General features: G+C 37.3%; 5 protein-coding genes across 6 annotated transcripts; 2 read left to right on the top strand and 3 right to left on the bottom strand.

Annotated features, from left to right (window-relative positions):
- Positions 1–484: 484 nt before the first annotated feature.
- On the top strand, positions 485–2415 carry LOC149048232 (contactin-associated protein 1-like). Its single transcript, XM_089199013.1, has one exon. The coding sequence runs from the start codon at positions 512–514 to the stop codon at positions 1607–1609; it is 1098 nt and encodes a 365-aa protein (XP_089055139.1). The 5' UTR covers positions 485–511; the 3' UTR covers positions 1610–2415.
- LOC113667061 (glucose-6-phosphate isomerase) lies at positions 2305–16554 on the bottom strand. Of its 2 annotated transcripts, XM_089198982.1 has the most exons (25): positions 16434–16554; positions 15257–15485; positions 13238–14989; positions 12898–13060; positions 12163–12253; positions 11964–12032; positions 11489–11557; positions 11146–11196; positions 10889–10913; positions 10194–10252; positions 9434–9580; positions 8606–8677; positions 8294–8338; positions 7378–7431; positions 6957–7017; positions 6423–6466; positions 5802–5837; positions 5402–5485; positions 5244–5276; positions 4726–4855; positions 4359–4435; positions 4144–4272; positions 3469–3544; positions 3096–3162; positions 2305–2874 (listed from the first exon to the last, which is right to left on the bottom strand). In XM_089198982.1, the coding sequence occupies exons 4-25, from the start codon at positions 13050–13052 to the stop codon at positions 2748–2750; spliced, it is 1701 nt and encodes a 566-aa protein (XP_089055108.1). In that variant the 5' UTR covers positions 13053–13060; positions 13238–14989; positions 15257–15485; positions 16434–16554; the 3' UTR covers positions 2305–2747. The 2 variants fall into 2 exon arrangements, with proteins under 2 accessions (XP_089055108.1, XP_027038657.2); XM_027182856.2 differs by lacking the exons at positions 13238–14989; positions 15257–15485; positions 16434–16554 and having other exon boundaries at positions 12898–13161.
- A 62-nt stretch (positions 16555–16616) lies between these two features.
- Positions 16617–23851, top strand: LOC113667062 (junctophilin-3). The gene is made up of 2 exons (XM_027182859.2): positions 16617–17138; positions 20540–23851. Exons 1-2 carry the CDS (start codon positions 16763–16765, stop codon positions 21343–21345), a joined length of 1182 nt encoding a protein of 393 aa, XP_027038660.2. The 5' UTR covers positions 16617–16762; the 3' UTR covers positions 21346–23851.
- A 1516-nt stretch (positions 23852–25367) lies between these two features.
- On the bottom strand, positions 25368–28481 carry LOC113667106 (uncharacterized). The gene has a single exon (XM_027182908.2). It carries the CDS (start codon positions 28198–28200, stop codon positions 26134–26136), a length of 2067 nt encoding a protein of 688 aa, XP_027038709.2. The 5' UTR covers positions 28201–28481; the 3' UTR covers positions 25368–26133.
- Positions 28482–34966: 6485 nt separating this feature from the next.
- On the bottom strand, positions 34967–45134 carry LOC113667081 (lysophosphatidylcholine acyltransferase 2). The gene is made up of 15 exons (XM_027182884.2): positions 44859–45134; positions 43756–43898; positions 42845–43062; positions 41940–42071; positions 41376–41417; positions 40693–40751; positions 40104–40138; positions 39380–39434; positions 39157–39186; positions 38858–38910; positions 38368–38493; positions 37923–38073; positions 37376–37474; positions 36784–36928; positions 34967–36442 (listed from the first exon to the last, which is right to left on the bottom strand). The coding sequence occupies exons 1-15, from the start codon at positions 44970–44972 to the stop codon at positions 36306–36308; spliced, it is 1539 nt and encodes a 512-aa protein (XP_027038685.2). The 5' UTR covers positions 44973–45134; the 3' UTR covers positions 34967–36305.
- Positions 45135–51202: the final 6068 nt, after the last annotated feature.

The following is a 51202-nucleotide window of genomic DNA, read 5'->3' as shown; positions in this document are numbered from 1 at the left end:
TGACGTCACAGGTTCAGGGCCCTCCAACTCCGGCTGAATTGCTTTAGCAAGCTGTTTGCCTAATTCAACTCTGTAAGAAAAAAAATTCAGAAAAAGAAAACTGAACTATTTATTCTCCTAACTGTTCACTAAACAAAATGTCATAAGGAGAACTTTCCTATTTGCCATTCCTCACACAGCAGTTTTTCTGGATATCGATGAACGATAAACCACAGACACCAATTTCTGCTTATTTCCTCGTGTATAATTGTCGCGTTTGTAGTAATTCACTCGCTCGCCCAGTACAAAGACAAGAAAGCTACCTACCCCCACTGGTCCTTAATCCTTAAAATCCTTAAAAAGAAATTGACTTTTTTTCTCATTTGACTGTAATTAAGGTTTGAAATTGGGTGTTATGTAGCTAAACTATGACACTACAGTTTCCAGTGTTAACGATTCTTGATAAAGGAATTATATCTGCGTTTTCTTTTCCACAGTCGTCCCTAAACTTAGGTTATCATCAAGCCGATTAATGGCTGAAGAGAAACAAAACGTCACTATTGCCTGCAATGCTGATGGTCAGCCGCGGCCAAGCATCACGTGGTCTAAGTCAGTGGGTAGTCTGCCGAAAGATAGGACTGAAGTGAGGAATGGAACGTTAAAAATCCATAGTTTAGCGAGAGAGGACAGTGGAATATTTATCTGTAAGGCAGAGAATACTTTGGGATCAGCGACATACACTGCTCATCTCGTGGTATTTACTCCTCTGAAGTTCAAAGTGCGTCCTCCTCAGGAGGTGACTCTGTATCCTCCTCTTTATGTGCCATGTACGGCCGAGAGTGACCTGAGAACTACAATCACTTGGACAAAGGATGGCATGTCTTCTCTTCCTGTGGAGTCTAATGTTCTACAAAATGGAACTCTGGTTATCAGGAAATCACACCAAGGAAATTACACCTGCAGAGCGACTAATGCTTTGACAACAATAGAAGCCAAAGTTAAAATCAACCTTCCTATTACTTCGTCTTGTTCTGTGATAAGAAAATACTTCAGTAGCGCAAACGCAAATTACGTCATTGATCCAGATGGCGAAGGGAGATTGGCACCTTTCACGGTATATTGTGACATGACTGACAAGAATGGAGTTGGCGTGACTGTTATTAGTCACGACAGTGAAAGTAGAACACATGTGAAAGGATGTGAGTCTCAAGGCTGTTATTCACGAGACATTCATTACACCGGAGCGAGTTTGTCTCAGCTGGCGAGTCTCACTAGTGTCTCCTCACAGTGTGAACAGTTTATCAAGTATGAATGTTATGGGTCAACGCTGATAGGAAGGAGAGGAGTTGAACAAGCATGGTGGGTGTCACGAAACTCCACTAAAATGACGACCTGGGGTGGAGCATCACCTGGAAGTGGTAAGTGCGCATGCGGGATGACTAACTCCTGTGCAAACCCCAGTTATCCATGTAATTGTGATAAGAATGACTTTGGATGGCGTGAAGACAGCGGTCTGCTCACTGAAAAGACACATCTACCAATCAAACAGCTCAGGTTTGGTGACACAGGTGATGAATCAGAAGAAGGATATCACACTCTGGGAAAACTTAAATGCTATGGAATAGCATGAGCAGTTAACATGAAAGCAGTAAAAGAAAAAAAAGAAAAAACAGTTAGTCAAACTAACTTTAAATTTTGTTGAAAGTTTAGCTTTTAAGTTAGACTGTGCGTGAAACAGTATTAGAGAGAGTATTGATTTCAGATATATTCCTTTCTGACATGAGTAAATTCACTCGATACTTAAGTACATGGTTCTATTGTGTGAAGTAACCACTCTGTTTTTTTTTTATTTTATTTTTTCTATTTTTTTTTTCATTTTAAGTGTATTCCAATTTACCTAAATAGTTTATGGAGTTGTGAGAGAAACTCATCTCACCTTCCGCCTCAATTTCCTATATTAACGACAGTTTCTGGGAGTGCTTTGTTACGGACCGTGGAGTTGACCAGTCAGCTCTACTAAGCGGCGTCCTCCTAAGATTGTGGCACACCTCGCAAAAGTTAAATGCTATGAAAGGGCATTTACGTTTCAATTCATATATAGATTAGAGTGTTTCCCGAAGCTAAGTTCGTCAAAAACTAAAAAACGTCTTCAGAACATTTTAAGAATACATGTTCCTTTAGTCAGTATAGGCAGGGTAAAACGTTGTTAGCAAGAACTTCAAAAAGTTCTTGATAACAACGTTTTACTTAAAAGGCTTTAACGTGAATGACTGTAGTTTTATTTGCGGTCTAACAGAAATAACAACTTTAACTACTTTACGAAACTTTAGAGTCTCATTTTTTTCAATTTCACAACTTATACGTTGCAACTTTCCACAGCTTGTAGGCTTCAACGGCTTCGCCAAAATTATATAACTTGCCTAGTTTGCACGTCAACTATAGTGTCCACTTGTAATCTATCAATGAATATGTTGAAACTTGCTAAGAAGTTCCTGTGTCTTGTCCCTTGTGATCTACCAGAAGCCTCGAGGCACCACTCAACACTCGCGCTAAAATTGAATTGAACATGCAAACAAAGTGGACGAAGTGAGACGCGTGGTCTAGCGACTACACCATTGAGATAGCTACTGCAGTGCTTTGAGCAATTCTAAGATTCACGTTATTTACTTTGCAGGTTCATAAAAATTTCATGCATGACATTCTCCATCGCTAACTGCAACTTAAATACAAACAATTGAGCCCTGGCTGACATTCCTTCCAAGCCAGCATTACTTGGTGGAGTGTTTTTTTATGTAGTTAATAAGACCATTGGTCGAAGAATCGTGTGACGTCACAGGTTCAGGGCCCTCCAACTCCGGCTGAATTGCTTTAGCAAGCTGTTTGCCTAATTCAACTCTGTAAGAAAAAAAATTCAATTATTTATTCTCCTTACTGTTCACTAAACAAAATGTCATAAGGAGAACTTTCCCACTTGCTTTTCCTTACACGGGAGTTTTTCTGGATACCGATGAAGCATAAACTACAGACACCAATTTCTGCTTATTTCCTCGCGTATAATTGTCGCGTTTGTAGTAATTCGCTCGCTCGCCCGGTACAAAGACAAGTAAGCTACCTACCCCCACTGGTCAAAGGAGTTTATATCCCAAACTACTCCCTGACAAAATATCTTGTGTTCATACATGGCTGTAGAAAAAGAGAAGTAAGAAATCGAGTCAGTATTCGCTTACTTCATTTTAAAAGCACGTTACTGTCTTTCATTAATTCACTTAACAAATTTTCGCAGGACGTAAAGTAAGTAATTTAGGCTGGCCCGTGAGAGCCACAAGTTTCGTGTGTCTGATCACTGCCGCGTGTCTTACTCGCACTCGGTCACTTTGAAAGTATAGACGGAAAATAGCTCTCACAATCACATGATATTTAAACCATGCATCTCAGGGAAAAGATAACTTAAACTATAGGAGCAAATCACTACTGGAACATATAACTCACCAAGCAAGGCACCAAGAATGGATGGAGTCAGTTTTTGGAACAGAATGGAATTAGTGGGTTTGTTACCCATAAACACCTGTAATGCAAACAGAGACGTGAATAGTTTATTTCGGGTGGAAACAATCATTAAGAATCGAGATCTGTTAAAATTGTTCAATCAAAACATTCGGCAATTTAGAAATTACACTGAATAGAGTAAAAAAAAAAAAAAAAAAAAAAAAAAAAAAAAGAAGGAGAGAGTTCTATCTAATCCCCTGATCATGAAGGCGTCCTAGTAGTTCTTTTTTAAACCCTCTGACCCCTAAAAGTGACTAGCTTCTAATTTCCCCTAACAATATCACACCTGAATCACACATTAAAGTCATGAGAATAAAGGAAACGATCATTAACTGAATCAGCTCTTGATTGTTAAACAAATTCTCCTTGTCAGCACCTTGGGAAATGTATAGAGAATAGTATGGAGAATATGCACGCTGATATGATGGTGTAAAAGTTTAACGCTAGAAGACCGCGGTTGGCTGCACATTTCAGACTCACTCATTTGGTAATTTTTGCAATCCCAGGGGAAAGCGGAAAACTGGCTGATGTAGAGATAGAAAAAGGGACACAATTTGCAGAACCCACCCTTTTCGTTACACAACGTGTGCTTGAGAGGCATAATACTATGTGATGTACCTTGTGGGGTAAAATCTTCTCCAATGTATCTCCAGACTTTCCACTCTTCTCCAGCTCAGCACGAGCCTCGTCGCTTGTCTTCCCTTTCATTAGAGCTTCTGGTTGAGCCAGAAAATTAGCCACAAGAATCTATAACAGAACAGACAGCGGTTTACAAGACAGCGGAGATATTGCGCGTCTTTTGCTTAAGATAACCGCCATATGAACAATCGTACCTTGTGATGCAATCCACCACTTATAGGATTCTGAGTCTCAACAGGAGCCAAGAAATCTGCTGGAATAATCTTTGTTCCTACAGAGGAAAGCGAACAAAATTTGAGAGCGAAAAAATCATGCGTATCATAAGTACATTTGACGTGTGAGAAACCACAAAATATTATTCAACGAAATCAAAAAAAATAAAACAAACGAATCAAAAACTACAACAAACTCGTGGCAGCATGGAAGTAAAGTGTCTCACCCACATTCATGAACACAACCCAGACCTGACCTCGCCAACCAAACAGTACCATCGTAAGCATAAAATACATCACTACGTCTCTTGAATAACATTATCAAAATACGTAACATGGTGTAATTTACCTTGATGGATAAGCTGATAGAATGCGTGTTGCCCGTTAGTCCCAGGCTCTCCCCACACAATGGGTCCGGTGGAGTAGTTGACATGCGCACCACTACGTGTGACATACTTTCCATTGGATTCCATGTCACCCTGATAAAAAAAAGTCAAAATAGATGCCTGTCTTCTTCAAAGTGTTATGGAAAGAAACCGGCTCAAAAAAAAGAAAGCTTGGGCTATTTTTTCCCAAGTACCCTTAAACCAAATTTAAAGTAAACTTACCAGACAATCAGATCAAAGGTATATATTTGTATGAAGCCTATGAGAATAACTTAAAATAAAGACACAAGGATGGTCATAGGCGAGGGAAAACATAAGTGAAGAACAGGTCACAACTGACTTTGTCTGGAATTTTTTCAATTGAAAGGGTGGTGCGCGTTTTTTAAAAAAATTACTAAGTTAAGCGAAACTAGAGTAAAACAATTTCGGATTGCTCCAGATACTTAAAGAGAAAACACACTGGTTTATCATCCACTCTTACCTGCTGAAAATAGGCTGCAAAACGGTGCATGTACTGAAAACCCAAACAAAGCAGCGTTGAGGATAATTAACGTGAATCTGTTATTTAAGACTATTTAAGGGTATACAGGTAAAGAAGTTTAAACGAAAACGGGAAGTTTAGTGGTAGTAGGTGCTCACCTGATCATATGGAAAAAGGCCATGTGTCTGAGCACCAAAGAAGTTGTTGTACCAAACTCCTAGCATTCCCAGGATTACTGGAATCTGTTTCCAAAATGGTAAAAAATAAATAAATAAAAAATGGAAATTTTTTACACGTTGATAAACAACTTTTAACTAGAAAAGAACACCCACAAATTGTTTATCCAAAATGTAATAGCTCAGATGAGGGCAAATAACATGAATAGTAATATCATGAGAATTTTTCAATAATATGTAATACTACCTGATAAGTTCACATATTCTTCCATCCCCTCTAGTATCATAAATGCCATCCCCTCCTTGAGCCACAATCACTGCACCAGATAAATGTAAATTTGAAACTCCAAAAATAATTCTGTGCTTTAAATTGGATACTTACATTTTTCTCCAAAGGAGTGGAACAAAAGTGATTATCCTACAAAAAAAAACATTGTAGTGTAGTAGATTAAATATTGTGAGGCATTTTGTCATAAAGTAGTGGTCAGTAACAGTGGTGTAAAAAGTTGATTTTTGTTTTGATTTCTATCGACCCACCCCTTCCCTCTCCTCCCTTTAACTAATTGCTCACCCCCTTGGCACAAATTTCTTTCATTTTCTCCTCTGCCTTATGCTTCTGCAGTAAAAATTAAAGATGGTAGGTATGATTTCCACCTAGAAAATATTGAGCACTTGCTCACCAAAATCACACCTGCTCTGCAGGCTATTTTTTAAATCTCTTCTCTCACTCTTGTCTTTTATGTTTGATTAGTTCTTTAGCTCCTTGCTTAAGCCTTTAACTCCCAGGAGTGATTAACATGTAATTTCTCCTTACAACATCCATATATTATCCAACAAACAGGTAACGATAATGCTCAAACTCATCAGGTAGAGGTTGTTATTTTGATTTAATACCACATTCTACTAACAAATTTACAAGCAAATGCGTAGCTACAGGAGGGGAAAACTAAAAATCAGATCTTAGGAACAAAAGAGTTCATTCTGACCACCTAATTGTACTAACCATAGCATGAGCCCCAGCAAGAAGGGCTTCAAAGTTATCCATTCCTACCACAAACAAATAAAAAAGCTATCACTACTCATGCTGAAAGGCATCCACTTTTGTTGTTTAAAATAATAAGGCTTGAATAGGTATACAGTAATATAAATAAAGCAATAATTTATTGCAGAGAAAGTATGAAACTAAACTGACTGACTAATGGCATATAATTGATTGACTGACTGACAGATCGTGACCAGCCCACTGACCAACCAACTAACTGAACAACCAACTAACTGAACAAATCATTAAGTTATTGATTATTTGATCATTTCTTGGTTGATATAGTGGATTGCTTGATATTAACTGATTAAATGCTTGATTGAGCAGCTAACTGGCAAATTGACTGACCACCTAATATGACTGACTGACTGACTGTCACTGACCAACAGACTGATTGACCACCTGAATTAACAATGATGGATCAAGTTACTAATGAATTGATCAATTCACTTATGGATCAAAAATAATAATGATTCACTGAAGTCAGATTTATACCAATGTAAACAGCAATTGACATTCCAATGGCAGACCAAAGAGAATATCGTCCTCCAACCCACTGAAAAGGAAACAAATGAAAGTGAAATATAGATCACTTAATTATTAGGAAATAGTCATGTCTCCTGTTTTCTAAAACCTTCAACCACCCAACCTCTTTCCAAGGAAGATAATCAAAGTTTTTAACTCTTTAACTCCCACAAGTGATTAACATGTAACTTTTCCCTACAGTATCCATGCATTATCTAGCAAACAGGAAATGAGAATACTCAAACCTATCAGGTTCAAGATATAACCTAGATTGAACACCAAATTCTCATAATCAATTTACAAGAAAATGTGTAGCAGTTAGCAGGGAGAATTAACAATCAGATCTTGGGAGTTCAAGGGTTAAATACATACATATAAAAGTTGTACTTACATCCCAAAATGCAAACATGTTTTTCTTGTCTATTCCAAATTTAGTGACTTCCACCTGTGGAAAAAAAAAGGGCTAATAATCTAGGCCCTAATCTCAAGTTTGAACAAGACAGGCAAAATTCTAGGGAGAGTTATTGCTGCATCACTTTCCGAGCTCATTCAATCCCAGGAGTGACCAACAAGGAATTTTTCCTTACATTATTGAAAGGAGAGGTTATGAAAAAAAATAAAAATTTCAGGGCTAAATAATAAGAAATCTATCCCAAACATTGCGCAGATAATTGATATTTGGATCTTGGGAAGGGAATGGTTCGAAATGTGCTTTTGCTATGATGTTAGGCCCATCTTCAGCAACTCAAAAATGTGACCTATCTCCTCAACCCAGTTCCCCATCAGGGTAAGCAAGCTAGAGAGACTGGGATGAGGAAACAGCTTACATTCTTAAACTTAATATTCAATTTCCTAAGGAGGAGGGAGTTGGATAATCTACACTGGATTGCTCTGAATGAGAATTCCACTCAAGGAGGTAAGGATCATTACTCTCCTTTTCTCACTAAAATTAAAACCACTATTAGAGGCGAATGTGCTCTCAAAAGATTATATTTTTATAGACACTGAGGTGTAGAAATTGCATGCAAAACTAAGGGCATTATCATTATCTTTACAATTAATTAGAGAAGAATTGCTGGGCAACTAGTTCATGTTAACGAATTAGTCTTTTTCCAACAGTTTTACCAAATAATTGATACAAATTAAGAATTGAACAGTAAGTATACTCTGCCAGCTACGATTAAAGGTAAATACCCCATGAGGGTAATAATTACTTGAATATGAAAACATGTCTTTTGCTACCTATGCTAAATCTCAAAATGTAATGAGAATTAACTAAATAGACACCAAAATTTATTCATCCATACCTCATTTGTAGAAAGAGCAATGAAATGCTTCGCTACCGCTGAATTCTATCAACAGATGGAAAGTACAAAGTCATTAACACCCACATGACCTGATCAAACATTAAGTATAGGCTGTTCTTAAAAATGTTAATAAGAAAAACCTGCTTTTTGATTACACTTTGATGTCATCGACAAAAATTATATAGAACCAAATATTGACTTCCAGATGCCAGTATAGAGGCTAAACAACATCTGTGCTGCTCTCAAGTATTAATCATAGGTGGATATAAATAGAAATCTAAATAATTTTATAAAAGGGCAAGGCAAACATACATCCTTCAACTCTTTCAGCAACCAGTCCCTTGCTGATTTTGCATTTGTAATGGTCTCTATGGTGGTGAATGTCTGTAGAAAAAAAATTACCATTCTCAACTTCTGACTTACAGTAGCTGTATGTGAATAACTCTAAAAGAAACTCTATGATATCCACAATAAGGTGGCTGCAGGAGTTATTAAACCCTTTACACCCTGACATCAGTATTGAAATTCTCCACCCTGTTCTCTATACTTTTCCTGAGGTACTGACAAGGAGAATTTGTTTAACAGTCAAGAGCTTCTTTAATTGGCAATAGTTCCCTCTGTTACTGGATAATGTAAGGAGAAATTTAATGCTAGTCACTCTTACCAGCCAAAGGGTTAATCAAATAGACTGAGGCTACAACTGGAAATCAATTTCTTTGGAAGATGTTAAGAGTTATCAACCAACTTTTCAGTATCTCAACCCCTTGTTCAACTCCCAGTAAAACAAAGTAATTATAATAAATTAGAGTGCTTATATTTCAAAGTTTGTCTGAGACAAACCTTACCATTCTGTTAATGAAATTTTGCTGGTAGTGAAGGAGAGACAGTCAAAGCTTAATTAAGACCTATCAAATGAAGGTACAGGAAATAGACAAAACCCTAGAGCAAAGTAAATTTGAACAAAATAAAGTGTACCCAGTGTATGCCAACCTTGATGGTTTGACACAGATCTTAAAAGACTAGCTAGTATGTGACAAAGAAAATTAAGCTTTTCATTTTCCAGCTGATAACAAATTATGACTAAATATAAAAGGTCATAAAATTTGGAAAAATAAAATATTGAGTTTCAGTTGCATATACCTTTGATGCTACAATGAACAACGTAGTTTCTGGATTGAGAGTTGCCACAGTCTTGGCCAGGTGGGTTCCATCAATATTGGAGACAAAATGGACACTGAGCCCTTTTTTGCCATAAGGTTTCAAGGCTTCAGTCACCATCAGTGGTCCCTACAGATAAATTAAAATAACCGCTAGTATCTATAGAGAATATGTATCTGTATGTTCTATCCACATAGAGCTCAACACCATAAAAATTTGCAACTCTAATAACAAAAAGGTATATATCAATAACTTCAATATAATCAACCCTATGTAATCGTAAATGAACAACATTGAAACTTAACTTAATACGTTATTTATCAAAAATTCATATTATCAACCAAAGGTGAACCCCTTTTAACACATTCCTGAATAATTATTCCATATTTAAATTAATCTGGCTACTTTCCCATGTGAAACTAGTTAGAGAAAACCTGCTACACCTTTTTTTATTAATTGATAAAAGATACCTATTTGTCTATACCTGTATTTTTTAAGTTTTATAATACTTACATGTTTATTGTTGATTTAATTATCAACTACACAGTAAACTATTTGACTGTTTGTTTTTGTCTAGCTTACAGCAAATATTACTTTATTACTTGAAACACAGTAAACTGCTATAATTATTTTTTGCAGAACACCTTTACTCTATTTTTGTGAAAACTTTTCTATATCACAATTGTGAATACTATATATTATGTATAGCATTGCCTTTCATGAACAAAAATTGCATGTTTACCAGGTCTGATCCTCCAATTCCAATATTCACGACATCTGTTATCGTTTTTCCAGTATGACCTTAAAAGAAAGGAAATGAAGACTTTCTTAAAAATAAATATTAAGAAAATGGAGGCAACACTAAATTGAAACTGTCTATCATAAAACATATTAAATATCTCAAATCTTAGAGGAGAAGAGCTGTACTTAGATATGCTTAAATAATCAAGAAATCTCACTAGAGAAAAGAAGAAACAAAAAAGTATTAATCCTTTAATCCCCAACATCAGTATGCTTTATCTCAGTCCATACTGTTCTCTACAAATTTTTTAAGGTGCTGTCATAAGGAGAATTTGTTTAACAATCAAGAGGTTCTTCAATTTGGTGATCATTTCCCTTATTCTCATGACCTTAATGTTTGATTCAGGGGTGATATTGTAGGGAGAATTTAGATGCTAGTCACTCTTTAGGTTAAAAGGTGAAATTAATCACAGCATCTCAAATGCATGTAAGTAAATTTACAGTTTTTTTTCCATCTTTTATATTTCAAATCAGTTTTATTTGCATCAGCCCCTTTTCTTTGGAGATCAAAATATATTGTCTTGTAGATCCTCATCAAAATAACTTTCATTCTGTCATTACAAAAATACTAATTTATTGGTTAATATCTTTAAATATTTTATTATAATGATTGACTGAAAAAATGTTTTCATTTACCTTTCCAAGTGCCATTCCTTACAGCCTGCAAAACCAAAATTCTACTTTAAGAAGTTATAACAGATTGTGCAAAAAAATAGTTACTAATTAGTGATTTTGATTAATAACAAGTTCTTTACTAACATGATAAAAGTGCATATTTACAATAAATTAAAACTATAAATCAAACATAAAAATGAATTTTAATTAACAGAAAATCATGAACTTTAAGTATAGAAGTCTAATTTAGCACCAGACTGTTGTTAACTCAAGCCTACCTCAGTGAAGCTCCTCATCTGGTTAAGAACTGCATTCACATCATCCATTACCTATTAAAAAAAAATAATAATAAGAGTAAAATGAAATTTATGGAGTCAAGGAAGAGCTTAGGTGACCAGATTAAATTCCTACTACCCCCCTTAATTGAGCTACATACATCCTTTATATATTTGGACAATTGCATAAAAAAACACTATAACAGTTGCAAAATTAAATATAATGTGTATAATTCAAAACTTCTCCAAGTTACACCAGTTTAATTCATAACCAGTCTCTCAATTTGAAGAAATTAGCTGTAGTATTTTAGATTTTACACTGTTTGTCTGCTACAAGCAAACTTACATTCTTTCCATCCACAGTAATTGGTTTATTGGAACGGTTTCGAAGAGCTATATGGAGAACTGCTCGGTTCTGAAAAAAAAAAAACACATCAAATTTAGTCAATGCTCAGTTTAGTGACACACATAGGAGGGGCAGTGGCTTACAACTTAGCTAATTGGGTTCTGAATGAAGAGGATTAGAACCAAGCTGTGGCCAGTTTAGTATGAGAGACTTTTCCACCCAGGACCCAGTTCAAACAGTGCATGACGCTATGCAACAGATAAATCACTACACAGCAGATAACTGTTAACAAAATGTATCCCTTTATTCATTGGATAGAGATTTATCATGAGGATAACTATATCTCCCCTTTCAACATCCATGGCCCGAGGTACAAATGGATACAAAAGAATACTCTTGGAAAGATTGTTCAATTATCTTTGTGCCACCTTGAAATATATCTCTTTTATAAAGCAAAATACCATTGAAAACATACCTCAGTAAAATTAATTTTTTCTCCAGAAAACATCTTCTCACGTGCACTTTCTATTCCTCTAGCTTTTGCCTGTGGCAAGAAAAATTACACCCTTGTAACTTTTTCAATTTAAAAAAACTGCTGATGATTTCTTCAAAGCCCATTCTTTCACAGAAAAGAATAAAAACCTGATATCTTTATAGCCATATCATTGACATACCAGATTCATAAGAAGTTTCATGGTCTCCTCAGTGATAATATTTTTGGAATAGTCGACCAACAGGGTACCATCTTGAGTGTCAAGTTGCACGCTGAAATAGCCCATAGGAAAAGTGACAAAATTGAACAAACTTCAGAGAACAGGTTTGGTTTTGTATGCAAACATCACAGACTCAAGCTCTATCAGTCTCTCTCCTGTGAGAGGGGGCAGGGGGCATGGGTGGGGCTTCTGTTTTGCCCCTTCACATGCACACAGGCTCATCAAATGCTCCTGCTCCTCCTCAGCTGAATTTCTTTTGCTTCATTAATTTATACATCTGCATACATTATACACTGGGACACAGAGGAATGAAGCAGCACGCAAGTTAAACTAGTTTTAATATCTTTATTCTAAATTGTCCTATCAACATCATTATGTCAAATCAGCGATGACAGTCATTGTTTCAGAATCTTTGGTAAAGAATTTGTACTTAATTAAAAGCAAATGAAAGCTAAAATGTCGATCTATTATACATGCAAACTCAGTGATCTATTAGTGGAGTCACGCATATTTTAAAAGATATTTTATTTTGTCAAAATAATCAAATTGTTACAAACAGCTGATTCGAACTTTGAATCACGCAAGTAACAATAAACATTCCAGGAACGCATACCTCTGCACAGCTACGGTTAATGTATATCAAGGCCAATCTAAACAAATGTAACAAGCAACAGCTCGATATTGAAGGAATGTTACCTGAATTTATCAAATCTCTCGGGATCCTTCTCAAAGAGGCTTCGCATATGGAGATTGGAGACAGCTTCATAGTGTGATTGCAACGCACTGAACTCGGGACACTCTTTCAGAGAGGTAGCCATGTCTATCTTGGCAACTTTGGAAGCTCTGCTCATCAATATCACTTCAGAATTTCAAAAGAAATGCGTAATCACGAGATTGTTCTTGAAAAGGGCCAATATAAGCACTAATTTATCAGGCGCAGTGGCCGAAACTTCACTCATGTAACAGTAGTGTAATGTCCCTTGTAACAAACGCATCACGTACCAACCTTTGGAAACTTTGAACCACCACTTCTTACCTCACGTTCAGAGCGGGTGACCACTGCTTTAGTATGAGCATTAAACCAACCGCTCTCTATGAAAAATAAAATTGGTAAGGTGGTTTTGTTTTTTCAAACTAGTTTTTCCACGGGAGGGGAGGGTGAGAGCTGTTTAGAGGGGAAGACCGTCTATTACCTGTTCTTTAACAAAGAGGGATACAATTTCTACTTTGCCGTGAACTTCGTAAATCAAGAGAAAACTACCAGACACTCCTAGTATAAGACCCTTAGAAAATAAATCCCGAGAAACTGGGGAAAAATGTTAACGTGCCAAAAACTTTCTGTATAGAGTATGAACATAAAATATCTTCGTGCAGAGAATCCTATTACAATAATTGTTAGAGCAATCCGAGTAAAGGCCTCAGCAACAGGTTTAAACAAGGTTGGAGAAATTCAGAATATACCGCGAAACTTGTTGATAACTTTATGATCGCATACGTAATGGCCATCTGTTGTTGTTGTTGTTGGCTTATTTATTTTTTTCTATTGGTTTGATTTTAGAGCCCTGAAAAAATTATCAGAAATAGAACAGAAAATGAAATAAAGAGATATCGAATCGAGGGAATCTAAACAACAGAAATCCACTTCCCTGCTAGTAGGCTACACAGCAAACGTGCGATAAAAGAGTAACAGAAAAGTCTAGCTTAGTTTGGGAGGGTCAACAAGTGAGGCGCCCTTTTTTTTTTTAGAAACAAGAGTCATTTATTCGCCTTTTTTTTAATCCCTTCCCTTGCAAGCTCGAAAATCAATTGGAACAGCCATCGTACTCGGGAACAGATATGCTGAAGCTACACATGCAGCAGTCTGAAGCCGAGTTCAACTTTTACGATTGGTTCCATCGTGATAGTGATGTACTGGAACTGGATCTGCGACGAATAGAAACTACAGATATCAAAGTTTGCTGTTATCTCCTATACAAAACGTTTTTTCGTCGTAATGTTTGTACTTTTCTTTGGTCCAGTCGTCAAAACTTATAAAATCCTTAGACGTTTACGTAATTAATGGTGAAACGCCTACGCTACCAACCAATAATTAAGATAAAAGGCAGGATTGAAGTTGTTTCTTCTGGGCCATTTTTTAAGAGCAAAGTCCGAGCCAGTTCCATTATGATTTCCGAGATTAAATGTCATATTGAACCCATTTAAACCTCAGACGTTGAGTGAGGAAATTTCATCAAAGCGATAATCATTCAAAGCGGAGGATTTAAAAAAAAAAGCATTCTGAGCTGAACAGACTAGAAAAACTTGAGGGTGATAATTTGAAAGTCACTCTTTCGGGAAACCGTTTGGCAAAAACATGCAAACAAAATAGACAAAGAGAACTTTAAAATTTTCAACAGTTTACAATTGGTATCTTCACTTTTCCTTTTCTCGCTTGCCCTGTTTTTTCACTCGTCCCCGCAAACACAGTGCGTGGAACAGTGTAGAGTTTCTTAGGGTCTGCAACCCATACCTAATATCATAGAGTGACAAACCGGAAGTAGACAATTTCGCTAGCTGATGTAGGTTTTCCTCATCGTTTTACTGGTAAAATTAAAGTTTTTTGTATGTTGTTTCACTTAGATGGTTGGCACTCAAGTGTAACATCACCGTATAATTACACTTTTGAATAGCAAGGTTTTTGCAAAGATGCTTATATTAATTCAGCCATTTTTTCCCAAAACACCCATGCAAAGTTGTCTAAAAAAGATACTTCCACACTTGTACGTCGCCGGTGAGCCAGTTTGCTGCACTGAATTCACAAAAAGAAAAATTAAAAGTTATTAAACTTCTCTAATGTCCGGATATGATCAGTGTATTTTGTAAACATTGTCACCTTTGATTACAAACAGATCAGTAATGTAACATTTCACAGATTTTAGTCCAGGAATGTTGTTTATTAAACAAAAAATCTTTGTTTTGAAAAGGACCCAACTGCTAATTCTATTTCTGTTTTGTTTACTTTTTCTTACAGACCGAACAGTTATCAACATCACCATCTGATACTGGTCAAAGTTACCTGTTTTTTTTTTCGTTAAATTTCTTTACTGTCACCAAGTTGAAGAAGATGATTACTAGCTGCAAAGTCGTCTCTCAAGAAAGACTTGAAGGTGAATTTTGACGCCGATTCACGCAAAAGAGATTAATCTTCATTTGACATTTTTGTTCGCGTGACTTCTAAGTCGGAGCAAGTGTTGTCGGTGTGTTTGTGTTTATTGCTCATTCCAGATACATCCATTTCGCAGGACCTGCAGATGAAAGCAATTAAGCCAATGATTTTTATGGCCCGATGTGAAACTTTAGGTTAGTCAAAAACACTAAATCGTCTCATTTGGCTATTTTCATCTTGATCTCGCAGTAGGAGATCGCTTCGTATTTGGACAAAAGCGGGAAGAACTCAAACGTAACCAACTATCACTCAAGGAAAAATAAACACGTCTGTTCTAGACTTTTCCAATGACAATGCGTCTAATATCTGTCCCCGACCACAGGAACTAAGAAAGGAAAATCATAAGTAGTTTCTTGCGGAAAGAGACAGATACATTTGCGCTTGAAAAAGTTATGTCCAACGGCGGTAAAAGGAAAGTTTTGAAAGACAGAAACAAACTGACAATGTTTACACTCCATATGTCTGAATGGAACCTACTCTTGCGAGGAAAATGAATCTGTAGCAGACTTAAATAACTATTATCAAGTTTCACGCTGTATATGGCTTTATGATATGTAAGCCGTCCATATGAACTTTTTAGTATCATGTAAATATGATAATTGTACATGTGGTCCCTCCGATAATGCTTCATGAATCTTCGATGACCATTTTGCAAAGAGCTCATTAAGCTTAAGTGGGTCACAGTTTTTACGTCATAGAAATATTTTGGCTAAAAATTTTCAGGTAAGGCTCTTTTGAGTGAATGCAATCTAGTCTTGGCGCGGTCAATCTTTTGCTCATCTCATCGTTTCACTCTATATCTCAGTAAGCAATTTTTTCACGGCGCGAAATAAGAAGAAAAAAGAGCAGCTCGGTATATTCTGTGAGGTGTTAGTTGATCTTGTTTTCTTGTTTACCACACACATGGCTGAAACTTTAATTTTTCTATATTTGCTTAATTAATTGGTCTCTTAGTAAACATATAATCATAAAATCTCGAAAAAAAATAAAAATTATTTATGTGGGATGGAATATTTTGCTATCTTACCATCTCGTCCAGATCTCTAAATATCAGAGCATTAAAATTTCACAGGAAAATAGCATCTTCCAAAATTTAAAATGCTCTGGCAACATCCTTAGCAAACAAACGGTAAAAATAAACAAATATCAAAACAAAACGCAACTGCTAGCGGCTTTTCGGTGCAGAGCATGCGCGTGGTCTGAAGAAAGCAGATTTGCGTGAAGTGTCATTCAAGTGAAACAAACGCACATCGCGTGTAGATAGATGAGTAAAGACGTGTAGAGGATGGTGATAAACTGACTCGCTTTTCCGATTTAAACTAACTCGCTAGCGAGCTATGCTTGCCGCGGTTTATTATGAGCGGAGGTCGCTTTGACTTTGAAGATGGTGGAACTTACTGCGGAGAATGGAAAACCAGCAAGGCACATGGATATGGCATCTGTACCGGACCAAAAGGACAAGCTCGTTACGAAGGCTCTTGGAACAACGGCTTCGAACTCAGCGGAGTTTATGTTTGGCCTAACGGCCATCGCTTTGAGGGTGAATGGCTCGATGGACGCAGACACGGACTTGGCGTTGAATATCGAGGAAAATGGACTTACCAAGGCGAGTGGGAGGAAGGTTTTAAAGCGCGTTACGGTGTGCAGAAGTCGCAAAGCGGGGCGCGCTATGAGGGAAGTTGGACGTCTGGACTACAAGAAGGTTATGGAATCGAGATTTACGCTGATGAAGGTAGGTTTCGTTATAACTGTTCGAAAGGGAAGTGCAACAAAGGTATAATTTGTAGCATATTTGTCGGCAGATGGATTCCAATTTGCAGCGGTTGTTAAAGAATGATGACCCATGTTCGGAAGAAAATTGAACTCAATTGGTCATTTGTGTCACTAGACAAGATACATTTGCAAAATTTGTCATTAGCCATATATGTATTTTGGAGACTGCCTGAAGCACTGTACTTTGCTAAAGCCGCTTAATTTCTCCAATTTGCGTTCTTGTTATGTTACACTAAACGGATTTTCACTTTTTTTTTAACCAAAATTTCCTTTATCCGGATTTTGTACTAGCAGAAAATCATTTGACATTACTGCTTTTCTCTTCTCATTTGACAGTTTTTGAGTACGTTTTCCGCATGTAAGATGCCTGCTGATTAAGCTTATTTTATGACTGTCGAACGCTCCCGAGGTCTTGTTTATGCAGCAATGATATCAATACTTAATGGTGGTCCAGAACATTTGATTAGAGGGACTCTATTCTTAGATCGAAGTTTTGATTGTGTGATATATGGTTTAAATGGATGAAGGCAGGGACCAATATTCCTTTCTATGAGAATTAATAGTTCCTAGATCCGTCCTAAAGACTTGGTGCCTATCTGAAAATACCAAAGGAGATTATTTTCTTCGTTCGAAATGTAACTTTGTAAACTAGACTGAAGCACAAGCTTAAGAAGTAAATGCAAATTATACATCCACCTCGACACGATCGCTTTCGACACAGTAACTCTTTAGTTAGCGCTAGACATATGTCGGAGTTCTTCATGATAAAGAATAAAAGTAGAGCTTTATCAGTTCTAGCTTGTTATGCTTGACTTGTTCACCAGAATTCGAAATATCCGCGATCGCGGCTGTTTAATTTTTTTCGCTCATGCGAACAAGTTTGGGTTGTCTGTTTCTCAAAAGTTTACATTTCTGTGAGATCCATGGGTACTCTTTATGCAGGTTTATTCATCGAACTGTAGTTTGTGAAAAGCTCAGATGGACATCGTAGATGAAAGGGTTGCGAGATTGTGGCATTGAGAAAAAGATAGGGGCCAAGATACGTAAACAGAGAACAAGCTTGTGAATAGATCGCCTCTGACACCGCTGTCTGTTCGCCCATTCGCAGTTTGTCAACACACTAAACGATGTTGACCATTTCGGTGAGTGTTTTCGTCGACGTCTGAATGTTTTGGCGGCGAATGATCTCGATTACCCGTTCTAGAACAAACCATAACTTTTCAGAATCGGGAGTGTTTAGGAGTTGCTCGGTTGGAGATATTACCTCTGATTGTGTTTTTAGCGTCTATCATTCCATGTTCCCATTCATGGATTGTAAAGCTCATTTTTACTTTAGAATATAGAAGTTTTCAAATGGATGGTACTTTACTTTATTCGTTTCAATCACGGATTGGTTCCTGAGAACAGCCCCAATTTGAAAACGCAGTAGGCACCGACAAGGTTGTGCAGGTGATCTTTTTCATGTGGTGTCAAGTTGGACTTGAGTATTTCTGACTATTTCGCCATGGTTATTTCCTTTTTTCTATCAAAAAAACTAATAAATGACTTGGAAAAGATATTGGACTGAGACCGGTAGATGATATTTCATTTGTTTATTTATTTGTTTATTTATTTTTAGCAAAACTGCGATCATTTGCATTCTGAGTTATTTCCATATCACCACAAATCATCTGATCTTGGCATTCCACTTTCCTAATTGATTCTTGAAATTTATAGCTGTTCAACATCTCCAGTGTATCAAGCATTTCCTGAACAGTTTTGGAAAGTTCTCTTTCGGAAATAACTTATTTTGATACTTGATTCTTGTTAGTTTGTTGACACATTCAGTGATGAATGGCAGACTCTGAGCATTTTACTAATTTCTGCTCCTAAAATAACCATTTTCTTCAGCTTTTCAGTACTATGTACAGTTATGATGAGAACAGTTGCACCCAATGAAATCTTATAAGGTAAACATATCATGCAGTGTACTAACCCATGACTTTACTGGAGTCTCCCTGCTTTGAACAGATCTGTGGGAATTTGCTGGAAATATTTCATCTGAATTTAAACTGCAGTGATCTCACTATACCACCATACAAAACCAATTTTTTTCTTACACTCTCAAGCAATCCATGACAATTTATTTCTGACGTAGATTTCCAGTGTTGTTTTTCTGACGTAAAACCTTTGATGAGGTCCTTTGGATCTGAAATTTTATTGTGTGACATGGTTGATATAGCAACTGCTTAGTTAAAATTCATCGGCTGGTTAGCCTTCTAATTTTGTGCACGGCAGGTTAAGAATCTCCAGCAGAGGAATGAAAATGAACCAAGCCACAATCAATAATATGTTTCAGAGCTGAAGGCGTCCTTTTGTATTTTTAATAATTCAAATTAACTCCCAGTGATGCATTTAATAGATCTGCTGTATTCTAGCCAACACTGAAAAAATGCAACAATGGTATGTGCAACAAGAATATTTTGTATCAAGTTGAATGTAAATGAAAAATTTTGTCTAGTTTTTCTGGCAACATGAACATTAATTCTTTGATATTATCTTTGCTTGATTCATGCCTTTGAGAAGGATGTAATTTTTTTTTCTTATCGCAATCATTTGGTGTTTCCGGAAATTTACTAGAGTGTGGGCTGTCGTGTTAACATGTGGTCTGCAAAACCACATTTTTTATTACACTCCAGAGGTGGAGCTAGCCTTAAACCTTTTACACCTTAACATCAGTATGCATATTCTCCATAATGTAGTTTATAGATTTCCTACAATATTGATGAGGAGAATTTGTTTATCAATCCAGAGCTTCTTAAAATGATAGTCATTTCCCCTATTCTCATAAGGTAATGTTTGATGTAATAGTGATGCTGTATAGAAAATAAGATGCAAGTCACTCCTAGAGGTGAAGGGGTTAATAAGTAGATATTATTGATCACTTTAGTAAAAGAATAGGTGGACATTAACAGCTCTGATGATACTTAAAGCAGGAGAACCATCAAAGATAATCAATGAATAACTTTGGCTGGGCCCCTTTTGAGTGAATACTTGTTAGGTTCTAGTCTTTATTGCTACTCCGCCAGTTGTATTCCACATTTTTCAAATAAATCTGAGTGGTGGAAAGCCATTATCAATAAGATTTCGAAAATGTAAACAATGTCATAGCTTACCACAGAAATGCACTTCCTGTGACATCAGACTTGTTTCCTGTATCTGATAAGCATTGTTATGAAAAGTTTTGATGTTTGCGTGTATAGATGAACATATGTGTGAAAAATTAGGATTAAAATTTTCTTCTAGATTCTCAAGATACACATCTGCTGTTTGTTTGCCAATGTTGTGTGCTTTAATCAACATGATTTACTATTGTTTTAGGATATTACTATGGGCAGTGGAAAACAGGAATGCGTTCTGGATATGGTATCCGACATGGAGAGGTTAAGCGAGAAAGCAGCAGTACAAAGCATTATAGACGTTGTATCTCTAGACAGTCGACTGTGGATAATTTTAAATCTAATGGTGTTCTACCTAACAGTAGTCAGAACAGTAGAACATTTGCACGTCACCGCAAGACACCCTCACAAACTTCTGAAACCCAGTCACATTCTCCCAGATCAGCAAGTGATCCAGAGAATGCTAGTCAAAATGGATCATTGAATAGTACGATGGGAAGTGGCTCAGCTCAGTCCTACACAATGGAAACTGTGGATTCAAATGGACAAATTGAAAGGGCAAACAGTCGCTTGATAGAGACATATAGAGGTGAGTGGAAGAATGACAAGAGGCATGGATTGGGTATCGTGTACGATACTGACGGGTTCAGCTACATGGGCGAATGGAGTGAAAACATGCGCCATGGTTTGGGTGTGGCCACCTTTCCAAATGGAACGAAACTGGAAGGAGAGTGGAAAAACGACGAGTTAGTTACAGACAATAAAAAGAAGGGTCCATTAGTTTCTCTTGTGACAAGATTTAAACAAAGACTGAGAGTAATTTGTGAGGGAGCACAAGATGCTGCAGAAACAGCTGATCAGAAATCACAGATTGCACTGTCAAGAGCTGCGGCATCACGAGATAAAGCTGGAGATGCAGTTGGTGCTGCAGAGAATGCTGTTTCAGCAGCAGCAATAGCTCAGAAGCGGGTCCGTGCTATCATGTCTAAGATGAATGACAAAACTTAGAATGTAAGATGGCATTTAGATGTGTTGGAATATTTTCAGGCAGTTTTACTATAGAGATGTCTTAAGCACCTCACTCATGGTTCACAGCTGCTTCATCATTGTGCTTAACCACAGCATTAGCAATATGCCGACACACAAAGTTGGCTTACATGACAATCCCCATTCAAGTGCTTAAACTCACTGAAGTCTGCTCACCTAGCATGGTTGAAGGCTGGAAACAGTCAGTCAGCAGTGTCCGGATACATGTAACACCATGTTGTTATGCGACTCAAGAGCCAGCAAAGCTTTTATGCAAATATATACAGCTTAGCTACATGTAGTAAGTCATAATATTATCTAATATTGTAACAGTTGCAAAATCACGTAGGCTTGTAGATGTACAGTATATACGGACTTCATTAAGAAGTTCAGAATTTGTGGAATTGTCTGGTGGATTTGAGGTAAAATGATACTCAGGATTATTGGTAGAATTGACATTGATTGATGTTGCAATTTTGCACCATGGCAGGAAAATTGTTCTCTGTAGCTGTCAATGTATTAAAGATGGGGACTATAACGATGCAGCAATTAAGACATTTGAGCTTTTTCCACTTGGATCTTCTTCAAAGCTTTTGGTTTTAAAAATTTTGCCTTTTCAATGGTTGCCTAGTAAATTAAAGAATATTTGATTCAGAATTAATTGAAATTTTTTAAATTCAGGTATGAAGATCTGAAAGTAAAATATATTAGACCTAAAACTTCACATTTGGTATACAATTCGTATTTACTTTGGTATACAATATACCTTTTGTTCAGTTTAGGAACAGTATTTTGTAAGTGAAATAATTTTTTAAATCATTGCAGTTGATTATGGCATTTAAAGAATGTCTGAAATGAGAGGTAAATTCACAGTCCAAGTATATGTTGGGCATATTGCAGAAGATTTGTCATGTACCATCTTGAAAAATTGTAATATGCTGTTCTGTTAAGCATCCCCATCAATTTAGTAGTGTTCCTTTCTTTGTTGTTGTTGTTTTTAATATTTTGCACTTTTTTTCAATTTCTGATGGCTTCGTAATATGCAATTGAAAAAATTGAAATGTTTTGACTGACTTAGCTACTTACAGGGTAAATGGTTCCTCAGCAGAATATTTTGTTTGTTTTTCTTTATACCAGAAATGTGTTAACAATATGAAAGTGTGGGCAATATGAAAGTGTGGGCACAATGAGAACAGTAGTAGTGTGGTGGTATTGAGTGAATTCATCATATAATTTGTAAATTTTCCTTTTTAGAATACCTTTAGCAATGCCCCCTTAGTGATCAAGTGGCATTTGAATGTTCTCAGGTGCTTCTTTTAGGCCAAAAGAAATATGCCTAAGCTAGCATAATTTATTTCTGTATGTGTTACATTGATTTGCTTTTTTACCAAAAAAATTTAGGGGTAAAACTTATTCCTTTATTTCTGTATTGTTGATTAGAATGCTTTTTTTTTTTTACCATGGTGAGTTTTCATTTGTCAAAGACTAATGCAGCTATTGAACATTGGTTAAAGTTGTTGTAGCAAACTTTTGTGAAGGCGTCTGGGTCAGGAAGACATACAAAAAGTGTGGTTAACTGATTTTACACTAAATGAGATGTCAAATTGTTCTTGTCAACCTGTGATTGACCTGTTTTACAATTAACAAAGTTACTGATTTTCAGTCTAATTGCTCTCTTAGGTACCTGTTGATCAGTAATTTTTTTTTAAATCATTGCCTTTTGTATGGAATATCTAATAGTTTATCTAGTTTTAAAAACCTCATATGACCTAAACCCAGCAGCTATGTATTAGATTAAGTAAACATTTTCTTTGTTCAGAACATTTCTTGGAACTTAACCCTTGTACTCCTAAGATCTTACTAATAACTCTTCTTACTGTCTATCATACAATCCTTGTGATGTTAGTTTGTAGAATTTGGTGTTGGATCAACTAATAATCTCCTGGTTGATATTTGTGTTTATTCTCATCACTTGTATGCATGATATTTTATTGATATTGTGAGGAGAAATTATTTCTTGGTCACTCACAGGAGTCAAAGGGTTAACAGTGCTAAAGGGCTTACAATTTAATGCAACTTTCTTGTGTAATAAGGAATGCGTGGCAAACCCAAAGCAATTTCATAGAATGCGTGTAATGCTTATTTTAGAATTCTTAAAATTAATTTTCGGAGCTTTTTAAAAGCTGAGGCTGGGTGCGATTTTGACAAACGCCCTAGTAAGGCTGATTGTTAGCAGAGAGGATATCTGGGGAAAATTAATTTTGCAGAATGGCAGAATGTTTTGCTATGTTAGAGAACTGTTGCCAGTGATTTGGTTTAACCAGTTGTAAATGCATACACTATGTAGTGTCCTTGAGGTTAAAACTAGTTATTTTAGTATAGATTAGTGAAGAAGACACCAACTAATGGAAGTAAAATTGATTTATTTTTGTATCCATTAGCTGTAAATTAGAAAATGAAGGGAATAAAGTATTTTTATAGAGACAAATGAAGTGTGTTTGCCAACAATCATATGTATGCAATGAAATGCACAAGGAATCCATCTGATTACAGGATACAAGGATGAGAGAAATTCTGGACAAGTGGGTAGTGCTTTGAACAGAGCATTACAAGGTGTTGATTTGAACCCTGCCTGGGACATGCCATTTTGCTATTCGGCAAGTCAAATCACTCTCTCAGTGTCTTACTCATATCTCTCTAGGAGTATTTGTGGGAGGTGCAGTGGAGGTTAACCCTTTAACTCTCAAGATCTTATTGTTAATTCTCCCCTCCAGCTGCTACACATTTCCTTATAAATTGATTACAAGAATTTGGTGTTTGATCAAGATAACATCTTGCACCTGATAAGTTTGAGTATTCTCCCTACCTGTTTGCTAGATAATGTATGAATACTCTAAGGAGAAGTTTTTTTTGTTTGTTTTTTTTTTTAATTTTTGTTTTTTTTATATATATATATTATACTTACATATGTACTTACACTTTACTTCTTACACAATGCTTACACTACATTAACTTGCACTACTTACAATACACATATTACAATACAATTACGTTATTATTTACATTATTGTTTGCATGTTAATTGTTCGAGTCACTAATAAGAATTTTGTTTGTTAATTACACTACATAGGGTATTAATTTTCTAGAATTTAATGAATTGTTAAATAAATGGGTAGCAAAAAGAAACAAATCAAAATACAGAAGTTGAGAAGAAAAAGGACACAATACAATTTTATAAAGACAAAAATTTCCATTTGTTCCTGAATTCCTTCTCCTCTAGGGAGAGGTTACATGTTTATCACATCTGGGAGTTAAAGGGTCAAGTTTGCTCTTGTCAGCCATGTGGCCCATCAAGCTGGAACCCATCCAGGTTTCTGTAGCCCGAAGCAACTTGGAGTATTATAACCCCCCCTCCCACCCCACGTTTCATCTGACCTCCCCCTACAGTTAGCCAATACCAATTTATACTCCTGGGTGAAGAGAGGTACTGTCAAGTAAAGTGTTTTGCCTCAAAAAAACACAAGAACACAGCCAGCTCTTGAACCTGGATTAGACTTGAGTCTAGCATGCTAACCATTAAACCACATGGGGATTATATGTGGTTACCTTCAAATTGTCAGGGAAACCTGAAAAAAAATTCAAGAAGGTAACACAGCTTTGGACTGGCATCTTGACTATGGGGTAGAAGCCACACTCTTAGAAGCTTCATGATGAGACAAGTTTTGGAAAGTTAGGTATGTAGCAGACATTACTGATTTTAAGTTGCTGCAAATCATCTTATCTGCACAATCATAGCACAAATTCAAGCCAATTTGAATTTTCCAAAACTTCTGGTCATACAATCCTGACAAAAGGAGAATGATTTCCAACACATTCTTCACATGATACAACATGAATTGTCTTTCATACTTACTCCTGCCATTTGTTGTTGTGACTAAGCAACCTGTGTGTCCTACATGTTAAACACTGTTCTAATAAAATCACTCATTCAAAATGGCGATGGATTCCTTTGAATCAATTTTATTACATTTCATCATAAGCCAAAATGCTAGTTTCTCCACCACACTCCTGACCAAAACTAATGTTCAGAATTACTACTCTGCAGCAGTTCATAGTATTACCCTACTTAGGTATCTACAGTGTATAGCATTCTAGATGGGTGTGTCAAATGCTCCCCCTCCCTGCTATATTCAGTCATTTGGCACAAGCTATACATGTTGTCAACAGGATCAAACTCATTCTACATCCTGTTCTTAAAGAGAGATACTTAGTCATCAGTTCTGTCCATAGTTGATTCAGCAAGGTTGAACAACGATTTGAGAGAATCATAGACCCTTTCTGGACAATAATATTCTACCAAGCACTTTTGAAAAAAGCTGTAAAGCACCTCTAACTAGATGCAATAATGTATTTTAAGCTGAGTTTTAGCTCATAATCAACTGTACCTTGAAGACCTCTGAAACCATTTGGGACAGTTCTTTTGTTTGTAATGCAAAGATTTTTTTCTTAAAGGTTAGCTGTGGCTTTAACTAACTTTTCACACCTTGGAGCAAGCAGTGAGAGAATGATTGTCACACCACGCAATAACCAACAAAACAATTTGGTGGAAGATCACATCTCATAGGTTTTTAGGATTCACTAGCCATCAAATCTGAAATCTGCCTGACTTTTTATTGAGTCACAAGACAACTCCAGCCACTGTCTTTAAGAAAAACAATTTTAGGGAGAATAAGGTTAGGAATCTAAAATTGTTCGTAAGTAGTGTTCTTTTCAGTCCTTGTGATCCTCATCAACTTCACTTTCTTCACTTTCATCATCAGAAGTCATTTCAATGTCAAACTTGCCAGTTTCCATAAATGCCTGGGTTAGATTTGAAAGGATGTGATGTGAAAAGTCTCCCATGATGCCTGTACCCTCGGAATCACTGTCCTCCTCTGATGACTCTTGGTCTTCATTGTTTTCGTGATTCATCAGATCTTTCATTCCTTCTTCATTGACAAACTTAACAAATAACTTGAAACTAAACTTGAACATATCCAGCCATGCACAAAGTTTGATGATCAGATCCAAAGGAATTGGTTTCTTTAGAGCAATCAATCGAGGGGGAATCCTTCCACCAATGTATCTCCTCATAGCAGCACAGGAATCCCAGTATTGTTGAAAGACAGCCTTCTCAAAAATGGCAAAAAAGACTGCAATCAAATGGTGCCAAAACCCCTGAGGTTGAAGGCATTTCTCTAAGGCTTCCTTCACACGGAGAGCCAGCATTTTTTCAAAATCTTCAGCTTGTTCTTCATCTTCATTCAGTGTGAAAGTGAAGCAAAAGCTATAAACATTTTCAATGGCCTCTCGGAAGGCCTGGTCTTCGAGTTTGGTCAGGTGCATCCTGGAGTGTTCTGGTGGCAACATGGTCAAAAGTCCAGGATTGTCATACCAAACTTGCTGCCTTGACAAAATGGCTATAGAGACTCTTTGAAGGGTGGACATCAGCACATCTCCTTCAATGTCTTGAAAAAGATTATTTTCTGGAATAAAATATTGTGGACACAACATGTTAACAAGAAAGTAGTACAGTTTCTGTAATATTTGCAGTACTCCAATACCAAGTTTTCCTCTTCTCCACTCATTTGTAGGCACTTCTTCACACACCCAAAACAATGTTGTTTTGAGATGATAAGACTGCAATCCTCTTTTACTTGGATGTTTAAGATAATGCCTCCAGATTCCTTTTACAATCAAATAGCAGGCCTTCTGGCAATCATTCAATGATTGTGCAAGCTTCTTTTCTGCCAAGCTAAAGGATGTGCGCCATTCCAAGCCAGTCTGACTTCTCAATGGACTAACAGGGACCAGTGAGCATCCTTCATTTACTATTTCAGATACCAATTCCTGGCTTGGCCAACCACTTAGTCTGTGCCTTGATATCCACTCTCTGGCCACTGTTGGCCAAGAAGGAAGTGATAGGCATAATGCCATATCTAGCATAGTACCTCCACCTTCTCTTGAAAAGACAGTAACATTTACAGCTGGTCCTCCTTCATCAACTAAAAACAAAATCTGGTTCCTTCCAGATTTGTAAGCAGACTTGCTGAATTTATGTGAGGAAAGTTCTAACTTAAATTTTGTTTGGTCACAATTAGAACTTTCTTCACCTCCCTCTCTGTCAAAGTTGCCATCAGATTTGAAACAGTTTGCATTTTTGTCATTACTTTCTCCAATGCTGTTCACGATCAAGTTACTAAGTACACTCCTCAGATGTAAAGACATGTAAAATTCATCAGTGACAGCAGATGGATGTAGGTAGACTTCGACTTTGCTTCCATCACAGTTAACGGCAGTGTTGGAAAGATCTATCCAGCGGGTTATTGCTTCATTAGCCACCAACTTGACCATGGCATAACCTGGGAAATAAGAGCTGAATTCGACCACACCGTCCAGTTGAGTTTTTGAGTTGCAACTTGGATAATCCTCTCCAAGTTTAAGCCAACTCCAGACAAGGTTAAAATCTGCCTCATCACGAACAGCAACTCTGGAGGAACTGTCTTCTTCCCAGTGAATATATTCAGGAAAACCAAATCCTTCGCTGACACTTCCGACCAAATTCGCTTTGAGCTTTCCAGAAAATATAGCATATGGATCTTGTAGATAAAAAATAGACAGAAGCTCCGTTTCAAACAAATCCTTCATGATCATACTAAACTTCCGCTCCAAACCAGGGATGGCCTCCCTCCCTGACTGCATCTCGCGATAAACAACATCTTCCATGTCTTCTGAAAGACTTACGTTTAAACCTCCTGCAAAAGAAAGAGGTATTCCACATTGCGTGCGTGATACCATCGTTTGGTGTGCAGAGAAATCTATGAAAACTCATCCAAGTATAATGCGACGTTTGAAAAAGTACTCTTGGAGCATGACACCTTTACACTAGAGTATTTTTCCCCTGCTTGAGCAGCCTTTTTCGCTTGATCAACGATTCAAAATGCTCGCAAAATTGACAAGATCTTCTAGCACAATGTTACGGATTTAAATTGAATGTTTCTTTCTCGATGACTAATGCCGGAAGCACTTTCATCGCGCATCTGAGGCCATGAAGGAAATTTAGAGGCAGGCGTACTTGTTAACATTTTGACGACGAGAGGTCCTGGGCCTCAAATAAGCTTACGCAGTATACCGGAAGTGAGTGCATTTTAAGATGGCATGGACTACTTTTCCCGCTAGCTTAAAAGCAGTTCATCTCGTTCAATTTTTTATCAGGATTATCTTTACTGATATGGCCATGGCCATTTTTAAACGTTCTCATCGCCGAATGAAAACAACCTCTCTTACTTCAATTCAATGTTAACTCTACTTTGAATTCTTTGCCAACGATACGTTAAGTGTTATGTTTTTGAAATATATATATATTTTTTATTATGACAGACAGATCGTTGATAAGTGTGGTGGTTCAATTCTTTTTTCATGGTTTCTCATAGTTTTCTTGTGATTGAAGATCGAAGTTATGCCAAGTTTTGCCCTTACATAGAGTTTTCGATTTTCTTTGTTCTATCTAAGAACAGAGAAGTCACAGGACAACTTCCGAAACTGTTCACAGCCGGGGCGTTCACACGTTAATGTGGGCGCTATTTCCTTCAAAAATCAAAGTGCACGGTGAAAACACTCTAGGAGTTCTTTTGCTTGAAAGGAGAATGGATCTAGCGTTTGTCTATCATGCAACAAGAAAACACTGACTCTGACCCCTCTCTCGCGAAAATTAGATAGTTAATAATAAGTCAACTGTTATTATAACATAGCTAGTAAATTTGTCTAATCAAATTCAATTGCGCGAGCGTGCTTCATATTCCTATTGTGCACGCTCATGACGTCAACAAACAAATCCCTTCAAAAAAAGAATTTCCATCGGGTTGAAAATGTTATAAAACAATTGGTTCATACGTCAGCTGTGCGTTCATCGAGATATGAAGCACGCGGGAAGTTTGGAGAGCACGAAAGATGCGTTAAGAGTTGCTCGAGGCGTAGCTGAGAACATCTCTAGCTTCCTGAGTGCTCTCCAAACTTCCCGCGTGCTTCATATCTCGATGAACGCACGCTGACGTATGAACCAATTGTTAATTATTTTTTCTTCAAGTGAATTTGTAAAACATGCCGATTAAATATATAGAAGGAGTCCCGGCCGGTTTTACTCATGATTTCTAAGCTAAAGGAGTGACATACGAAATTTTGATGAGGCAACTTATGGTTCTGTTTATTTTTTTTAATTGATAAATGTTTATATATATATTTTTTCAGTCTTCTTTCTCATCTTTGACCAGTTTCTCACGAAAGAGGCACTACGCGATTTGACTGCAGAAGTGATATGATACGTAGGTGGCATTTCTTAAACATAACAAACAAAACTTCTCTAAACTCTTGGTTTAGGAATCCATAAAGCGCCCAGTTACACGCGCAGTTGATATAGCAAAGCCATTTGACAATCTGGCTCGCATATCGGCGACAGGGAAGCTTTTCATTGTAACGGGAAACGTTTACGACGTGAAAAACAAAAAACGGTAATGAACATATCGTAAATATTCCTACAAGAAGACTTAGCGTTTTGGCGCATTTTCGTTCCTTAACAATTTGTATCTTGTGGTCGTCTAACGGAGTCCAGCCACATAAAAGAGCAATTCTACACGAATGTTGCCGAGAGATTCGATAAATTAGGGCGTATGAAATAAGGCACACAATAAACGGCATCAAAATGTCGAGCAACAACAGCGGAATAGCGTGGGTCAGTGAAATGGTAAATCCAGGATTTAGAGCGTTTGGCGTTTTCCAAGCAAAAAAGCTGAGAATGCTGCTTATTAGAGCGTAAATCCAAATAAGTAAAACTGCTGCAAATGTTTCCTTCGTGATAATAGTTGCATGGTGTGTCAAGGGCCGTGAAATTGTTACGTACCGCTCCACGCTAATAGCTGCTAAATTGCAGACTGACGCCGTGCCAAAACAAACGAACATGGAGTTCCATAACTTTGTCATCGCGTCACTGATGGGCCATTGAGGTTCACTCACAATACGAACCAATTCTAAAGGCATAACCAACAGCGCTTGAAAGATATCCGCTGTTATTAACGAAATGAAAAACAAGTTCGCCCTTGTGCGAAGACTCGCGTTGCTGTTGAATGCGGCGTAAATCAAACAGTCGCCGAGAAGTGTTACCGTCATGGTGAGGGTGACTACAAGCACTCCAAAGGCTGTGAAGAAAACATTCGATTCTCCTTTAAGTGAGTCTGCTGTCGGACTTAAAACAGAGCTGTTCATCGTTGAAAAGTCATTAACATAGCGTCAATGAAAGTTCAAAAGATTCGACTCTGTGGTCCCTTTTGACCATTAGCAGCAATGCAATTTCCCACGTGGCTGTTTGTGTTTTTTTCTCTACCTTGATAATATTATCTAGAATGAAAAATTTATTCATATCTCCCAATGGTACACTTACTTAATACTTACAAAATTAAAGAAGTTCGCCTCATAATGGTCAGAAACAAATTATATTTGAACAGTTGTCTCACTTCACTCACTTTTGTTATTTCAGCTATTGTTGTTAAGGATAGACTTTCAACCAGCCCCCAACCCTACCCCTCAAAAACAGAAATTAAACCAAAAAGAAAACACTGTTGTCGATCGAGATGTAAGTCTTTTTTGCGGAGTAGCAAGAATGAGCCTTTTCCAACCAGTTTAATTCCGATTCATTTTTAAGTTCTGCTTGACCCCAATGTGGACCCGGCCCAACGTGGACCCGGTCCAATGTGGACCCCTATGCGGGACAAATTCAACGTTGACCCCCTAACTAACATGTGTTGCCTAAAACGTTAATAACAGCATTAGAGAAAGATGTATGTTCTCTCATCAAAGTAAAGTGCATGTACATACTGATTCATGATAGCTGAGCGACAAACAACCTTCGTATTTTAGATCATGGGTACTTAAAGCATCTGTCGGCCGAGTAGTGACCGATACTATCGGTTGACAAGTCGACCGACATTCGGTTGATTCTCGGTTGACAAGTCGATCGATAGTCGGCCGACTGCCGGTCGCCATGCTATTCATGTCGGTTGACCGTCGGTCGCCACAATCGGTCGATACCTGTTCGGTATGTTGGTCGACACATGGCCGACACCTCGACCGTTACATTGCGATCAATAGTCGGCAGTGTATTGAGTGTCGGTGGTGTATCGGTAGACTGTCGGTGGTATGTGTTGTTTTGGAATGGTAGCCGTATACGTGTCGGTCAAGAGGCAACCGATTTCGTTTGACATGTCGACCGATACTTGGTCGATAAGCTGGTCGAGTATCAGCCGACTGGTCGATGGACACTCGGTCGACACGTCGACCGATAATATCGATCGATACGCGACCGACAGATACCTAAGTATACGTGATCCCGTGTTTTTCCGAGGATTTTCAGTAAGCCCCATATCCAATAATACTCTCCTCCCCTTCAGTGGACCTCCCCATGGAGAACTCATTCGATTGGTTCACCGGTATGAAACGTTGCTCGATTCAGTTTTACGATCGGTGACATGTGGTTGTCATTACGATAAAGGGTAAAAGAAGTTTTTTTTAGATTTTTCCATGTTCTCCTCAAAAAAGAGAGAACAAACAATCGGTGTCAGTGACACACCGACGGACATCCCGAAAAACTTACGACGAACATACAGATACATCTTAGCGATTCCTTAATTCACGCGTCTGTGCGTGAATGGTAGTCGCGCACCCTAACTGCCTTGATTCTAAAAAAAGATAGTCCAAAACTAGCACTCGTTCTTTCTGTTTTCGACTGGCCTCAGAGGCTTTGACACTGTTTGATCTAGAAGTGTACATGAGGAACCCAAATAAGTGCCTTGACGTAATTGGTTGACAAAAAAAGGTTGGACTCATATTTAAAAGGATTAACTTTTACTAATTAGCGCTCTCCCACTGATAATTGCAGTAAATTAAATTTAAAGCTCGCTTTTCCATTATCTTTGGCCACCAAAGAGTGAAATACTGAGTCTTGCGGAAAGTTTGACTGTAAATTTGTGAAATTACCCATTGACACAGAATCGGGATATCTTTATTACTACCGTAAAGAATGGGGACAAATTTATCTAAAATCAGCAGGAAAGTAAAAGAAAAAAATAAGAAAGGTGATGGGCCAAGAAGAAGCGTTCAATTTGCGGCTACGAAAGCAGAACCCCCTCTAAAAAGGAGCAAGAAGCAAATGGCGTCTTTACGTCGCAAAGGCGTAGTTGATGAATGCAATGTCCAAAGTTATCACGAAGGAGCGATGACAAAAAATAGTCGGCTTCAACAACTACATGCAAACCCGCCTCCTGGATTCAGAAAGTTCGAGTCCGAAGTGCCATGGCGAACCATTGATGAAGAATTGGCGCTTCAGTTGTGGGAGGGCGTCTTCCAACCAATGTATACTACCATGTTGCCGCTAAAAAGGTCCCGGATACAGAATGAACAGAAAAGTTAAGGCCGGGAGTGTAACAGTGTGTGTGTGTGTGTAACAAAGTGTAACAGAGTGTAAAAGAAGTTTCTTTTTCTGTCAATTTTATTTGTGGTCTTAACTTTTTCAGCCTGTCAATTTTTCTTCCGTTTATTGCTTTTTGAGAGAAGCACGGAGCGAAAGAGCAGTTGGGTAGTTTGAATAATCGTGATTGCGCTCTTGAACTTTGACTGATAATTACATTATTGATTTTTGTGGTGAGTTTGGCGACTGAAATGAAGATAAGTTGATTTTATCAATTAAATTGATAATTCAAATTGGCCGCCTTAATAAGAGTTCTTACAGCTGAAGTTTCGAGTGTTAGCCCTTCGTTATTTGCTCTGACAGCTAGCGTATGTTTGAAAACCTGAATTACGCCGATATTTCTCAGATTTGCTAACTCACTTCGCTTTCATATTTTTTTCAACTAACTGTCTGAAAATCTGAAAAAAGAGTCTAGTAGACAAAGGGGTTAGTTTCTAAAGAAACTGTGGTGATGCGTCGGTATGAGAGTGTAACAAGGTAATTTGGTATTATCAATTCGGTTAATGAAACTAAATTACCCTGAGAGAAAAAACAAATGTGTTACTACTGGTATTTGATGTTAACTAATGACGATTCACGGAGAACTGAATAGATACATTTCTCTTGACGCCTATTGACGTCGACATTCCGAAGAAAATATGTCACTGTTAACTTGTTAAGTGAACCACATTTGGCCTGACCAAAATCTCCGAAACTTCTAAAAATTCCTAACAAAGGGGTAGCAAATATGCACTAACGAAAGCTCAAGAACAACTATCAAAACTCCGTTAAAAACAATGTACGGGAGAAAAGTCCTCCTCCGTTTTCCAATGTCAAGGTTAGAATTCTTTGACGTGTGTGGCTAAAAAGGTACATGAAAAACATCCTCGTCTGTTTTCCAATGTCAAGGTTAGAATTCTTTGACATGATTGGCTAATTTGTGAAATCACGCGCGCCGCGCATGGATAAAAAAGAATGCGAAGGGAGAGTGCTAATTAGATGAAGAGAAGGAAAAAGTTCGAACAAAAAAATGAAATCAAGAGAAAAAAAAGGAAAAAAATCATCGCGGCATGATTATAGCATGCAATTACGAATTACTAGTCTGCTTTAGGCTCTCGATAAACTACCATTGTGTAATACCCAGAAGTTGTTAACTGAATCCAATTCCACCAGTGTCGTTAATTGTAAGCGTCCCGAATTAATTAGCATGTCCTGTCCTAGTCGCTAAGTAATGGTAATATAGCTTACGAGTAGCCATACCCTCCCCCCTGAAGGTGAAATGGAAGCGATGGCACGTAGACGTTCCCTCGGTTCTATTTCACCTTGCGCGGGAGGGTACGGCTACACCTAGGCTATGTTAATAGGACTGAGAGGAGTCCAATTCGGTCGGTAATCATACCATTAACAAAATCGGACGACAGCGTTTATTTCGAGTATGATTACAGACCGAATTGGACGGCACGAAGTCTTATTACCCATTAATAATAAAAATTACAATTGCCGAGAAAAGTAGAATAGCCAAGTTATAAAAGAAAGGGAAAATTTACATTAAAAAACTGACAAAGGAGGCGTAAATTCTTTAATTGGTTGATTCAAACTACAGCTTTGGATGTGATTGGCTCATCGAACTTTCCGCGAACAAACTGTCCGATAACAACTTGGCAAGTGAATTAGTGGAAAATAGGAGTTTCTTAAACCAATCACAATAGGGCTAAAAATTGGCGGTCGCCAGAGGCGTGTTAAAACTGACCAGGGCCACCAAAAGTTAAGGTTTGAACGCCCACTGTGCGACTATATCACAGAATTTCGAAAAGTTGCAATGTAAATTATGCGACATACAAAGTTAAAAAATAAAGCTCAATATGTAGTTTAACTGGACTAACTTTCTCTTCGTTTCCATGCCATGGAAAGTCATTAGGGCGTTTATTCAAGTTTTTCATTTTAAACTAGAGGAAATCGAGGGCTACTTCATTTTGGGGTGGGCCACTAAGAAGTCAAGGAAACTTGCCCCGACTGGCCTTCAAGCACTGGAGTTAATTTTTAGCCCTGTCACAATCGAGGAAATTGTGATTTTCACGATCATAACTTTAATGAATCGGCTTCTTTTCTTAATGATAGTTTCTATGATCACGGACGTAAACACTTTTAAGTTAGTCACGCCCCAAGAAAACTTCTTGCAATTTAACAGAAGTCCTCTCAGTAATTTTGGCATGTGTCATCAATTTTATCTTCAGTTAGACACCAGTATATATTACGGTGCAAAACAGATTTAAAACCAAATTGCGTACAGTACTGTAGTGTAGATGTGAAAGAAATCAACGTCTGTGCAAAGTTGAATATAAGCGGTTTCATAAATATATAAATAAGCCATAAAGTGAATAAATTAAGAGATAGTTCATTTGAACCCCGTAGTCATATAAGCTGTATCTATATGTATACGTTTTTTCAAGAGTGAGAGGCAAAGAAAACGTCTCCTATCTGAAAAAAAAATTAAATCTTACACTTATCCTGCCCCCCCCCCCAAAAAAAAACCTTTATCCAGGCGAATATGAGCTACTGCTGGCAGTAAAATTGAAACTCTCTTCGCTCTGAAAACGATCGATGCTTAATGAGTCACTTGACAACTTTTATCTATACGAGCAGTTTTCAGTTGAGTGTTACAAAACCAAAACCAAACCAATCAAAACAACCAATCACAACTACCAATCAGAACAAAGTAAGGTTGACATCATCATTAACCAATGAGAACTAAAAAAAAACCACGCGACCTGCGCGGAAAAATGCGAGTGACCAAATTGGGATTGGTTTTAGTTTCGCATTTGATAGCTTGGAATGGTGGCGCGAGTTTTCTATACCAATCGAAGGGCTAAGTGAAGCAAAACCGAAGCAATCCAGGTTCACTTTTGATACTAAACTGAAAATTGCCTTAGACAGCGTTAAAACGTAAGGAGTAAACCTAAATATTAAGAACTAATGGCAATTCTTTAAATAAAATTATTGGATTAATCTTAACATTTCTAAGTCTTCAGTAATGGAAAATTGCTTATTCCATAAAACTGAGGCAATTCAATACAGCAAAACCTACCGACCAAATAAATAGCACATTTCCGAACCCTTTGGCTTCTTTTTCAAAGCGAGTCCTGGTGCTCATCCTTTCATATGATTATACGTTTCCATTCACATGCAAATTAAATTCATTTTTCATACGAGTGGTTCAGCACCTTAATTCGGAAATGGCCTATTAAGAAGCCGTTAATACCCTTTAATAATCGTTGAATAATATCAAAGTCATAAAAAGTAGTAATAACCCAGTCCCTAACGTGTGGAACCCCATGAAGAGATAATTAAGGCTGTATTTTACTATCTTGGCAAGAGACGCAATGGATTTTTATCTCCTAATGTGCGTTCGTCAAGCCTTGGCTGCTGTTTGTGGATGTTCATGATTTGAGTGACTGCTCTCTCCTGTTGTCTCTGTTTGTTCCTTCGTGTAGTGGGTAAAGAGAAAGGCATACTCTGGGTGCAATAAGGCGAAATCCCGAAATTCCTCTGTTAACGAGTAAAAATAAATATGTCGTGTAAGTACGTTTACAAAATTTTTCTTGTAACTTTTATGTTTGGTTCTCATTACATCCTCTTCGGAAACACTAAGAAGCCCATTAAAATTGCCTAACCCCACTTCCCGATGTGGAGGCCTAGTCCGAATACAGTCAAAGCCTAACTCTTTTTTTCAGATTTGTTTTGCTGCAATTTCTTCAATTATATATACTTCCCCTATGAGGATCACTTCGCTACTAACACGCGCGTCAGTATCGCTGGCGAATTTGCTAGCTATCAAGGACACTCTTTGAACTGAAGATTGAAGTAAGAAGAAACATCAGTTTACCTACCAAACGTGACGGATCCACTGTGGTTCACATCCACCTGATTAAACAAACAGTTTATGTTCAGGTCTGTGATGGAAGGGTAGGCACTCTGAAGAATATGACGTAGTTCTGCTTCATCCACTCGCCCATCACCGTTCATATCAAAAACCTTAAGGGAATGAAATGATGGAGTGACATTCAATTAAGCGTCGAAAGTAATCCGTGATTGCTTTACTTCGGTCTGTGATTGGTCCAGAAAAATCATGCCATGCTCTAAACCAATCAGACACCAAACGAAAACCAATGGTGACTTGGTCGCCCGCGTTTTCCTGCGCTTTTGGTAGTTTGCCAATTTTTACTTAGAGTCCTCGTTGGCTCTTGATGACGCAAAACTTTGTTATGATTGGCTGTTGTGATAACTTTGGTTTTGCTTTTAAAACAGTTAATTAAGAGCTGTTCTATGATCAACTGACTGCCTACCAACTAGCGTTAGCTCCAGATGTTTTCAATAAAACTGTCTTCGCAAGAAGAGCTAAAATCAAAGGGAAGGAGACAAAAAATATATTTGACATACTGTTTACTCGAAAGGTTGGTTCTTTGGTTCTTTGACACTAACCTGAAAAGCTAGCTTCATAGCCTCTTCACTGTTCGCTGGTTGCGACACAAGAGCCAAGCCAATGAGATATTCCCGAAAGTTTATGAAACCTGAATCATCCTTACAGGAAAACAACAATCGTCATTTAAAAAAAATAATTTATTTCCATTTAACGGCAAATATTTAATCGCAGCGTCTGTGTTGTTTTGAGATCAAGAAAGCGTTGGTGGTATCAAATCCGCGTGAAGCATACGAGTTTTCGTTCCTTAAAAAGAAACCAGCATAAAGCATAGCAAAAAATGTACACCCGTTCTTCCACATCACGCTCGTGCACGACACTCCTTACCCTCATGAATTGGTACCAGCAAAAACGCCGACCCACGCGCGAATACACTCCTCTGTACGCACACGTAACCAAACGCAAAAAAAAAGCAAGCACCCAATTCCCAACACTGATATAGACACATGCGTACCTGACCTGAGGCCGCACGCATGAAAAATAACAGCCGCCATTTCTTGTAAGGAGCCTAATGTCGTATCATCGCTTAAAAGTTCATTGAAGACTCACCCTGTCATAGAGTGTGAAGAGATGTTTCACATGACTAGTGACAGGCAGGCTAAGATATTTGGCAAACTCGTTTATATCAACCAAACCATCCCTATTAGCGTCTATTTCAGCAAATTTATCCAACAGCTCCTTCATTGTATCCATCTTCATGCTGTTAGAAAAATAAGCAAAAGTGATCGGTCCTAGCATCCTCGACTTTGATCAGCAATCTGATTTTAAACTCGTATGTAGCTAAGGAAAGATTTCCCACACATTTGACAAAGAACGTCAAGGCAGTCTTGTAAAGCAAAATTTGTTGTGAGCGTTCGTAGTTAGATCTGTAAGTATTTACTATAGCTACTATTCGGGCCTCTTTTCGTTCCTAAATTCTATTCAATAGGTGGTGCCTTATGTGTGAGATGCAATTCAAAAGGAAAGGATGAAAAGGATGAGAACATCCACCGACCTGAGTTTGCTGCTTATCTTCTGATATTCTACCAAGCCTGTCATGGATGGTTGGTTCTGCTGGGAGGCCTGTACCATTAGTCTTGTGTCTTCATAGGTGTGTTCAGTGACAGGAACATTAAGAAATCTGCAAGAGGGAGAAACTACGTACTTCAAATTCATACTAATGATTGATGTATCAGTGACCACAGAACAAATCTTTTAATTAGTTCTCTCAGAGCACCTGTTATGCAGGTAAGCTAATAATGGTATACTCTATAAAGAAAAGGAAAAGGGAAAAACCAAGTTATTGTAATTTCCATGCTAAAAAAAATGAAAACGAATATGTGGTCACAAGTGTGATTCCAACTTTAAAACACGCCTCTAATCACCCCTCTCAAAAGTGTGATCAGAAGTATGGAAATATGTGATCTTTTAGGAAACAAAACGGGTCTTAAACTGGAAACAGTGCTACAAATTGGATCAAAAGACAAACTAAATATTGATGGCACCTTGCTACTTGTTCCCGAACATTCCTTGCATAAAGTTTTCCATCATGGATTTCCTAAAAAGAAAGAAAAACTTTTAGCCTCTGCATCTCCTCCAAGTTGGAGGGTTGTCTTTTTGTGTTTATCTAAAAAATCAGCAAACTAAACTTAAAAAAAAACTATGCCACTTCAATAGGAAACTAATATATTTTGAATACTCAGAAAACAGTCTACAACTTGTTGCTTAAAGCTTACTGCTAGTTCGGTTAAAATATACATGTAGTTGTTATAAGAGCAAAACAAAAATAGAAAATGTCACTTACTTCTGTATCAGGCTTGTAAACTGGCAGAATCTAGCATGGAAAAGAAAATTTAAGACATTCCAATCAGAAGCAAATGGTGAAACCCAAAACTTTACAAACAAGCTAAGAAAAGCAGTTGATCACTTGTCAATTAAAATAGATATATTCAAAATGAGGATATACTCTATCCTCTCTTGATATCATCACATCAAATGAAAGAAGATTTCACGATCACTTTTTTTACCTCAATTTCCAAGTTATTATGAAACTGGCACAGTGTTAACCAAAGAAGAGTTAGTCTAAAAGGTAACAATTTTAATCATTTATTTGTTAAAGAATCAAGTACAGGGTATTAATAAAACTAGATAGAAATTAGTTATCTTAGAACAATCTATTATAAATTAGGTCTACTAAATAAAAAGAATTACAAGTTTAAAAACTGATAATACTTCAATCTCTAGGTACACTACAGAATAATTTAAGATATAATAATGATCAATGGCAGATTCATCAGGGACTTATTCAGGCCTGTGCAAACCAAATTACTTCTGTCAGCAATTTCAGAATTTAGATCTCAAAGGATGTCTTCCATTTGGTAGTATCATGTATTCAATTCAAAGCCACAGATGCAGTACATTACTAACAACAGCTTGTCAGTCAGAAAATCACAGTTCAACAAAACCATTTAAACATTGTCTTTCTAAGAACTTACTGCATGGCTTATAGTTCAATATACTTAACCCTTTAGTTCCCAAGGGTGATGAACATGTAATTTCTCCCGAAGATATCCAAATGTTATCCAACAAAAAGGTGGTGACAATACTTAAACTTATCAGGTAGAAGATGTTATCTTGACCAAACACTTAATTCTCGTAACAAATTTACAAGGAAATGTGTAGCAGCTAAACGGGAGAATTATCAATCAGATCTTGAGGGTTTAAGAGTTAAAACAAGTCAAACTTACGTACCCACTTGGGCCAGACCATGTCCATGTCACAGTGTCCTGTTAATCAAAAACAGAATAGTTCTTAAATAAAATAAGAGAGATGGTAAGTTTTGAACTTGGTTAAGAAATAAAGAAAGATGTTTTTTGTCTGTTCACAAGTGTGGGACAAAGAAAAATGCATGTCATATATGAACTTTGTAATGGACCTCACTCACCATAGAGTCTCTGAGGCTCAGTGGTAGGGCATCGGAGTGCAGAATTTTAAAGTCTGAGTTTTGATTCCTTGTGGGGACTCAGAATTTGTTTTTTCTCCCACACATCTTTCTTTAGAATAGTTCTTTTTTGATAATTTGTAATTTTTAGGTAAAAAAATACAAAAACAACAACTGGAGAGTGTGGTATTGTCATAACACACTGAGGTGTAGTTGCATAATTTTCTGAAATTATGAGAAATCATTGAAAATTATGTAAATCTATTATTTTTCTTTATGGATTTTAGGAAAGGATTTTCTTTCAAGAACTTTTTGTCACTCTGTGGTCAAAATTATTTCTCTAGTATTATAGCACATCAATATCTGAACTGATTGATCAGTAAGCTGTGGCTCACTAACCAGTCTGTTGGGATATTTTAATGCCACAGCTTGAACTGGGACACCTGTATAAAATGCTCCTACAAACACAGAGAAAGAAAATGAACACCTGTCATAAAATAGAAGACATTTCAAAGTTATATGCAGTCCCTTTAACAGCTTGAATTCATCATCCCTCGATGCCAAAGAAAAGCTTCTTAAATGCCAGATCATGAGTTTTTTCTAAAGAAAACCACTTTGTGCCAATCCTTGACCCTTTCACTCCCAAGATCTCATTAGTAATTCTCCTTACTGTCTGCCAAATGATTCTTATTATGTTAATGTGGAGAATTTGATATCAGATCAATTAGCAATTCCATAAATGATATTTTTCTTTATTCCCATCACTTGTCTGCATGATATTGTATAGATATAGTAAGGAGAAATTCTGTCTTGGTCACTCACAGAAGTTAAAGGGTTAACCCCTTCACTCTCAAGATCTTATTAATAAGTAATTCTTATTACTGTCTTTTATACAATTCTCATAAGATTAGTTTGAAGAATTTTGTATTGGATCAATTTATTTAATAATACTCTAATTGATATTTTTATTAAATATTATCATCACCTGTCTGCTTGGTATTGTCAGGAGAAATTCTGTGTTGGTAACAAATGGTGGTCGATAAAGAGTTAAAAGCAAATAAGATTTAATATTTGTTACCAACCTGGTTTAAAAGTGATCAGGCATTTCCTATTAGTACAGGTTCCTACAAGAAGACATGCAAAGTATTGCATTAGACAGTTACTTGGGGTTGATACTCTCTGTTTAGAACTTTTCAAATCAGTTTGATTTTTCTTAGCTTGAGTCAGATTAATCATAAAGAATACAGAATGAAGTTCAATAATAAACAATTGAACTGGTCTGAAAAATTTGAAAGTAAGAAAAATAATTCAACTAGTACATAGTCACGGATATTAAACAATCATTCCACAAGCAGGCAATTTGAGATGATAAATAGCCAACGAGGCCTGTAGGGCCAAGTTGTTTATAATCATCTCATATTCAACAAGCATGAGTGGAATTTTTGTGTCATCAAAAACACCCAAAATATACTCTTCCCAACTTTATTTTGTAAGAACAAAGAGAATGTTACAATGTAAAAAACACTTCCAGTTTCACTTGTCTTCATGTGTGTGCATGGTATAATGGCTCATAGCCCATGATGGCAATGAAAACTCTTGAATTGCATCATCCAATGATCCACTTTTGAATAAAATACACCACCTACCTTCTGGAAATATCACCACATGAGGCCATTTTCCACCAGAACTGGCTCTTCTTTTGATTTCAGAGATTGTCTTCTTTCGGGAATCTGGATCTGTTCTTGATACATACACAGGTTGTAATGCACGTATGCATCCTGTAACAAGTTAAGACAAACTAGAAGTTAGTTTGATTACTTGATGGCTTGGATTGATCTCAACTGTCAATTAAAAGGTTTCTATGAGGTAAAAATAAGAATTTTAAAAAGATTTTTCATCCAGAAATGTCGAAGCAGGAAAATAATCAAATTGGTTATTTCCATCTAAATCTGTCAAATAGCTCTGGTCATCAAAATTTAGTTAGAGGATTCTGGTAAGAAACCTGAAATTGTCTGATCTTCTTTAGAAGAATAATGAGCCCCCTAATAAATGGTAGGCATTCAAACAACCAATCAGAAAAGCCAGGTGTTGAGTGAAATCTTATTAGTTTTTATCTTCTCAAATGAAAAACATTTTTGATAAAATGATGTTATTTTCTCATGTTACTATAATGACATAAATGTATACTGTACTTTTGTACCAGAGTGATACAGAAAAACTTCTCTCTGATTAGTACAGATAAAGAAACCAACTCATACATAAAATTGTCCAGAATGTCCCACATGTTCCATCCACCAATTTTGCAAAACACCCTTTTTACTTGAACATCATTCAGGGTGCATATTCTCCATATTGTTCTCTGCACATTTTTTATTGTACTGACGAGGAGAATTTTTTTAAAAAAATTCAGAGCCCCTCTAGATCATTTCCTTTATTCTCATGACCTTCATGTGTGATTCAGGGATGATAATGTAGTGAGAGATAAGATTTTGGTCACTTTTAGGGGTTAAAGGGTTAACTTAGAATGTTATGAAATTGAATTCACACTAACCCCCTACAAGAGGTATTGAATCATTTTCCTTCCTGGAAACTCCTGAAGGTAAGCAAATAACACTCAATGCCAAGGCATCAATAAATGATGAATGTGGAGCCACAGTTAATATTGGAGCTTCCTCTGAACTGCTCAGTTTGCCTTTGACTTTAGCCCAATGAAAACCCATGCAGAATAACATTGCCCGTGCAATACCACGAAGTGGCTTTCTCATGATCCTACATGAAAACACAGCATGCTGATTATAATAAAAGCTTTGGTCACAGTTGCTGACACAGGAATTAAAACTACAGCATACAGCCAGGAATATTCATTTCAAACTCAGTTGTAGGTACATAAATTACTGGTAGCCACTGTTAAGAGTTTCAAAGCTGATGTTTTGAGGTTAGCCCTTCGTCAGAGCAAATGACAAAGGGCCAGTGCTCGATACCTAAGCATTATTATGTTCTTTATATTATAAACTCCATTGATAATACTTGATTACCCTATTATACTCTCCCACTGATGCAACACCACAGTTTCTTAAAAACTTACCCCTTTTATTCAGTTGTAGGTACATCTACGTGAGCTGTGCATGATACAGGGGAGAGGTAGTGGCCTTAGCTTAGCTGGCAGAGTCATGGTGTTGTGTTTATGGAAGAAACACTTTCCTTCCACAATGCCTCTCTACATCAAGGATTATATAAGGGTGTACAAGTACTAGGGATGTCTGATGAAATTCTGCAAGGAAACCTTGCAAAGGACTGGTATCCCATTCAGGGTGGGAGTAATGATACTCCTAGTGTCTTTATGCTATGGAAGCCAGGATAAGCTCTGGCTGGATGAGCAACATGGCACGAGTACAGACTTTATCTTCCTAATTTTTGCACTACAGACCTGACATAACTCAAGCAAAATAATGGTAATAACACCTTCTGTATCCTGACAGTGGTTCTGGTTCTTCTTCTTTCTTCATACACAGGGTAGTCAGTTTTCCTATCACACTGGCCACAATGAGGAGAAAAAACAAGCACAGGAGCCTGACTGGAAACAGTGTTACACTAAGAATTGCAACCTGAAATAAAACAATTGTATACAAATAACATGGTTATAAATATTATCCTTATGATTAAAGGCAAAACAACTACATGTATCACACAAAAGAGTGTTAAGTTTTTTTTATCTAAATGCATGAGCTAAGAAGGAAGATTTCACCTCTTCTTAAGGAAGAGAGACATTGTCAACAACCCTGCTGAAGCAACTGGATTTGGCAAAGTAGTTTGTGAATGAAGTGGACTAGCAGTTACGATACATATTAAAAATGAAGGTAAAAAGCCATTATAGAACCTGGCATTCAGTTGTTTTATACAACCAATACCATTTTCCCTATGAACTCCTAACTCCCCCCCTCCCCCATAAAAAAACAAACAATACCTCAACATTGTGTGAACATTTTTGTCAATATCTATGGATTCTTCAAAGAGCCACACTTAAAATTGAAAGGCTCAGAGCAAAAACGATCCCTTGATTTTTCGGCCATTTTTGAAAGTGTTCAGAAGTAGTTGTCAACTACTTCTGAACACTTTCAAAAATGGCCGAAAAATCAAGGGATCGTTCTTGCTCTGAGCCTTTCAATTATGTTTCTTCTTCACACAGTGGCTTTGCCTATGAGGAGTATAATACTAAGAGCTTAAAACAATGAGCTTTCTAAGTAAAGAGACCCTATAGGGCCCATTAGAAGAGACTTTTTTCACGGATTTTTTTTTTTTTTTTGGCTCAAGTGACATGTAAAGCTAGAGCGACGACGAGGCGTAATTTATGCTTTCAAATTGCTCAGAACCAGCGGGATGGATGTTTGTTTACATTGATACTGTTTGGACAGCTGAGATAAAAGTAACTCACTGTGAATTTTAATTCGATCGTGGACAAAATTTATCGTTACAAATGCGTTCTTTGATACCCAATACTGCTACCATTCTAATTCTTGTGTGTTCTTAACATTTCAAACAAGAAAAAAGTTGATAAACCGAATTACCTTGAGTTTGTCGCAGAGTGTGAGCTTTAACTTGAAAGAGAACGGATTGTGTACATCGGGCTCCACGAGAGATTTGGCGCGCAAAAGGACTTTAGGTTTGGGTGCTGCAGACATCTTTTACCTCAATTAAAGCACATTAAAAGTCCTGAATAAATCATGCATATTTGCAATAACAACTAAAAGGCCTCGTACAGATTGCTATGACCTTTTTGTGAAAACAACTTATTGTATGCAAAGTAGTTTACAACCTCGTTTCGGTGACGATCTCGTTGACGTGCTGGTATGATGGGCGCGTTTGTTTCACGCGGACAAGGAAAATTCCGGGACAAATTTTAATACGTGATCGGAAAGATCACCGCGCGGGAAGTACTTTAAAGTGAAGTTTTTTTTTCCTTAAGGAAAGGGCAGAGGTTGCTTTTCATGGAGCCAAATAATGCGTTAAAACATTTATTTTGTTAAAGAGGCTTTATAGCATAGCTGGTAAATTTGTCTAATCAAATTCAATTGCGCGAGCGTGCTTCATATTCCTATTGTGCACACTCATGACGTCAGCAAACAAATCCCTCGAGAAAAAAAAATTTCTATGGGGTTGAAAATATTATAAAACAATTGGTTCATACGTCATCTGTGCGCTCATTGAGATATGAAGCACGCGGGAAGTTTGGAGAGCACGAAAGATGCGTACTAGTTGCTCGAGCCGTAGCCGAGAGCAACTCTAGCTTCTTGAGTGCTCTCCAAACTTCCCGCGTGCTTGATATCTCGATGAACGCACGCTGACGTATGAACCAATTGTTAATTTGCCCATCGCGAAACCACCTGGAGGTTCCACGTTCTGCCTTAGCTGGAGGAGCCTATTCTATTTTCATGTATTGTCCTTGTTAGAAAACAACCACTTTGAAACAAATCCAAACATAATTTAGGACTACTGTAGAAATTATTACAAAATAAATGAAACCCTCGCGTAAAAAGTCCATCCATCAGACTCATTGCTACATCATATCCCAACTAACCTATTAGTGGTTGGTGTAAGGCGTTTCCCTGTATATACTTGAAATTTATAATTGTACCCTAAATTTGACCTAGCAAGAATCCATAATTTGAAGCCCCATTTAGTGGGTTCATCTTTTATACATTGTTTTATTCCAACTTGTCCTTAAATAATTATAAGCCACCATTCTTCCATCAATTGAAATATTTTGATTTGGTACAAAGTAGGTCTCGCGGGCCAATTGTAATTCATTCATCAGAAGTTTCAATTTAAAAAGAGGATTACAAGGTTCTTTTCGTGCTCTATGTTATTCATTAATCAGTTATATCTTGTCCATAATCACATAAACGAGAGTCGCTAAAATATTCATAAAACGTGTTCCGTTCATGCCAGAAACACGTACAAAGTCCTGACCGAAAAAACTATCATCATTCCAGTATTCCAGGTATTCAAGAACTTGAACGAAGGGAATCTTATTTTTTCAAGGACTGGACGTATCCCTTTTCTTAAGAATTTAGATAATAGAGTACGCAATTTCCCAAGCGACGATAACCTTAAAAGATACCCAACCAAATATCTTGAAATGTTAACGACAAGGAAATGGAAGTGGATTTTCGATTGCTTATTGCATCTGTATCCTCGGTCGAAGGTGACTCAAATTCTGAAGTCGTGGGCGGACTATTCAAAGCTCTGGTGTCCAAGTTAGAAAACACGCGTATGATGAATTCATGAATGCGAAAGTAGAAAGGGACCTCACTGAAAAATGGGGGCAAAGTTATGGACGCCGTTGAAATGCTCAGACCTAAATTCAAGTCCTATGCATTGTCAACTAGACGCAAATAGTAATAATAGTTGGTTGTCGTAATCTCTTATAAGATAACAAAATACCAATTTTATGAGTTATTTTATAATTTACTGGAAAAAAAAAACAGCATCGCCATGTGTGGTTTTTTGCAAGAACTGATATTGTAGTTTACTCCTTTAAATTACATCTAACAATGGTACTTAAGTATGATGAAGAAATCAAAGTGGACTCTAATTTCCATGAACGTTTCAGTTCATCATATTTACTTCCAGGTTCAGAACCACGCAGATAACAAGTCTTAATTACATTTTGTTTGATATTTATTTCTGTACATTTTCCCCTGAAATCGTGTAATATCCAGTACAATAAAGCCTTTACAGATTATCTATCAAATTTTTATTAGTTTACTGGTGAAGCCTCAGATCTTTGTGTAACAAGCACGTAGAGTCATCTTTCGCCGGCGAACGATAAATTAATCGCGAATTTTCAAAGGGCTTTAGGGAAAAGCGTGTAAGCGATGGTAGATGAAACTGCATAAATTTGAAAGAGTTCGACGTCGGGAATCCGAAATAATTTTTTTCTTTTAATCTCTCGCCCAATTAGTGCCGCGTGCGCTAGATCTCAGTTTTTGTCCGACACTACTGTTGTTTTACTAATTGATTATCTTTATTGTTCAATCATACAAGCCTCTTCGAATGGAGGAATAAAAATCAAGCAGGAATGTTTTAAACTATTCCAGTCTCTAACGCGCTCTACATAGGGGAATAATCCCAGTGCTTTTTACAGGGGTACTCGAACACTTATTTATAATAAAGTTCGGATATAACGCGCGCTGTCATTGGTTGAAAGAGCGTGCTCTATGAGAGTATAGAGCATAGAGCTGAGCTAAAGCTGTCACACCATCTGTCAATTGTACTATGTTCGAGCTTTTCCAGGACTTCTTTTTAGCCTTTTTCCGATAATTGAAAGTGAAATTTCGGAACTGAAGCGAGCCGACAAGTAGCAACAGAAGAATCAAACAAAGGTTTGTAAACATACCTGCCGCCGTAATTTACGTTATTAAAACGTGAGCAGATACGAAAATCCTCAAAGGAAAAACAAAATAAACATTCCGAGTTTTAAAGATTTTCGCGCTCAGTTAGATTGCAAGCTTACGTACGGTAATAAAAATCAAATACAGCTAAACACTCGTATAGTATATAAAGTTCAGTGTTCAAAAACAAAACAGAACAAAACAGAAATGATGAAAAATTTAACCAAACTGGCATAATTGTTAAAATTCATACTAATCATGACGGTGTCTGAGCAAATATGATCATGCTGAAGTTCATCGCGGCTCGCTCATCATGGCGATCTCCGGTCATCACAGTAAAGCAAGCCTCAGAAACTACATCGGCCACCCTTCGATATCCTTTCCGATACGTTGAGTGGAAAGTCACATCAGTCACTGCAGCCGAGTTTTGCGGCGCTATCATCACGAGCGATCTTCATGTTCCGGTGAATTCGGCTGTCGTTCACTCAAAAAACACTCGCCTTGAACAGTTTGTTTTCTACCTTGTCATGTGAAAAAACTCGTGTGTTTTTATGAGCCATAATTCGGCTGAAGTTCACTGAACATTTCACTTCAAGATTCTGTATTAGAGACTTAAAAACTTCAGGCAAAAGTGTTGACTTGCCGAACTACTTTAGTTTGTAAACTATCGTAGAATGTGAACTTTGATGGTTTTTGAACTTTGATGGTTTGACACTTTTGACAGCTTTAGTCTTGTACATCCAATCAGATTATTTGAAGCATTCTAACAGGGATTCCGATTGGCTTATTGTAGCGTGCTTTATGAGAGTATAGAGCATGCTGACGACACTGTTGTTCGCTTTGGAAATAAAGTTTGTTTTGAAAATTGAAAGTAATGCTTGGGTAATTTAACGGATTCTTTATTATAAAACAAATAGAGAAGCCTTGACTGTGCTCTGTTCTGTTATAAAGCACTTAGGAAGCGGCTAGAGCACTCAAGAAGTGAGAAGAAACACTCGACTACGTCTCGTGTTTCTCCCTACACTTCTTTCGTGCTCCAGCCGCTTCCTGCGTGCTTTATAACAGAACAGAGCACAGTCAAGGCTTCTCTATTTGTTAAATATAGTGAAAACCGACCAGACAATTTGTAACTCGAATTCTGATACGCTGTCTCCTATATTTCATGGAGAAATTAATTCAGTATCTGTCTAAAAAACATGAGAAAATAGAAAAAAAAATCCTTCCTTTTGAATGTTCTGACATCACAATTATTACATATAGGACTGCCATATAAATCCAGAATAAAAAAACACTCTGCCTGTATTAATGCATCAACTCTATGCCCGTGGTTTCTAGTTGAGCAAATTATGAAATACTGGTATCACATTTCTGTGTGGTGTGGCAAACCATAGAGTATGATCGGAAGTTAGAATGACCTTCTGTATCGAGGACAACATGACAATTTATTTCATCATTCTCGTAATCTTTTTACAACAGCATTGCAAAGCCAGAGGCTAAATGGCCTACAGGGGTATTTTCTCGACAGGTTTTCTACTCACCGCGAACAAGTTTATTTTAAAACATTGTGACGCACTCAGTTATTTCCAAAACTTACCTAAAAACAGGTTCCGCAGGTTTTCATTCTTTTTCAGAAATTAAATAGTTTTTAAAGAAACGGAATAGTTGCTGGCTTGGATCAGGGAAGTGATTCCAATTCACCAACCACTTCGCACCCTTCCAAGTTCTCCAGGCCAACCAATAAGGTCCAGTCTATGTTTTCTCTGCGAGCCATGTAGCACTTAACCGTGAGACCTCTTTAGTGATTGTAACTGGGTCACTTGTGCATGCGCAACCCTAAGGCATTGAGAGCGAGCGAGCAATAAAGATGGCTGACTGAAAAGTTTTCTTGTTTCTCTGTGCATAATCCGCCTCCATCGAAGACTTGTTTGTAGTATAGACATTGCAACCTCAGCCAACCATTCAGTTTAACCCCTTTGTCCACACCACCTGCTGCAATGTTCCACTCAAAGTCATTTTTGAAAGTCGCACAACATCGTTAGTAATCAAAACCATGACGGTTTCATTAAATGTGACTATTGCATTCGCTGCCTTAATTTTCATTAATTATTCTGTACAGTTGCAATCGGCTAGTTGGCTGTTATCCGACACCTGTAATCGGACAGTGAAAGCAGCCAATCATATCAAGTTTACTCAGCTAAATCCGCCGATCACAGAATTGATTAAATGACCAAATCAACAACGACTTACCATACAAAACTAGGGAATTTCCTATTTCAAACTTTGCATTTCGCTTTTGCTCAGGATTTTAATGATTTTTTTTGGATGATTATGATGAAAACCTTTTTTCAAATAAACGTATTCGTTTTTTTGTTTTGTCTCGTTTTGATTTTTTTTTTCAGAAATTGTAATGGTTATGATTAATTGGTAACAGGACTTCGCGTCGTCCGTAATCATACACGTGATTCACAAATCGCACTCCCACTTTGCGGTCGTCCGATTTTGTAGTCACTGGTATGATTACACACCAAATTGGACTCCACTCGATTCTATCATTCTAGCCAAAGTGATCCGTTGTACACCAGTTCGGTCGAACTAGCTCGTGATCATGATCGTGATCGTGACTGGTGATTGCTAACCATCTAGTCCACCAACCATTTTAGTCCATTCAAAATTTTACCAACCGTCAATCCAAGGCCACGACTACTTTTTTTTCTAGGCCTGTACCGCTATTCTCATTGTAAAGCTCCGTATAATTTTCATCATCTTCGCTGCCGGTCTCCTCAGACCTAGTAATTAATATTTGTAGGCTTCGTACTCTGAGAAGGTGGTGTTCTTGGGATAATCTGGTAGTTCTTCATGTTCTAATAATAATGATAATAATAATAATAATAATAATAATAATTTATTCATTTCTAGTGCGCATCTTTACATGACTATGATCAGATGCACATTCCTAAAGTATATATTATATAAAAGAGAATTGAAGAAACTAAAGTATATATTATATAAAAAGAGAAAATGTTAATAATATGCTAATAAAATCTCTATTAAGTATATGCAAGACTAAAAGGATAGGGCTTAAGTTGAGTTTTAAAACTAGTAACACATGTGATTGAGCGAAGCTCACAAGGCAGAGAGTTCCACAATGACGGCGCCGCAACGGCGAATTCCCGATCATCTAGCGTGGCCTTAGATTTCACTGATGGCATAGCTAGGAGTAGAGTATTAAAACCCCTGAGATTACAGCATGATGTCTTTATACTTATTAAGGACCGTAAATACTGAGGTGCAAGGCCATGTAACGCCTTAAACGTGAGGAGAAGTACCTTGGAGTTGATGCGTGCCCTGATAGGCAATCAGTGCAAATCGCGCATTATTTGTGTAATGTGACAAAACCTAGGCGCATTACATACCAGCCTAGCGGAAGCATGCGGAACTCTCCAAATTTTCGCAAGCTGGCTGTTTGTCAGTCCATACAATAGGCAATGTTCTTTGCGCGTGGTACATAGACAATCTAC

The sequence above is a fragment of the Pocillopora damicornis genome, chromosome 3 (genome assembly GCF_964200805.1).
Source record: "Pocillopora damicornis chromosome 3, jaPocDami1.2, whole genome shotgun sequence".
Taxonomy (NCBI): Eukaryota; Metazoa; Cnidaria; class Anthozoa; order Scleractinia; family Pocilloporidae; genus Pocillopora; species Pocillopora damicornis.
This window is presented reverse-complemented; position numbering and strand designations above follow the sequence as displayed.

Excerpts from the sequence above, each read along its gene's own strand:
- LOC149048232 (XM_089199013.1), top strand. The coding sequence starts at position 512 with ATGGCTGAAGAGAAACAAAACGTCACTATTGCCTGCAATGCTGATGGT.
- LOC113667061 (XM_089198982.1), bottom strand. The coding sequence starts at position 13,052 with ATGAGCAGAGCTTCCAAAGTTGCCAAGATAGACATGGCTACCTCTCTG. Across the intron at positions 12,254-12,897 it reads GAGAGATTTGATAAATTCAG|CGTGCAACTTGACACTCAAG; the intron begins GTAACATTCCTT and ends GGGCTATTTCAG. Across the intron at positions 7,432-8,293 it reads TTGCTCTTTCTACAAATGAG|GTGGAAGTCACTAAATTTGG; the intron begins GTATGGATGAAT and ends TTTTTTCCACAG.
- LOC113667062 (XM_027182859.2), top strand. The coding sequence starts at position 16,763 with ATGAGCGGAGGTCGCTTTGACTTTGAAGATGGTGGAACTTACTGCGGA. Across the intron at positions 17,139-20,539 it reads CGAGATTTACGCTGATGAAG|GATATTACTATGGGCAGTGG; the intron begins GTAGGTTTCGTT and ends CTATTGTTTTAG.
- LOC113667106 (XM_027182908.2), bottom strand. The coding sequence starts at position 28,200 with ATGGTATCACGCACGCAATGTGGAATACCTCTTTCTTTTGCAGGAGGT.
- LOC113667081 (XM_027182884.2), bottom strand. The coding sequence starts at position 44,972 with ATGTCTGCAGCACCCAAACCTAAAGTCCTTTTGCGCGCCAAATCTCTC. Across the intron at positions 43,899-44,858 it reads CACTCTGCGACAAACTCAAG|GTTGCAATTCTTAGTGTAAC; the intron begins GTAATTCGGTTT and ends GTTTTATTTCAG. Across the intron at positions 40,752-41,375 it reads CCTGATCACTTTTAAACCAG|GAGCATTTTATACAGGTGTC; the intron begins GTTGGTAACAAA and ends CTGTGTTTGTAG.